The sequence below is a fragment of the Akebia trifoliata genome, chromosome 11, assembly GCF_017979445.1.
Source record: "Akebia trifoliata isolate Shusen 1 chromosome 11, ASM1797944v1, whole genome shotgun sequence".
Classification (NCBI taxonomy): Eukaryota; Viridiplantae; Streptophyta; class Magnoliopsida; order Ranunculales; family Lardizabalaceae; genus Akebia; species Akebia trifoliata.
In genome coordinates, this window is record NC_141385.1 from 34785850 (window position 1) to 34857938 (window position 72089).

The 72089-nt window shown below is 33.9% G+C and overlaps 3 protein-coding genes, 3 long non-coding RNA genes and 1 other non-coding gene across 19 annotated transcripts; 4 read left to right on the forward strand and 3 right to left on the reverse strand.

Annotated features, from left to right (window-relative positions):
* Nucleotides 1–16869: 16869 nt before the first annotated feature.
* On the reverse strand, nt 16870–38447 carry LOC147391369 (uncharacterized). Its single transcript, XM_086417410.1, has 8 exons — nt 38069–38447; nt 33827–33966; nt 33549–33648; nt 33332–33430; nt 25987–26334; nt 25021–25113; nt 24733–24939; nt 16870–17574 (listed from the first exon to the last, which is right to left on the reverse strand). The coding sequence occupies exons 1-8, from the start codon at nt 38384–38386 to the stop codon at nt 17323–17325; spliced, it is 1557 nt and encodes a 518-aa protein (XP_086273536.1). The 5' UTR covers nt 38387–38447; the 3' UTR covers nt 16870–17322.
* A 4414-nt stretch (nt 38448–42861) lies between these two features.
* LOC147391370 (uncharacterized) lies at nt 42862–43993 on the forward strand. The gene is made up of 2 exons (XR_015182498.1): nt 42862–43174; nt 43399–43993. It is a non-coding gene; the product is annotated as an uncharacterized LOC147391370 (long non-coding RNA).
* Nucleotides 43994–47290: 3297 nt separating this feature from the next.
* On the forward strand, nt 47291–48235 carry LOC147391371 (uncharacterized). Its single transcript, XR_015182499.1, has 4 exons — nt 47291–47560; nt 47702–47786; nt 47882–47956; nt 48066–48235. It is a non-coding gene; the product is annotated as an uncharacterized LOC147391371 (long non-coding RNA).
* Nucleotides 48236–48319: 84 nt separating this feature from the next.
* On the forward strand, nt 48320–50913 carry LOC147391372 (lactoylglutathione lyase-like). Of its 5 annotated transcripts, XR_015183199.1 has the most exons (5): nt 48330–48632; nt 48793–48872; nt 49026–49090; nt 49182–49340; nt 50771–50898. XR_015183199.1 is itself a non-coding variant. In XM_086459907.1 (4 exons), the coding sequence occupies exons 2-4, from the start codon at nt 48843–48845 to the stop codon at nt 50852–50854; spliced, it is 273 nt and encodes a 90-aa protein (XP_086316033.1). In that variant the 5' UTR covers nt 48320–48632; nt 48793–48842; the 3' UTR covers nt 50855–50913. The 5 variants fall into 5 exon arrangements, 3 of the variants coding, with proteins under 3 accessions (XP_086316033.1, XP_086316031.1, XP_086316032.1); XM_086459907.1 differs by lacking the exon at nt 49026–49090 and having other exon boundaries at nt 48320–48632; nt 50771–50913; XR_015183198.1 differs by having other exon boundaries at nt 48331–48872.
* Nucleotides 50914–56511: 5598 nt separating this feature from the next.
* LOC147391373 (light-harvesting complex-like protein 3 isotype 1, chloroplastic) lies at nt 56512–60203 on the forward strand. The gene is made up of 3 exons (XM_086459916.1): nt 56512–56989; nt 59523–59660; nt 59758–60203. Exons 1-3 carry the CDS (start codon nt 56599–56601, stop codon nt 60006–60008), a joined length of 780 nt encoding a protein of 259 aa, XP_086316042.1. The 5' UTR covers nt 56512–56598; the 3' UTR covers nt 60009–60203.
* Nucleotides 60204–62286: 2083 nt separating this feature from the next.
* Nucleotides 62287–71140, reverse strand: LOC147391374 (uncharacterized). Of its 9 annotated transcripts, none has more exons than XR_015182753.1 (4): nt 70872–71060; nt 67516–68674; nt 67305–67383; nt 62287–62644 (listed from the first exon to the last, which is right to left on the reverse strand). It is a non-coding gene; the product is annotated as an uncharacterized LOC147391374 (long non-coding RNA). The 9 variants fall into 9 exon arrangements; XR_015182754.1 differs by having other exon boundaries at nt 67497–68674; XR_015182752.1 differs by lacking the exon at nt 62287–62644 and having other exon boundaries at nt 67067–67383; nt 67516–67612; nt 67932–68674; nt 70872–71057.
* LOC147391375 (small nucleolar RNA snoR1) lies at nt 62846–62937 on the reverse strand. The gene has a single exon (XR_015170364.1). It is a non-coding gene; the product is annotated as a small nucleolar RNA snoR1 (small nucleolar RNA).
* Nucleotides 71141–72089: the final 949 nt, after the last annotated feature.

Below are 72089 nucleotides of genomic sequence, written 5' to 3' on the forward strand. Positions count from 1 at the left end.
ACCCGACCCAGATTTCTTAGTATTTGAGATCAACCCACGACTGCTAACCACGTTCCACCCTTCTTCATTGGAGAAAAATCAGGCAAGAGATCAGTACATTTGACCACCAACACCGATTTTCCCTCTTCAATCGACCCAACTTTTGAATTTGAATTCAAAACACCTAATTTTTCGTTATCTTTTTTTCATGTCATCATCTTCTTCCCCAATAATCTCAGCCATGCCTGCGCCTTCTGTCATGCCTACACCTTCTCCTTCAGCCACGCCTTCACTTGCTTTCTCAACCAAACTTTCACCTTGCTTTGGTTTTTCTTCACAACTTTCTCCCCCAAAACACCTTCAGTCTCCCCTATCATCTCAGTTGACTTTACAGCCCATGCCGTATGAATTCTAGTTGGATTAATCTTCTTTTGTTTCAGACATCGATCATGACTGTGAACGAAAGTTGCACAAACCTTGCAAGGTGTAGGCTGCCATTCATAAGTAACTTTTTGATTAAATTTCTCCCCATTCTCCCTTTCTAGAATGATTATCTTCGGGAAAATGCTAGAACCATCAATCTCTACACAGAGATGAGCAAAGCCAAGTCGAAATCTATTAGCAGTTGCCTCATCAGAATGCAAAGGTATTCCAATTCGACTACCTATTTTCCCCAAACATATCGGAGACCAATACTGAATTAGTAACTGAGGAAGTCGAATCCATATAGGAATTGAAAAGCATTTCACGCATACGTTTGACATTCACCGACCATTTTCTCAGAATTAATGGCCTACCTCTAATGCTCCATATTGATGAATTCAGCACCATATTACAGTCCCCAGAATTACTGAACTTAAATAAGAAGAATCCATCTTCCATATATAACACCTCCATGTTGCCCTTAATTTTCCATATCCTTTGAACCGCCAATTTCAATCCTCGGAAATAAGGACGTTTCCCCAAAAGATATCCAACCAAAGAGTTTTCCCATCTTAATCCTTCAGAGGTAATTTCATCCTCTGGAAGTACAACCGTATCCCCCCTGTAAAGATTGAGGAAAAAAAATTAAGGGTCTTATCAATCGATGAATGATTTTTCCCTTTTAAAAGAACTTTCCAAGAACCAGCCGAGAAAGTCGTCATGCTCTCCTGAAAGAAAATCTACACACAGAAAGTATGGAGATTCTTCTACTTCTCCCACAAAGGGAGATGACTGAATCTTCCTAAACCTTTCTTTTGGTAGTTTCTCTCTCTAGAATTGCAGACTTTCTCTCTCTAGAATTGTAGACTTTCTCTCCCTTTCAATGTTGGGATCAAATCAGGTTTTTGATAAACTAAAACTTTTTAGATTTGTTAATCCTCCATAATTGTTTTGTAACCAGTAATTATAGGCATTTTTAACAATGATTATATTTATAATTGATTGAACCAAAATTTTTCTACCTTAACACATTATGATTATTAGAGATTGTATCCTACCTTTTTGTTAATGATAATAGCAAATTATTTTTTTGCTTCAATGAATTTTTGGCATGATAAAGTTGTAACTGCAATCCAAGTCACCATTTGAACGCAGCTTGTGATATATATATATATATTCACATTCGAAGATGTCTTAGCTATGCCGCCCACGTTTTGGACTTGGTGAATATTAGTAAGAGATACCCATGTGTTTTGAAACTAATGACATGCCTACCTTGACCTCATTTTTCCAAATAAGTTAATAAAAAATAAATAAATAAAAAGGACCTAAATGTGTTATTTTTAAACTCTAGTAAAATATCCTTGATTTTTTTTTCTTCACAAAACTCTAGACATTTCTGACAAAGTTAAATTTCATGTGTCAATTTTTGTGGCCCAAAAGTCCTCTTTTATTTTTATTTCCTAAACTTGTCATCTTTCTCTTAAGCTCTATAGTGAACTAAGTTTAATCCAATCGTGTCAATCTTAGGTTCAATACATCGTTTTCTACCTTGTGTTAAGCCATTGTAGAAAATCGTAATTTTTTCTATCCAAAATTCTATCCTTTTATACTTCCACAACAACTTTTTTTTTTTTGTGGTTTAAAGTTTGAAGTAGATACAAGATGAAGGTTACGAAGTATACAATTTTTCCCTAAAGAGGTTAAAGATGAGTAGTTTTGAGAAGAAAAATCAGTGATTTTTTTGTCAGAGATTGAGGACAAGTGCATTTGGGTCTCATTTCTTATCTTACCTTGAGGTTTTGTTTTTGATAAAGATGTAAGTCAAATATTTAAAAACTCCATGAAACAAAGTGGAGAAAGATCATGTGAAAGAGGTTGCAAAATCAAAGGAGAAAGGAGAATAATGAATTCCTCTACTCAAACTAGATTGAAAAATCTAAAAAATTCCTTAAATCCCTTATTCATGGCACTTCTAGAACCTATATATGTCTCAGAAGGAATCGAAGTTCTAGTACTTGTGTAGAAAGATCAAGCTTGTGAAAGTGTTCTCGAATAAAGAAGGTGATAATTTTGGCTCTATTTGTTTTTTTTTTTTTTTTGTATGTGTGTGTGTATGGGGAGGAGTCCAAAATTAACCTTAGTCAAGATTAACCTCAATTCTTAATTCTAATGAGAATGTGAACAGTACCCCAGTTAAGATTTGTGTGGTTCGAGAAACATCTCAAGTTCATGCTAAAAGAATTCTTTGGGATGAGCTAAAGCTCTTTGCTCAATCCAATCCCCAAGATAATCTTTTAGTAGTTGGGGACTTCAATGCAACTTTTCATCTCAACTAAAAGAAAGGAGGAAAGCTCCTGAGAGTTTTTTCCATAGAGGACTTTGGTTGTTTTGTGTCTCATGTGGGACTAATCAATGCAGGATTTATGGGGTCCAAGGTTTACAATGTATAACAATAGACAAGGTTGTAAGAGAATTTAGGATCGTCTAGATAAAGCTTTCTTTTCTACTCATTGATCTGGGTCTCTCCAGCATCCTTCTGCATCTTATCTCCCAAGACTCTCTTTCGGTCATTACCCTCACCACATTCAATTCCATAATCTTTCCTCTGGTGTAAGACAATTTTGTTTCTTGGACCTTTGAGCAGGTAGAGAGAGAGGACTTCTTGAGGGTGGTTGAAAAGGTATGGAGGGAGAGGGTAGATGGTGCTTTCTTATCAAGGTTTCCCCAAAAGCTTAAAAGATTAAAAGAAGCATTGAAGACTTGGAATAGAGAGGTGGTGGGTAACATGCATCAGAGACTTAAAGCAGTTGAAACTAAATTCCAAGAATGTAAGGAGAGCATAGCCAACCAAGGGTGGAACTAGGAAGTTTATCTGGAATGTGAAAAGGCCAATAATAAATATACCACTTTGGCAAGAAGTGAGGAATCTATTTGGATGAAGAAATCTCAAATTACATCGCTTAAGGAGGGAAACATGAACTCCAAATTTTTCCACATGTCTTCTAAAGCTAAGGCTTTTAGGAATTCTATTAAAAGAATTATGTTTGTAGATGGTTCTTTTGTTGATGATCAAGCAGAAATTGGCGCAACTTCAGTTCATGAATTCCGCAATCTTTTATATCTTGTGAACGATCTCCTCAATTTCTCTAAAGCTACCAAAACATCCTTAAGTTTTATAAAGGACTTTCTATTAGCTTATGAGAAATCTTCGGGGAAGAAATTTTATTAGTATGGAAAATAGTCTCTTCTTTGTTGCTAAGCATGTGGATTCAAAACGAATTAATTTAAAAACGGAGACTTTGGGTCAAGGATTCCTTTATTTTCAGGAAGGTTAATGAGGGATATGTGTAGCGAGGTAGTCTCCAAGGTTTCAAAAAAGATGGTGGGGTGGAAATCCAAATTCCTTACAGAAGGACGCCTTACACTTGTCTCCCAAGTGTTGTCCTTAATTCCTATCTATCTTCTCTATTCTTCAACTCCCAAACTCAGTCACTTCAGCCCTCGAGTCCTTTTTTACCAATTTCTTTTGGGGTTCGGAGAATGGAAGAAATAAGCACCACCTTGTCTCTTGGAAAAAACTGTGTAAGCCTGAGGAGGAGGGAAAGTCATTGTTTGAAAACTGTTGAGGATGTTCGTAAGTCCATAACGATTAAACTATGTTAGAGATTGCTGGAAGGTAAAGGTTTATGGGCTGATTTCATCCAAAAATATATATACTCGAAATAAAGATTGGTGGAATGTAACTACAAAATAAGGTGGCTTGAAATTATGGAGAAGCACTAAAAGACTAAGGCATCATACTTTATAGAATTCCAAATTTCTTGTGCATGAAGGTTCAATGATCTATCTCCTAACAAAAATTTGGATATCAAGGTCAAGGAAGTTTGGAGTAATGGGTAGCGAGAAGAGTCTAAAATTTGAAATGATGGTAAATGACATCATCTTTCGGATCTGCCTTGTAGTACTTTGGATAAACTCAATTGGAATGGTAATCCATCTGGATTATTCACTTCAAGAGGGGTTTGGGGTCCATCAGAATTACAAGCTCAAAGGATGATGTTTGGAAAACATTTTGGAAGTTAAAGATCCCAACAAAAATTAGCCTTTTCATCTGGAAAGATTTTCATAAAGCTTATCTGGTGGATTCTTTGAGAAATAAAGTAATGGGGTATTTGTGTGGCTTCTCGATGTGTTTGTTGTGGTAATGAGGAAGAAACGGTGGACCATCTCTTCTTTTCTTGTCTTCTATTACTAAAAGTATAGAATCACTGTTACTTAACACTCAAAATTCCTCTTGTAAACATTATGAAAAAAGGAGTGCTTTCTTGCATGATTCCGTGGTTGATCTTCTGGGAAGTTTGGCTTCAAAGAAGTAAAGCCAATGTTTAGTCTTCTACTCTTTCTTCTCATGTGGTTATTGGGAAGGTGAAGAAATGGAACCATGATTTGAGCTAAGTCTTAGTTCAATTGGATCCGAGACTCATTCCTCCAAGAAATCTGAAACTAGTTCGATGGGAAAAACCATGGACGGGGTAACCAAAATTAAAATAGACAAGGCTTTTAAAAACAACCCAGAAGTAGCAGGAGGAGGTGACATTTTAAGGGATGAGAGAAGCAAAATTCTCCATCCAGGTTATTAGTTATTTGGGACAGCAACAAATAATAAAGCTGAATGTAAGGTGTTAGTGTTAGCCCCGATTCTCACGCGCACGAATAAAACCCTTATTTTCGGAGCTATAGAGATGGTCCATGATTGTCTTCAACACCTCTCTTAAAGTTTAGAGACGTGACTCACTATAGATCTGAGTTGTGGCAACTAACCAAAACGTGAATGAGTGCTTGATGGAAACCTTGATCAAAAATTAGTTATTTAAGATCTGTTTGGTCCCCAAACTCCTCACTCTCTCAATCTCTTTCATTTTACACCATCGATCAAGAGTGAATCATAGTTTGGAAGTGCCAAAATGAGACAAAGACCAGTGGGAAGACGTGCGTGAGACTCAATGGCTGGAGGTATGATTTTTGGGCATTTTCAAATTTTGATTCTCTTATTGGATATTTATTTATGCAATTTTTGATAATCAATTTTTAGATTCAGATTTTCTAGATTTGTTTTACGTTTAGTATCAGAGCCGAATAATTAACCTCTGCCTTGATATCGTTTATGTGTTCGGAGATATGAGATTTTTTGTTTATAGCTGAAATTTTATTTTAAAATTTTTTAGTTTAATGGTTATTAATGTTAGAAATCATTAGGATATTGGATTTCAAAATCTTCTGTATTTTAAACTATATTTATATTTTTAACGTTAAAATGGTGATTTTCGGATTAGTTTTATCTGATGAGTTGCATCAGATCGAAATCAGATTGGTCGAAGGTTGAAGAAGACTAATTTTTATAAAAAAATAAAATAAATTCTAAAAAAAATAAAAAAATTTAGGCATTTATTTAGCAACATGCCTACCTTTTATTTATTTATTTATTTATGCATATGATATTCAGTTTGTTTAATTATATGAAAATTTTAATTATTATTATGCTCACATTTATATCTGCATGAATTAATTATTTTGTTTAAATTAATTATGCAAAATGTTGAATGAGTATATATAGTTTAAAAGCATGTTATTAAGAGATATGCATAATATATAAAAAGTAAATTATGCAATATTTATGCTTAAAATATTATTTTTACATAATATTATGTTTAATTATATAAATTATTAAGTTTTATTATGAGAATAATTAAGTGCATAAGATTAACATAATATACATTTAATTATAGTTAAACTATGCAATATATTCTCATAAAACTTAAATTTTAAACTAAAGAAAATAATGTCTAAGTGGTCCATATAATTTTAGTTAATTAGAGAATAGTCACGACATCTTTAATTAAATAAAACTATAATTAATTAGGATCACATAAAGATTATTTAGACATTAATTGTAATTAATTATATTTAATATAATAAATTTTATCCCACAGAAATTTTTATTATATTTATATAATTAATTAAGATAAAATATCAAATTATTCATAACTTATCTACAGGAATTATGAATTAATAATTTGGTGATTTTATCATAAAGTTTAATCTAAGATATAATATATATCAAATTATAATTATATACCTTTTATAATTATGAATTAAGTAAATAATTTAATAAATTCTATCATAAAAAATAATTGAATCTATTTGAATTAAAAGTTTTGCCCACAGGCATTTTTTTTGTGATTAGATTTAATTTTTAAGCATGATTTACATTGGTAAAACATGAAATTTTATTTAAGTCTCAATTTAATATAAATATGTAATTTTAATTTATGCAATTTCACAAACTGTAAATTTTTCTGATATCTGTGTGATATTTCCGAATTAAATGGTGATAACTATAAAGTATGGAAAAAGAGAATTCTCATTCACTTAGGATGGATGGACATTGATTATGCTATTAAAAAAGACGAACCACCTACAATTTCAAATATCAACTGCTCTATAGCGGACATTACGCTTTATGAAAAATGGGAGTGATCTAATCGCCTCAGCGTAATGTTCACTAAGATAAAAATCTTTACTGGTATTCGTGATTCTGTAGATCAACATAATAATGTCCGGGACTTGCTGAATGTCATTGATGATCAATTCGTCACTTCAGATAAGACACTCGCAAGTACCCTAATCATGAAGTTCTCAATCCTAAGGCTTACTAGTGTCAAAGGTGTGCGCGAGCACATCATGCATGTGAGGGATATTATGGATTAATTAAAGAATCTCAAGGTTGAAATGTCGGTGTCCTTTTTGATGCACTACATTTTGAATACCCTTCTACATCAATACGGGCCCTTCAAAATCTCTTACAACACACATAAAGACAAATGGTCAATTAATGAACTTATAACCATGTGTGTTCAAGAGGAAGGAAGGCTATGGAATTGGATGAGAATGCAATATTGGCTACGGAGGAAAGGGCAAATCTCAGACTAATCAGAAAAAGAAAGGTAAAATACCTTCCCAAGCTAATATCAAGAAAAATTTCAAGTGTTTCTTCTGTAAAAAGATAAGACACGTGAAGAAGGAATGCGTCAAATTTAATAAATGGCTTGAGGACAAATGTAATTCAATTTCATTTATTTGTTATAAATCTAATATGGTTAATATAAATATTAACACATGGTAGATTGATTATAAATCAACAATCCACATTTTGAATTCCTTGCAGGGTTTGCAAACCCTAAGAAAACCAGTGGGAAGTGAGAAAAATATCTTATCCAGAAACAAGATGGACTCACATGTAAAGATTGTAGGGGCATGTTTAATTTTAAGTAGTTATTTTATTTTAAAATTAGAAAGACCTTTTATGTTCCAAATTTTTATAAAAACTTGATTTCAGTTTCAAGACTTGTACATTTTGGATATTTCTTTCACTTTTAAGAAACATCCTTTAGTTCATTTTACAAATCTGATTGTGTTGGGAATTATATTTTGTCTGATGGTCTTTACTACATTAATTTACAAAATAATGCCACTTATAATGCTATGCATGTTAAAACTAGTACTAAAAGATGTGTTATTAATAAGGATTCTCTACATTATGGTACTGGAGATTAAGTCATATCTCTATAGAAAGAATTAAAATATTAGTAAATAATGGGGTATTTAGTACTCTGGATTTTACTGATTTTGAGGCTTGTGTGAACTGCATAAAAGAAAAGTAGACCAACAAGTCAAAGAAAGGTGTTAATAGGAGTTCGGCCATATTAGAAATCATACACACTGATATATGTAGTCCAGACATGGACTCACATTGTCAGAAATACTTCATCTCCTTCATAGATGATTATTCACGATATATTTATCTCTACATGCTTCATTACAAGAACGAAACATTAGATGTCTTTAAAATCTGAAAGGCTGAAGTAGAGAAACAATATGACAAGCAGATCGTGATATCAGATAGAGGTGGAGAATATTATGGTAAATACACAGAGGATGGACAAGCACCTGGGCCATTTACAAAAAAATTTCAAGAGCATGGGATTGTTGCCCAATACACCATGCCTAGTTCACCAAATTAAAATGGTGTAGTAAAAAGAAGAAATCGAACATTAGTGGACATGGTGCGGAGTATGCTAAGCAACTCCAATCTTTCTAATTTCTTATGGGCTGAAGCACTTAAGATGGCAATGTATATATTAAATCGAGTTCCAACCAAGATTGTTCCTAAAACGCTATTTGAATTATGAAAAGATTGGAAATTGAGTTTGAGATATATGCGCATTTGGGGATGCCCGTATGAAGTAAGAATTTATAATCCACAAGAAAAGAAGTTGGACTCAAGGACCATTAGTGGGTATTTCATTAGATATGCTGAAAGGTCTAAAGGTTACAAATTTTTTTGTCCATTTTATAGCATTGGGATTGTGGAATTAAGAAATGCGAAGTTTCTTGAAAATGACTTGATCAATAGGAACGATCAAATCAGGACTATAGGTTCTGAGAATGATCATTCAAAGTCTCAACTTTTCACTTGAGGTGATAGATTGGTTATTGTTCATAGCACCCCTCAAGTACAAACTGGTGTTGAACAACCAATCATTAAAGTTTCACAAGTTGTTGACAACATTTCGATAGATCAGGTTGTTTAAGAGTTGCTTGAGAGTTATGAACAACGAGTTGAACCTCATACTTCAGAAGAAGATGATGGTGCGACATTAAGAAGATCTGCTAGAACTAAGAGGTCAGCAATTCCTAATAATTATGTTGTGTATCTGTAAGAATCTAACTACAATATTGGAGTCGAAAATGATCCTGAGTTTTTTCACAAGTCATGAGTTGCAAAGAATCATAATTATGGTACAATGCCATGGAGGAAGAGATGAATTCTATAAAAAGTAACGGAGTCTGGAATCTTGTTGAGTTGCTTAATAGTGCAAAAGTCATTGGTTGTAGATGGGTTTTTAAAACAAAGAAAGACTCATTAAGCAATATTGAGAGATACAAGGCAAGACTCGTTACTAAGGAATTCACTTAGAAAGAAGGAATTGATTACACGGATTCTCAAAAGAATCCACTTGAACCATTCGATCCCGAGATCACAAGATCTCATCCACTTCAAAGGATTAGAAGAGAATTCGATTCCTCACTTATCTCTTAGCCATCCAAGATGGCTAAACCAATTACCTTATCTCAAATGATCCAGGAAGATCAATGAACTCTAAATGAGTTATTCGCATCCACTACAGCCACTCCCCCTTCATATATTGCCTTGCCAGCAACTAATGTGGCACAATTCAAAATTGGGCAGTCACCATCAATATGCTCCCTATGTTTCATGGGTTCAAGAGTAAACAACCCTATAACCATTTGAACAAATTTATGACCATATGTCAAACCTTTCGAAATGGTCACCTCGTTGATGAAAATGTCAAGTTAAGGTTGTTCCCTTTATCTCTAGAAGATCATGCAACAACGTGGTTCAAATCGATGCCTTCTAACTCAATCACTACTTGGGATGAGTTATCCCATAAATTCATGGCCAAGTTCTTTCCAATGGCAAAAACTTCGGGCCTTCAAGGTCCGTTGGCCAAGTTTATTGGAAAACTAATATTTTTGGGCCCTTTCGAGTGAAGGCACGTTCAAATTGGGGTGTCTACAGTCACGTTGGCTATATTGGGACATGCAAGTATGAAAAATAGTAAACGTGTTTGTGGTGTGTGCAATACAGGGTGGGGTCTGCTCGAGAGCATTTTTTCAAATAAATGGGTTCGTGGGCCATATCAAACCACAAAATATGGATATCCCATAGCATCAATAATTAAGACTAAGGCATGCACATAAAAAATATATATCAATCAAGATCATGGCATGTCAGATAAGCGATTAATCAGTATAGCACAAGGAATAATCAATCAGATCCAATATTGAAATAGGCACAAAAAATTATTTAATTTTTTTTTTGTTTTTTTTTTTTTTTATCTATAGTTCATCAAGGATCACTTTAGGTGATCCAACATAAATCAAGATTCTAACAAATATTGAATTAATGATAGAATGATGGTTGTAGGGATAAGGAACGATAAACCCCCTTTTTTTTAAATTAAAAAAAAAACTATAAACACATCCCAAAAGAAAATCAAAGAGAAAGATCCTAATGTCAAATGAGCTCACTCTCACAAAATAAATCAGGAACATTAACTGTGCTAACACTAGATAAATTTGGATTCTGTGAATTAGGAAAATCAATCCGAACTTACATCGATGATATCTAAGATTCCCAATAACGAAATCGAGTAAATTTGGGTTCTAAATTAATCTACTCGATGGGATCTACATTTTATTAATAGGTGCCCAGACTTAATTCTAACTAGAATATTCTGTAAAAATGTTTTAACTTTGCTGTCACAACCTTCATTCAGCAATAATTCCAGATTTATAGATTAATCCGAACTTGCATCAATGATATCCAAGGCTCCCGATAACGAAATTGAGTGAATTCAGGTTCTAAATTAATCTACTTGATGAGATCTATGTTTTATTAAAGGTGCCCAGACTTAATTCTCACTAGAATATTCTATAAAAACGTTTTAACATTGTTATCCCAACCTTCATTCAGCAATAATTTCAGATTTACAGATTAATTTAAACTTGCATCGATGATATCCAAGGCTCCCGATAATGAAATTGAGTGAATTCAGGTTCTAAATTAATCTACTCGATGAGATCTATATTTTATTAATAGATGCCCAGACTTAATTCTTACTAGAATGTTCTGTAAAAACGTTTTAACATTGCTGTCCCAACCTTCATTCAGCAATAATTCCAAATTTACAGATTAATCCAAACTTACATCGATGATATCCAAGGCCCCCGATAACGAAATTGAGTGAATTCAGGTTTTAAATTAATCTACTCGATGAGATCTACATTTTATTAATAGGTGCCCAAACTTAATTCTCACTAGAATGTTCTGTAAAAATATTTTAACATTGTTGTCCCAAACTTCATTCAACAATAATTCTAGATTTACAGATTGGTATTCTAGGTAAACCTTATGAGATGCTTCGATGCCATTATTGAGATTATTACAATCCAAATTAGAATTCTCAAAATCGCCATTAACGAGAGTCGATAAAGAGAGAGAGAGAGAGAGAAAGAGAAGCGTCTCTCTATGCTGCCCCTTTCAGCACACATATGGATAAAAAGATAGAAAGAGAAAAAAAAATGTTTTCACTATCGGAGCACCATGCTTAAGTGTTGTTTTTTTTTTTAAGAAAAACATTCTTTTCATCCCAACCACCATCATTCCATCATTTTCTTATTAATCTTTGAAATCTTGAATTATTTAGGATCATCACAAGTGACCCGTGATTGGATCATAGAGCAAACAAACAAACTAGAATACTCAAAAATCAAACAAATGATCTACAATCAAGCCAAACTAACTAAACAAATAAATCAAAATAAAATAAAATAAAATTTTGATCGATTTAGCAATGCTCCCATACTTGGGACTTTTCAAGTTTGATCATCAATAATCTCCAATGGAGTGACCATTGAAAGCGCCCTCGATCTGCGGGGTGCGCGGATCCGCTTTTGACTTTAAGGTTTGGGAGTCGCCACTTAGTTATTACGGTCTAGGAATTGAACATTAACTCTAAAAGACAAATAACATTAATCTACGAAAGAAAATACAGGTCCGAAGATCACGTTACAGGGTTGGAAGGTGTTAGGCACCAACCCCGCCTGGCAAATGCCGGTCTCTATTATTTCCCAAGAATACTACATTGCTAAAAAGACCTAAACAATAAAAATAAAAAATAAAAAATATTTACCTTTACGAACGCAACGGTTTTGCTCCCTCAGATCTGACGAAGAGATCCCTTGATTAATATTCCTTGCAATGCTCTGTCACTGGATTCGCTTCAGATCTCCAAGACGAAGTACATCCTTCTTAGATCTGAATTTTTCTGATTTGTTTATGGATTTCTAAGTGTTTTTGAAGGGTTTCTAGGTGTTTTTTGAGCTAAAGTTGGGGTATGGATGTTAGGTAAGGAGTTAGGACTTTAAAATTAGGGTTTTGGGAAGGTTGGGGAGGTTTCTTGACCTACTTTTTCTAAGATTTTCCTTTTGATACGAAAAGAAGTTGTGGAGACCCTTATTTATAAATTTTTTTAAGTGCTTTTTAGATAGAGTTAGTGTTTAATTATAATTCTTTTAGAGAGAGTTAGTGTTTAATTAGAATTATTTTAAATAGAATTAGTGTTTGATTAAAATTATTTTAAATAGTTTTAGAATTTAATTAGAATTCTATTAGATAGTTTTAAAGTTTAATAATTTTAGAGTTTAATTATAATTCTATTGACTTTAATTTTAGGATTTTGACTTAAGTATTACTTGATTGACTTTAATTTTAGGATTTTGACTTAAGTCTTACTTCATTGACTTTAATTTTAATTAGGATTTCACTTTACAATAATTAATGTTTTAATTATTAATTTCAGAATTTTTTAATTATTAAAATTGTAAAATTACCGTTTTACCCTCGGAGAGGACTTTTTGCATTTTAAGTCGTTTTTCAATGTTCCAAGATGTTTTGGAATAGATTTTTCGTAAGGAATTCAATGGGAATATTAGTTTGTGTCATTTATGAAATTTTTTGTGCGAAATGATCGTAAACTTTATGAGGGGTATTTTTATAATTTTGTCAAATTTTGTAAAAATTGGCGAAATGATTTATTTAGTTTCGATTTGTTATTTTATGTGTTTGAAAGGGTTTTCCTAAGCGTAATGTAGGCTATAAGTATGTTTTCAGGTTAGGGGTATTTTGATAATTTGATCATTTTTTAGTGATTTTTATCTTGAAACTTCTTTTTGTCTGCAAGATGATGATTTCTATATTTTTTGGAGTTATATTTACTTAGCGTAATGCGATTTTTATAATTTTGTTTGCTTGAGATACTTCATCCGAATTTCTGAAACATATCTAGTAATAAACAGAGCATTGGAATAACCATCCATTATTGAGAATCGTTGCGATCGGGTCGACGCGTTGATTAATCAGGTAACTGCAAAAATGGGGTGTCTACAACATGCTAATATTGAAAAAATAGCAATTTCTAGTTAAAAGATGAAGTGCTAGGCTTTATTAATGGATTGATTGAAGAAAAAAAAAAAGGATTTTGTTCAGGGTCTTTTATGTGCTTATACAGGAGAAAGGTGAGTAAGGTAGTTTAGGGTGCTTCTATTGTTTGAGATCATAACCCTTTGTGAGTGGGAGGTTGAGAGTACGTGGTTATGTTATGGGGTAATTCTTTGAATAGTAGAAGTGGGTAGTTTAGAGTAGTTAGTTTAAGAGTGGGAAAATGGGTTAATGGATAGTTTTATTTTCTCTTGTATTTAAATTCATTTTGATCTTAATTAAAATATGCAAAGAAAAGATATTTAATCCTTAATTAGATTGGAGATTCACCATCTCGAATTGGTGGTTTAGGAGATCCAATCTCCCTCGAATGAGATCAATCACAATCTTTTTCTTCTTTTTTATTATTTTAGTGATCCGATCTAACAAGGCACATAACAAGATCTTACAAGTTTACCTTCTTTGAACTTCTTTCTGGCTTCAACTACTGGAACTTTGTCAACTGATGTGAAATCGAACTCGAGATGAAGAATGGGAGAAATCAAGATTACGAAAAGAGAAATTGAGATGTAAGACCTTTTAAGATGGGAGATTTAGGTTTAAGAGATAAATCAGAACCGAGATTTAGGTTTTATGATTGAAATAGAGGTTTTGTGAAGATAGGAGAATCGACCTTTAAGGTTTTGCGAGGACGTTGTTTTGAAGATCAAAGATCAGAAACGAGACTTAAGTTTTGTTCCATGGTCATTCTCTAATGCGTGCCTTTGTGCGAATGTGAGCCTCCGTTCTCTAATGTATTATTTAAGGCAAAACTCGGTAGGCATGCGAGTCACAGCTTTTAAAACAATTTTGCATAGAGAAACGACTCAAATCCATTTTCATTTAGAAACAACTTAAATCCGTTTCTAACCCCTCCTTCCTTTTCCACAAATTTCTTTCTTCCAGTGTTTGCAAAATCCAAGTGTGACACTGAGGGAAGACTCACTTTGGAAGGAATGGAAACAAGATTTTTTTCCACTCCAGTTTCTAAAAGTCGTGAGAAACACCTCCAGTACAAGGGTAAATAAGTAGGGAGAAAATGTTTCGCCTTGCCTAAGACCATACTAACTTGAAAAGATCCCGTGGCTTTCCCTGTTAATTACCACAAAAACTTGAAAGAGAAACTCACTCCATTACCCAATTTACCCAGGTCCTATCATAACCAATCTAAGACTGGATAAATCCCATCTAACTTTGTCATAGGCCTTTTTAAGATCAACTAGACAGAAAGATGACTCGAATGTAAGCTCAGGGACCAACAAAATGTTGTCAAAAATATTATGACCTTTAATGAATGTCGATTGTTTCGGACTTATCGCAGATGAAAGACAAAGGATAAAATTTTTGCAATGATCCTTCAAAAGGGCTATGTTTGGTTTGTGGGGTATTGCATGTACCCGAGGATTGAGCTATGCTGCTCTAAGAGGCCAATTGCCTCGCCCCTAGTCAAGACTATGGGTTTGGACACTCCTTCATGAAAAAGTAAAAAAAAAAGGATTTCTAAAAAATTAGAATACGATGGATTTTTTTATAGAAAAATAAAGGATTTCTACAAGATGTTGAAAGCAAGGTTGAAAAGTACATACTGGACATGAGATCAAACAAGTTGAGACATTGGACACGAGATCGAAAAAGTTGAGAATAATTTAGCCTAGAGGTGAAAGGACTTGTGTGGTATTTTTGAAAGAACTTATTGAACACGAGATCAAAAATTAGAAGACAGTGGATTTTTGATAGAAAAATAAAGGATTTCTACAAGATGTTAAAAACATGGTTAAAAAGTACTTAGTGGACACAAGATCAAATAAGTTGAGAATAATTTACCCTAGAGGTGGAAGGACTTGTGTGGTATTTTTGGCATAAAAATCAAGGGTTTATGCTTAGAGGTTTAGGACAAAAGTCAGACTAGACTTATTAAGATTTCAATTCTTAGTAAGGGTGGTTGTGCCCACATGGATTATCACATTGGCATCCCAACGCCACAACCTGCAAGATTTCATGGAAAAACTGATATTCAAAACAAAATAAAAAATTGGTTAAAAAAATATCTTTTAAATCCAAGGCGTTGAAAATGGATGGCTATTGAACTCTTAAAATTTGAAATTAAAATTCAGTGTGAAATTAACTTTAAAAACAAAAATTCAAACTTTATAGAATTTAGTGCTTGTGTTTTTTGTGCGGGGTGATGCTTAGGGAACTTTCCTTACTAAAGAAAGTGTTTTTCTTGAGAATGACACTGGGTCATTGTTGGTTATAGGTCAAGAGAGTATGGGCTTATCCTTCGTTATGAGGTGATTCCAACATTTATTGAGAACAGACTCTCATTGGAATCATGGTGGTCTCTCTCTCTCTCTCACATATAGCTACGGAATATAAATGGGGTTTTATTTTTGAGTTGAATCAAGAGAGACAATCATTTATCCTATATGGATAAGAAGTCTTGGAATGGACTGTTTTTTTTTTTTTTTAAGATGATTACAGTGGTTAGGAAATCAACCTCACAAAAATATCAGTTCATTATGTTATGAAACGTTTAGCCCCATCAAAAGTGATTTACAAGTTTGAAAATCATCATTTTACGGTTGGAAGTTTCTAAATGGATTGATTTCATGTGAAAATGACCATTCTCACAAAATTCAGCCCATTCTTTATCTAACCTATATATAGGACGATGGTTGTTAAAATAAGGTTGTCTCCTAAGCCCAGTCCATATTTTTTTGTCTCCTCCAACATAGACTACACAATCCTAATTATGAACACAACAAAGCCATTCGACCAAGAGATTAGTAACTCCTAGGTAAAGAGAGCCTAACTCACCGAGCACTGTGAAAATGAATCAAGTAGATACTAAAGAAAAGAAACCATTAACAAGCCAACAGGAACGTGAATAGGTTCATGATACTCAGGGGCAGAGCTAGTAAGGAGCTGGTGGGGGCAATTGCCCCCACAGAACTTTGAGACAACCCTATATTCCTCTTGACCGGGCCTTCTCATATACTAATTGAAAATAACCTAAATATCCTTTTCTTCAATTTCTAACTAAGAACCTCTGAATTTCTTCTCCTTAAAATCATTCATCTCCAAGTTCTTCAACTATACAACCAACCACAATTTGCCCCCACTAAAGAAAATTCTGGCCCCTGATGATACTGAAGCAAGTCCACCAGATCTAACAACTATTGAGAAGCATCTGATAGTAAAAAGCACAAACCAATGAACACAACCACCCAATCCATCACTCCAATGTAAAAGTAAAGCTTCAATGAAATCAATCACGAGATAGAGAAAAAAAAATCGAAATCCAATATTAAACATTGTTCAAAACATGATTATTGGTAACTATCATAATAAATTAAACAAAATTCTTATAATCATCGTAATATGTATTGCTCGTGAATGTACTACACTAATTTCTTCATGACTTCGTCACCAAAACAGGTGGCAGAGATTCCTACCAAACCATGAAAGGTACTATTGTTCACTTTCTTCTTTGTAGTAGTGTCGAATGAGAACAAAAAAAATCTGTAAGGGACGAGACCAATAAACCCTCTATACATACCTGGTCTGTTGATTGAACTGATGAAAAATAGGCCAACAGCCATACCCAGCTTTTGGGTTTCGATGAATGGGGCAGAATACTTTATGCTGTAAATAAAATTCTAAATGGATACAAAGGAAAATAAGAAACATCTGAGATCGAGCTGTAATGATAGAATAGAAATCAGACAAGATGCTCAGAGTCCAGGAATGGATTCAAGATTGTACTTCTCAGATGCTGAAGCTTCAGCTTGTAATTCTGGTTTCTTAATTTTGTCGAGATTTTGTAGGCACAAATAGGATGCATTTCGATTGGAGGGTGGAGCAGGATTGCTAATCTTACTTTCAAGGAAGCGGCGAATCAGACCTCTGAGGAATGGGGCCATGGTATCTGGCTCATTTTCCAAATAATACATGATTCCCCCCATACAAAAACAGAATAGAGCCACCTGTGACATTTAAGAAGCCCATATTTTTTAGATGTCTTTAAAGCCTAGAATAAAATCAATCGTTTCTGTTCAATCTGAACAATCAATTATCATATTCGAGAGCAGAATAAGTTGCACATTACACACTCTGAAAGCTCATCATTCAATATTATATCCACTTTATTGACAAAACTGCAAGAATTTCAAATAAACCAAGACAAAATGCAAATATATACCACATGTAAGCACAGGACTAAAACATGTAGCCTGTAAACCACCCTGCCCCTTGTGCAGGTCAAAAGTCATTTTCGTACCTTAATCTATAGATACCTGTATATGATCAAAGTACCAGAATTGCCACACTACAGTACAATATGATAATACAAGTAGGATACCTCAGGTAATCATATCAGATGATTAACATTATAAAAAAGAATATATTAATATGATGTTAGTTTAAATCAATATTCCAACAATACTAATTTTACAAGTGATATAAAAAACAAATATTTTACAGGTAATCATATCAGATGAGTAACATTATAAAAAAAGAATATATTAATATGATGTTGGTTTAAATCAATATTCCAGCAATATTAATTTTACAAGTGATATAAAAAACAATTATTTTACAACACTTGCTGATAATCAAAGGCTTTCCCATTGTGTGTTTACAAAGTTGTCTGTTTGCGAGTGCAACGTTTATGTGAAAGTATCTGTCACGTATTTGTTTGGGCATGGTCACCGAAGGCTGATTACAGCTCCATTTAGAAGAAATATTCAAGTTGAAGGCCCTATACATGCAAGATGAAGGCCAAGAAGAATGCGGATAGAAAGGTGATTGCAGATATGAACCCACTTTTATCTATTATTATTACCTATATAAAAAGAGAATTGTTTGGTATGACTTTTTCACTTCACCATAATGCCCTTATTTTTATATAAATTCCTTTTCAATCCTAAAAGAGACTCAACATCTTTTCATCTCTATAACTTCCCTGTAAATTGTCTTTAGAGCTTCTCTCAAACCCTAATAATTAAAAAACCTATTATCTATTATTTGTAATGGAGAAATCGATCCTTTGTCTTCACAACAGTTCGTCTACATGTAAAACTCCCAAATGCACAATGCTGGTTTCTTTAGGTTTTAGGGCTGAAATCTCTTGGATTCACTACCATAATGTTCAGATCTTGATTCCAGGTAGGATTTTCCTCTTTTACGTTTTTTTTCTTAAATGATTTTGTTGGATTAATTAGGATTTCAAGTTGTTCTGCTTGATTTCTCTCATTTTGTTCTAAATCTAAGAATTTCAATTCTTCCTGATTTTCTTATTTTCCTTCGAATTTTCAGTTCTCATGAGCAATTTCTACTATTTTTCCTTGTAAAATTCTGATTTCCTACTATTTTCCCTTGTTCAACCTTCATCACTTGCAGAAAGTGGTATTTTTTTTTTCTTTATTTTATGCCTTGTTTTTCAGGTAACAATCTTTCTCTCAAGAAAACATATATGGTTCAACAGCTTTTGATCATTGAATGTTAGTGGTAATTTTTATTTTATACCCTGTTTTGCATTTCTTTTGATGCTATCGAATCTTTGCCCTCTTTTGCTCCTTGGTAGCGTTGGTGGAAAGAAGATGAGTTCAATGAAATGGAGGAGAGACTAGGGTGACCTGCTTTGGTCACGCCCTTTCATTCCTCTAAAACCAAATCGAGGGACTTGAAGGTACTCCACTGTTTAATCAACTTCTTCCTTTTCCTTCTTTCTTTCTTTCTTTCTTACGTTTAATGTGTTGTAGTTTGTTTAACCTCTATTAATCTAATTTCCATTTCTTTCTCCATCTACTTCTCTTTTTGTACTTTATGTTTAGTGGTTTGTTTTATATTTTTGCATTTTAAGGGCAATATATGTTTCTTTATTCATAATTTAGTTCCACTTTGATTGATTTAGTTAAATATTAGAACTTCTCGTTTTGTTCGTTTGGTCTTCTAAGTACAAAACCAAGGATGCTATTGAATTATTGATATATTGATAAAAGCGTCTGGGTACTTGGAATTTTGTGTTCCATGCATACTAGGTACTTGAATTCTGTATCTTTAGACATTCTGTTTGATAGTCAATTTACTTCTCATACCATATTAAAATATATTGAAGAATATCTACCATCATATCTTATGGAACCAAAGATTTCATCATCTCTTTTTCATTTTTTTTTTTAGTGTGTGGGTAGGGGCATATCCTTACATACTATGCTGGCCCCCACATCAGGCTTGGGGAAGGCTACTTCTTTGGCTGAACATTGATAAGTTCAATGCAGATTGTTTCCAACATAGTTTTTAACTTATTGGAATTTCAAGTCACTTGATGATTCTGAAAGGAAGGTGCTTAAGAGGAATTCTGCAGCCAAGTCATATCTTACTTGCACAAATCCTCCATTTAGAATACAACTCTAGCTTTCCAATCTCACAAATTTTTTTGGGTCATAAAATAACCATTTATGTTTGGCATTGCTGCTCTTACTCCCAGTTCCTATTTTTTGAGTAACTAACAATAGGAAAGACATTTGTTTATTGCCTAATCACAAAACAGGCCACTGCAGAAACAATTTGATGAGCATAACCATGCTATAAATGAACTAAAAAACACTCATTTTATCTCAGTCAGAATATGGGACAAATCTAACATGATACCTGATATCCAAAATGCCCACATCTTTGGTTTGTTTACACATTTTTTGGCATTGAGGGAGTACCGATAGTGCACAAGAAACTATGTACGGATCAACACATGGTAGTGTTTTTTTCGTATTCCACAGTTCAATTCCAGAAAAGAATATTTTGATAAGAAAAGAATCTTTTAATGAGAAATTTTTATAAGCCTCATCTCTTCCCATGTGGTATTATCTATTGTGGCTGAAAAAATAAGTTTGGTGCATGTCCCAAGATCAAATTTAAACTAAAAGAAAACACTAAGTCAACTCTGAGAATGCCCAAAATCAGTTTGATGAGGTACTCCAGAGTGGTGTGTGGACTAAGCATTGTGAGTTCAAAGCTTATTTATTTGAGCTACCTATAGAATATACTTTCCACTTCCCTGGCTGCACTACTTTATTATGTATACATTAGAGACATAAAAAACTATTAAATAAGACCGAATGGAAAAAAACCTTGCCTTCATGATCAACATACATCAACAATGACTCCATCTAAGGCCATTTCGTGTGAGACCAATTTAGTCTACAAAATGCCATCACACTTTATATCAAGTACTTTATTTTCTCCGAGCCAAGAAACCAATATAAATTGTAGAAAACACAAACCTCAACATAACTTGGATGAAATAACTATGACAAACAACTTAGCAAAACCTCAACATAACTCTATAAAAACCAAACTCGACAACTTATCATTTCTCATACGAGAACTTGATTCATATCTCAAAACATCATATGCCTTAATGTATTTTCTTCTTTGATAATAGAAATAGCGAGCTTACTCAATATCTCAAAGATTCCCTTGGTAGAGTATTGCACTCTCGAATCTTACTTCTCAATTATTTGAACTAACATTTCTTAAATTGGTTTCCTAAGACGATGTTTCAAAGGCTTTAATGCTTGTGCACATGAGCACAACGTAGTAGATGTTGAGGAGACATGTTCTTTGAAGTTTGCAAAGAGAGTGAGGGTAGTATAGTCTAACAAAGAACTCCCATAATATCAATAATTATGGATGTTAGGATTTTTCTTATCAAGCATGTTTCTAATCAAGATTTGAAAAAGCATCGAGAAAAGAGGACCGTTGAGCTTGAACAAGAGATGAGAGATGCTGGAAAAAAAATCAAGAAAGTCAAGAACCAAATATAGGAAGTTGAGTTCCCGTTGTATCAATTTAGAAAGTTTCATATGGTGTGTGTGTGTGTTTCATCTTACATTGTATAAGGGGTTGTTTGTTTTTTGGATAACTTAAATGTACTTTCATTTGGATAATCTCATTACAAATGAATTTTTATCATTGTTAATTGTCATACAAGATATTTAAGTGCTTGGGCGTGTCATCTCTAAACTGAGTGTTGTGGAGCAGACCCTTGTCGAGTTTGATTTTTATTGAGCCTTTTTTTTTTTTTTTTGTTGCTAGGAAAGGGAGATTAAAGATCAATAACTAGTAGGTGGAGAGGGTTCTGAAACATAGTTGTGGTATAAACACTCAGAGCTTAGACCCATAGCGCAGTTGGTTTGACACATTACAAAGAAACTTTGAGATCGTGGGTTCAAGTATGTACAACTTAATTACCTATCAAAAAAAAAAAACATGTAGACAACAAGTCTCAAAGTGACAGAGTAGCTCTGTGCACTCCAAGTGACAGTTATAAGTAGAAATGTAGTGATGGGAAAAATGTGGTTGAGATGTTTGGCAGCAGCTACTTAGGTCCGCTATTCGTCTATGTCTTAGTGAAAGCGTTTGAAGTGGTTCGTAGGTAATGATAGTTCATTGGTATCTAACGTACTAATGTTGAGTAACATTCCAAAATTTGAAAGGTTGGGGCAATAGCAAAACCATTGGAGGATGTTATCGCTGTTGGTATTGGCAACAACTACTTAGGTCCTCTATTCGTATATACTACTCTTCAAACAGGTAAGGTGATTTGTTGCTCTTCCTACTTAATGCGCTATATTTATTGTAATAATATCTGATTTTGCCTCTTCTCACTATTGCTGACAAGTTGTGAGTTGAAATATGGAAATCTTCTAGATCCAGAAGCCATAGCATGTGCAAAAAGGATGCTAACACACATTGTAAGTGAACTCTAAAAATCATTTAGTCAAAGACCGATTGCAAGAATATTCTACTTAGGTGATAATCTTGCTTTAGAACTTGATAGTTTCTATTGGTTACATAATAGATCATTTTTTTATTGTTTGTTTCCTTTCTCTTTCTATATGATCATTCTAGCTTCCTAACATAAGGATAAAATGTTAAAATTTTTGAGTATGTTATCCTTAAAAGCATTTGCACCCCTTACTCAATTTGAGTAAAAATTGAAAAAAAATGAATTCCACTCATTTACGAAACTCATACCAAATCAAAGGATACTCAAACCTTTACCCACATCGAGGTAGACTCAAAAGTCGAACCTTTATTCAAATTTTCCTAGTGTCATATTTTGCTTCCAAGGGTCAATTTTTTGCCTCTATAAAACTCCTCATTTACTCTTTACACACCATTCTTCACACACTTCTCATCTACTCCTTACACACCGATTCTTCATACATTTTACTCTTTCTTTTACTTTCTTTCCAAAATTTTAATTACTTTTTATTTTATGTTTTTTGTAAACTTAAATTCTATCCATTTTAGAGGGAAGGGAAAATTGACGTGGAAAGTAGTTTTGGAGGGAAAGAAGTAGAGGAAGATAGGATGGAGAATCCCTTTTTTTGGGTGAAAAGTTGAAAGGAATATGCTTTTTGGGATTAGATGGGAATTTTTGAAAAATATTTCAGTACAAATCAGAGTGTGTTCCATACCAAATGAAGCTTTTATTCAAATCTGAGGAAAAAATTTAAGACGTGGTTGGAAATGCTCTTAGTCTGTAACTTGTCTTGATTAGTAGAATTTTACTTTTAATATTCTCAAGTGAGTTTGTCATTCCTGTTGGATTAGATTAGCTTAGGCGAATTGTTTTGTACAATTCGCCGAACTTAAGATCAAGGATTTTTTTTTCTCTTAATTGTTTAGTTTTGGTTGTTTTGGCGCAGTTAGGCATGGTAAGTGCACCAGACACTCCAGCAACACTCCTATACCATTACAACACCTATCTTAAAACTCCTCTACCAATCTCACTGGGTAGTGGATCTTGCTGGCCAGTACACCTGGGGTCTCAATAGATCTGGTTGTTTATTCAAACTCAACCATCTAATTGGGTTCAAGAATTGGACTTGGATCTGTTCTTACTAGTAGGGTCTATTACCTATTCGGGTATTTTGTATGAATTGTGCAGGTCATAGTACCCAAATTCAATCGATTTATTGAGGTCCCAAAGACAATCTAAATCAAAATAATATGGGGAATCATACTCAACATCTCATGTTCTGACACAATAGATGTGCACACACACTTTGACCGTATTTATAATAAAAAAAAAATTATATTCTTATATGTATAATCTAACTAACTTATCTTCATGCTATATTGAATTTTTCGGTTCTGTTAGTTGTTGCTGTAGAATGAACATTAGGATTCTCTACAACAAATCAATTTTATTTGTTTAAGCTTTAAAAAATCCCCAAAACACCTTAATTTAAGTACCTTTCATTTTTATTAGGTTTATGTATTCCCTTTTGGCACTTGGGTTGAGATTGAAAAGGATGATCTATCTTCCTTTTTCATTATGCATGCAAATCCCGCAACCTTTGTCTCCAATTATTTTAGCTTTGTTTTGGAATTCTCAAAATCAATAACGATAAGATAAATGAGGAAATGTAGGGAAATACAAATGTTGGTTTATTTACATTGTTTGCTAGAGCAATCAAAGGGTATTTTATCCTGTTCAAGCATGTTCCCACCATTGATGTCATATATACACTGATACAAATAGAATGGGCAGATTAAAATTTACGAAATATACGTAAGTCTTTATTGTTATAATTTGAAAAAGAAATCAACATAGTAATTTATAATTATACATGTGCATTGCAAGTGCACTTTACTGGTAATAACACTTGGCTCTGGACAGTGGAATGGAGGACACCAAATCTTTGGGATAAGGATTCGTTATCCATATTAGAGATGTTAGGAAATGATTAGGAAGCCCACATCCATATCAATGACTCAAATTTTGGAAAACGTGCACTTGCATCCCCACCCCTTGTATCCATGCCCGTTTCTAGGCATCAAAAGTTATACAGGCTCCACAAATACAGCTATATACAATATAACCGGTTAATTTAATCTAAACATTTTGATCACCATGTGCATTGACACTAGAGAAGAAAGAATTCTGCAGATGACTGAAGCTTAAGCTAAGCAGGGAAATTGTTATGGGAGCATACAAAGGTGGAAGACAACTATTTAGCCTATTTTTTGTGCCTAATACATTTCTCGGACACCATGGAGGTCTATAATATTGAAACTTTGTGTTACCAAGTAAATGCAAGGAAGAATTTAGAAAAGATAGTCACAAATACCTCAGCATTCTTGATACATGGGAGTAGATGACGGTTAACTAATATATACCACATCGAATCCACGGCTCGTGGAAGAACATAAAGCGCCAGTTCTCCCCGTCTGGCTTTCTTCTCCAAGAGCACAGAAAGGGCAGAAAGTCCACCAGCAACCCAATACACAAGTTTGTGGTCCTTTACTGCCACCTTTCTGTGCAAACATATGACCCCCTTGCATCACACCCCAAAAAAACATTCTCAGTAATATAAAATCAGGTACAAGAACTTCAAGATGATTAATTAATTAGCTACCTGAAAGATTCCAACAAAAGCGGACAAGAATGCTGTCGAGCAAACAGAACCTTTAACAGCACGCCAACAGGTTCGAACAGGGGATTCCATGAACTAAGAGAGCATCACATTCATAGAGAATTAGTCTAGGCAGCATGTAAGTTTTGTTACCACAAAGGACACACCAAAAATCACATCCACAAATATCCATTTCAGTTTAAACGTCATTAGAAAAGAAGAGAGACAAAACAAAGGTCCAAAACATTTAGGACTATCAGTTACATTTCTGTGGAGTAATACCACAGAACTGGGCACTCCACAGACCTAGGATAAAAATTGGTGTGTCACAATTATAGGACTACGAAAAAAATCCATGATGAAAATGTTAACTGCATCGAAAGGAAATATAATTCCTCAATCAAACAAAAATCAATTACTTCCTAGCAATACTTTGTTGTCAGATGTCTATTATTTCTTATTGGGCTTGCACTTCAAGAGGCAAAACAATATCAAAAGGGACGTTTTTCGAAGAGGAGTGGTGAAAGGAAAAGGTCCCAGGTCAGGCTACCTGACTGGGCCCATGTGGGGGTTCGAAGGCAATGCCCCTGAGGTAAATTTTTTGAGTATATATATTTATGCAATTTCATGGTAGGCTTTTGTTTTTTCTCTGTGAGGTTTCTTGCCGCTGAGAAAGTTGTATAGGTCAGAGAGAGAGTAATTTTTATCATTCATAGTGGATTTTTTCTCCCTCTCCTCCATGGACAGGCAATTTGCCAAACCATGTAAATCTGTGTTCTTTTGTGCATTCGTTTCATCTTTATTTGTTTTCTCTTGTTATGCTTCTGCACAACATACTTGAATGGATACAAGAAAAATATGATATTTGATGTATTCTTGCCCAAGTCTAAAAATGGGCATTAGAAAATAAATAAGAAAAAACTGAACAAGAAAAAACATATACCAAACAATCTGAGAGATGTGGATTACCTTTTGTAGGTGGAGAACAACAAATGGTACAAAAGTCAAAGAAAAGTATAGTGGAAATGTTTTTCTGAAAGTCGCTGATGCTGCATTAGCATTGTGAGCTAAACACGAGTTTGTGTCTGGATGAATTATTGAACAAGGAATTATAGAAGGAAACTCAAGCAACTTCATGGAGCCGGATGCTTTTGTGTTAGATAAGTACGTAGACAAAGCAACACGATCTATGGGGAAACCTCTACAGCTGTCCCTCACAGCCTTGTATATTGGCTGTGCAACTGGCCCAGTCTTCTGAATAAAATCTTCATATGATTTGGGTAAGCTTTCAGGCCGCATTACGAAGGCATACATAACCTGAAAGAAGTTTGAGAATAAATCAAATAATTATTGTATGAATAAGAAAAGTAAACTTTTAAGACAAGGTAATTTAATGGAAACGAGTTTTAACATCAAAGATGTTTATAGAAATTTGAAACAAATTGTGGTTCACTAATATAAGCATTCCAGCTTGTTAAACAAGTAAAAAAAAAAAATTGGATGGGAGATATGTAACAAGGACACAAAACGCGTTCATCGGTCCCAACACAAGTACACGCCTTTGCCTTTGAGAGGGCCGAAATGTGGACACATCCACACCTATGTATTATAATATAAAATTTAAGCTATATTTAACTAAGAAGCTTTTTTAAATAAAAGTTCCAAGGAAAGAAAAATATGAAGAGTAAAAGAACACATTTCCTAAGCCATCTAAATGATAAAACAGAACAGTTGTCACCCTCTGTCTCAATCTTTTTTTTTTTGATAAATTCTGTATCAATCTTTATCCTCCCCACATCCCGAAAAACCATAAAGAGTTTTATAAATAGAAGATTCCATTCATAAAAAAAAAAGGGGGTGCAAAACCAGCTGAGTTAGCCAGTCAAGCGACAATACAGAAACGCTCAAAAGTCACTCTCTCGTAAGAATACAAACCGAATCCCATCTACATATAAAATCTGCAAATCCCACCCCTTAAGTTCATCAAAAAATTTAGACCACAGGAAAATAAGACCCAAAATGGCGCGAGTGAGCTCCGGTGTATCCAATGATTTCTCTTCAAAGATCCTCCCATTCCGCTCCTTCCACCAACCCCAACAAATAGCAACATGGGTAATACCCCACCAACACCCTTTTCATCCCTAAGAAGGAGCTGCCAACTTGCAGACAAGATTCAAAAAGAGCTCATGTTGACACCGATAAGCAAACCGAGACCTCGAATAGAGAAATTTAATCTTGCCATGAATCTCGAGGACAACTGTCAACTTTATTGCCTTTCCTCTTCTCCCCCATTTTCCAAAAATACCCCTCCAACTTTATTGTCTTTCCTTTTTGACCCCCTTTTCCAAGAATACCCCAAAGAAGATGTTCGTGCCCATAGGCACGGGCGGCAAACTCTAGTAACATAATAAAAGTAAAATTCTAATACAAATGCATGGACTACACTAAGTTTCTTTAAGGAGTCATTCATTATAGAAATTTACTAAAATAAAAGGAGACACTACTTAGAGAGTTTACAAGGCAATTTTTTGTTTTTCTTTAGAAGGGAACTTAATGTTGCTATAGAAGGATGGAGTATTTATTTCTATTTTTCTCTTCCTTAGTCCTCTTGAACTGCCAGGTGGTTCTTTTGTACTCTTAACTTCTTCTTTTAATACCATTCTTATACATATTGAAGAAGAAAAAAAGATGATACTCGGATACTAGTATGTTAGGATGATTCTTGAGGTGTGCCAATGTGTTGATGGGTGTCTGACATGAAAAAATTCCATAAACTGACATGTCCTTGTAACATAGGTCTGAAGGTGCAAGTGTGCAACATGGTAAGTTGGTAAGGTCTGTGAGTGGTAATGCCACAAGCCTGAGTTAAATACCCACCATAACCTTTAATACTACCTTTGTCTCGTTAATCCCCAAGAAAGAAGGGGCTGGGGAATTGAAGGACTTTCGATCTATAAGTCTGGTTTGTTCAATGTAAAAAATTCTAGCAAAAGCTCTTGCTTCAAGGTTAAACTTTGTAATTCCAAGTATCATTAGCCAAGAGCAAGGGGCTTTCATTAAAAGGAGACAAATCTTGGATGGAGTCTGATAGCTAACAAATGCCTTCATTCTAGAAGAAAAGATGGGAAGCCAGGTTTAGTTTACAAGATAGACAAAGAAAAGGCCTTTGACCATGTAAATTGGGAGTTCCTTTGGTTTTTGTAGAGGAATATGAGCTTTGGAGATAAATGGATATCCTGGAAAAGCAAATGTAGCTCTTCGACATCTTTCTCCATCCTACTCAACTGCAATCTAGCAAGTTTCATCAAAAGTTCAAGAGAATTAAGGCAGGGCAATCCTCTATCTACCTTTCTTTTCAATATCATGGCCAAAGCTTTGGAAAGGATGATCTCTAGAGCAACTAGAGTGGGTGCGTTGACAAGTTTCGAAACGAGCAAGAGGGATCCATTAGCAATTTGTAGACGACACCTTTCTATTCATCAACGCTACTCATAGCCAGTTCAGCTTCCTAAAAGGCATCTTATTCTATTTTGAGGCTGTCTTTGATCTCCTAATAAATCTTAGGAAAAATAAAATATTAGGCACATTGGAGACGTCCCTAAGTTTGAAGCTTAGGAGGATTTCTTAGGTTGTGATGTTGGTAGTTTCCCAACCAAGGGCGGACCAAGGATTTTATTGAAGATGAAAAATTTTGGGGAGAAATTCATAGATTTTTGGTTGGAAGTTCAAGAAAAGGATATTTAGGTTTTTTCCAATTAGTCTATGAGAGAAGGCCCAATCAAGAGGCAATGTCATCTTCAAAAACTGAAAAGCGGGGGCAAAAATTAGAGGGCTATCTCCGTGATGCAGGACGATGAAGGGAGATAAGAAAATATAATTTGATTTTGGAAAAATAAGGGATTTAGGGAAATCTGATTGGGGATTGGGTTAAGGATTAAGGATTTGGGCGACAATTGCAAAACTCCAATTGAGGGTATTTCGATTAGGGGAGGGTTTAGGTTTTTTGGGTGAATTTGATTTTTGGAATTTGGGCAACTATGACCACAATCTCAATGAAAATGTTAAAGGTTAATGTTTTATTGGGTAATGATTAAGGGTTAAAATAAAATGGGTTTCAAGAATCAAGCATCAAAAATCAAGAAAGGGGTTTCAAAAATCAAGAAAATTAAGAGAAAATAATAAAAAGAAACAAAGAAATATTAGAAAAAAAAAATCGAGGGATGAAACATTGGAATCACACCAAGGGTTTCTTGGAATCATACCAAGAATGGTGGACAACTCACTTTACTCCATTAAAGAAACTCATTCTTTATTTATCAAAATCTTCATTAATCATTAATTAATAAAAATTCTAATACAATCTATATAAAGAAAATAAATTTAAGAGTCCTAATCAAATTAAAACACCAAATAAATAAACCTAATTGTCGTAACTTTCTCTCTCCTAAATTTCAAACCCTAATAAACTAAAATAAATACAAAGCAAAGTTACTAAAATGCCCCTAAATATTATACTAAAACCATGGGCAATTAAAACATCAAAATAAACCCCAAAAAAATATGAAAATAAACCCCTAAAACAGAAATTTAGATAAAAACTAAAATCTAATCTTAAAGATTTGATGTCCCCGACTGGGAAGATTTTGCCACTGGGAAAATAAAATTGTAGTAATTCTCATCATCAGTTGTGTTCAGCATTATTCTCCTCTGATTTGAGAAAACTTGTCCTCAAGTTTTAAAGTGCTTAAGAATGATCATGACAATTTATGGTTCATCCCTTTTGGTGAAAATTCGTCATCGTATCTTGATATAGTGTTGAACCATTAACTTCAAATTACGATCTTCTATGTTGGCAAAGTCTCCATTATACCCGTCTGAGATGATTAGGTCGGTTTGAGATAGTGATGGAACAATTGCATCACGAACAAAAACTGTAGATGTTTCCAAAAGATCTTCCTTAAGCTCTTTTGCCATATTTTCCATTTCATGATCTTGTTCCCACGTTGATTCTAGAGTTATAGGCCCATCATATTCTGAAGTTGATGTTTGATTTGTCTTTTCTTCAATTTGCTCTTGGATTGATGGTACCACAAGAGTTGATTTCCATAGACATACCTTGAGTAGATACTGCCTACCTGAAATAACACGTAAAATATTTCGCTCCGCATCAAATGTAGCTTGTACATGTGAAATCCAATCTCGACCCAACACAATATGACAATCTTTTTTAGGAACCACCTTGCACTCAACACCATGGATAAATTTTTCCTAATAGAACTGAACGACATAACCATAATCACGATAACCACAATAAGTCATATCTTCAACATTTTGCAAAATCTGCTCAGAAAAGCTTGTGGAAATCAAGTTTTCCTCATATTCATCACTGCACAATACCCTGAATGACTTCCCAGAAGGTAAAACAAATCTAGTTTTGACTTCCAATACCATCTCTATCTATTCCAAGTTTAGCTCTAATACCAAATCTGATGCAGGATGATGAAGGCACATAAGAAAATGAAATTTGATTTTGGAGAAATAGGGGATTTAGGAAAATCTGGCTGGGAATTGGGTTAATGATTAAGGAATTGAGTTAACGATTAAGGAATTGAGAGACAATTGCAAAACGTTTTCGGTTGAGAGTATTTGGATTAGGGGAGGGTTTAGGTTATTTGGGCGAATTTGTTTTTTGGATTTTGGGCAAGTATGACCACAATCTCAATGTAAGAAAATGGAATTTGATTTTGACAAGAAAATGGAATTTGATTTTGGATTTTGGTCAAGTATGACCACAATCTCAATGAAAATGTAAAGATTAAGGTTTATTAAGTATAAATTAAGGGTTAAAATAAAATGGGTTTCAAGAATCAAGGATCAAGAATAAAGAATCAAGAAAGGGGTTTCAAGAATCAAGAATCAAGAAAGTTAAGAAAAAATAATAAAAAGAAACAAATAAAGATTAGAAAAAAAAAATGATAGAAAGATAAAACTTGAAATCACACCAAGGGTTTCTTGGAATCACACCAAAAATGGTGAAAAACTCACTTTACTCCATTAAAAAAACTCATTCTTTATTTATCAAAATCTCCATTATTCATTAATTAATAAAAAACCCTAATACAATCTACACAAAGAAAATAAATTTAAGAGTCATAATCAAACTAAAACACCAAACAAATAAACCTAATTTTCGTAACTTCCTCTCTCCTAAATTTCAAACCCTAATAAACTAAAATAAAAGACAAAGTAAAGTTATTAAACTACCCCTAAATATTATACTAAGACCATGGGCCAATAAAACATCAAAATAAAGCCATAAAACAGAAATCTAGATAAAAACTAAAATCTACACTCTACGATTTGATGTCCCCGACTAGGAAGATTTCGCCACTAGGAAAATAAAATTGTCGTAATTCTCATCATCAGTTGCGTTCCGCATTACTCCACCCTTTTTCCCAACCTTATCTAGGTCTTCCTCTTGGAGCTCCTTACAGATCGTCTTGCATTTGGAATCCTATTGTCAAATGGGTGGAAAAAAGGTTAAGTTCGTAGAAAGCCAAATTTCACTCGAAAGGTGAAAATTTGACTTTGATCAATAACACTTTTTTTAGCATTTCAAACCACTTCTTAGCTCTGTTCTCAATCCCGAAAAAAGTCATCTGGAGAAATAGGAAAGGGACTTATGTTGGAATTATAAGGCGGATAATAAGAAATTCCACTTGGCGAATTGAAAGTTAGTGTGTCAGTGAAAGAAAAATGGGGTTTGAGTTAAGGTCAACCACTCAGGCTTTGTTGGAAAAATGGTTGTGGTGCTTTGATTAAGAGAATGAAGGCTTGCGTAGGAAATTCATCAAAGTTAAGTATGTGGAGAGCCCTTCAGGTTGGGAAACTAAGCCAATTAGGTCTTTTACAAGAGCAATGTATGGAAATGGATTTGCAAAGTTACCTCCAACTTTAAGAAGCACATTCGTTTGAAGGTAGGAAGAGGAAATAATATTCATTTTTTGGAGAACCTTTGGCATAGTGATTTCCCTATTGAGGTTATGTTCTCAAGCTTCTACCTGTGGTCTTCTAAGAAAGGGATGCATGTGTCTACCTTTCTGACGCCTAGTGGAGGGGAGATTTCTTGGAATCTTGGATTTAGAAGAAGATTAAACGATTGGGAGATCCCGGAAGCAGCCTCTCTCATAGATCTAATATCCCCGTGTGCTTACTCCTCTAAGAGGAAAGATTAAAAAATTTGGGACAAAAATCGGAATAGTTTCTTTGTCGCTAAGTCTTTCTCTTCAACCTTCTAGAGGAAATACCCAAATCTTCCTTCCCTGCCTATACTATTTGGTCCATAAAATTCCCTTCTAAAGTCTCTTTCTTTCTTTGGGTTGTTGCACTGAATAAACTCCCCACAGTTGATCACCTTAAGTTGAAAGGTATGGTTCCTGTTGATTTTTGCTCAATGTGTAAGTCGAGCAGGGAATCAGTTGATCATCTTTTCCTCAATTGCACTTTGGCTCATTCAGTTTGGTCTCATTTCTTTTCCTTATTTAATTGTGCTTGGTGTCAACCCCTTTTAGTCCTCAATCTCTTACTTTGTTGGAAATCTAATGTTTTTTTCTAGTAGAGAAAGGATTTGGTGGAACCTTACTACCTTTGCCATCTAATGGGGCTTATGGAAAGAAACAGTGTTGCTTTGAAGGAAAGGAAGCTTTCTCTCAGGATCTCATCACAAGCATTCTCGGCTTGCTCTTCTTTTGGGGCAAATAGTTTTTAGAGTTCAAGGGTTTCTTTTTCAAGGACTTTATGTTTGGATGAGACCTCCTTTGTAATGCGAGAGATTAGTTTTTGTGTACTTTTGAAGACTCCTTGTCCTCTTACTAATAAAAGTTATGCTTATAAAAAATAAAAATGCCCGCCTTAACCCACTTGCCTAAAAAAAGGTGCTATTATAAAATGACATTAAGAAATTGCCCTTCCATTTCACAAGGTGCAATAAAACAAGGCAGATCTGAAGAGCATCAGGCACTCAAGTTCCAAGGAAATTTGCACCAAATATTTGTAAGTATGCATGTTCACCATTGTCACTACATGGATGTGTTGGACAGATTTCCATGTCTCTCAAGCCCAATTCCAATTTCTCTCAAGCCCAAGGTGTGATTTGACACATTCTACAACAGCTCTAAACTAACACAATTAATATTATGTAAGGTTTGACTAAACAAAAGAAACTTACAACATCAACTGTCAAGGATATCCACGGGTTAAGATAGATTAAATTTCATTTATGGCCTGATTAATTAATATTCAAGATTCATTTCACCTGAGCACATGCTAAAGAAAACAGTAAAGAATCTCCATGCCTCCAATGGCTTCCCCAAAGGTGAAACTTGTTCTTTGACTTTGCAGAATTGTAAGCGCACTGAATAAACAATGATAACCATTAGAATGGAGAAAAATAAAAGTCCAATCTGTCCAACTTCTGAGTTGCTTAGCATCATAACCAACTGAGAAAAGAAGTGTAAAAGTTCATTTTGTACCTGGGCAAGCCTAGCTAAAAGATACAAAGCAAGGGTGCGCCTCTGGCCAGATTCACCTAATGCTAAAACAGACAATCCCGCAACTGAACCTGCTAAAATTCTGCTCCATCATGTCCTTTAACTATGTCACAAATATGGAAGAGGGACTATCATGCATCAACAGTTATGAAACTATTCTAAAGTATTCTATGTCTTATAAAAAGCCACAAAGAAACAAATGTATGCATTAAAAATTATAGGTAGAACTACACAATAGAGAATAGTGTAAGGGAACTTACGCATTCAACGGTGTCTCTTTCTTTCTAAACTTTCTCAAGAAACATCTAAGGGCATGATAAGATCCGGTGAAACCACCAAAAAGTAGTCCAATGCGACATGCTTCTTCTCTTACTATCAGATCTTTCTCTGACACAAGTTGCTGCAAAAAGAAACAGACATTTGATGCTAAAATGGTTTCTAAGTGCATTACTTTACTAGGTTACAAATTTGACAAAAATAGACTTGCTATGACTAATGGTAACAAACAAGATTCTAGGCAATCAACATAAACATTCAGAAAAAAAATTAATATAGGAACAATACACCATCATTATCATCATCATCCTCAAAACCTTATAAAATATGAGATAGGTTCAATGAATCTTGTTGCTCCACTCAATTTTTTCTAAATCCATGTTATCTATAACCATCCTTCATTGCAAATGACCACACCATCTTAATCAATTTTCCCTTAGATCACCACCTACTAGAGCTACTTCTATGTTTTCCCAAATTCTTTCATTTCTACTTATCAAAACAAAAACAAAAACAAAAAAAGTTTTTCCATTCATCCTCATCTTTTCTTACATTGTTACACCCAATCTATGCACATGTTGCTTCTTGATCGCCCAACATTCAGCTCCATAATGCATAGTTGTCTTATTGTAATCTTATAAAACTTCCCTTCTAGTTTGATTGCGATCTTTTGGTCACATAACACTCCAAAGCATGTATCCACTTCAATATGGATTGGAATAAACAGAAAAGCATGTAACATGGTTTGGACCTTTGAAGAATATGCAAAGTCCATTAGGGGTCTAGGCAAGGGGATTCCATGTTCTCGACATCATTGTGTCGCATGGGACAAGTTATATGGAGTGAGCATGAACATTGCTAAAATGTGTTAAGATACTAGGGATATATGTTTTCCAGTCAAGACACCTGCATTTGTTTGCTTGGTCAACTAGTTACTACAACCAACTTGATGCATCAGCATGCCACCAGACTCCAACTGCAACCGAATAGTGAATAAGATCGAAAAACATGACTATTAATTGGAATGTTAGATATCTTTTCAAACAATATTATATTATTGCTCTGAGGCAATTTCAAGGTTGCATATCAATCTACACGACTAAGTTGTTCGGGGTGGGTATGATTCCATATTTCCGTTCTTTAGCGGCCACACTAGGTTGTAAGTTGGAGATTCTCTCCTCCTCTTGTCTAGGTCTTCTCTTAGGAGTGCCCTATAGTAGAAGAGGTATTTGGGACCAGGTCATCAAAACGGTAAAGAGACGCTTAAGTTCATGGAAAGCAAGATACCTTTCCAAAAGGGGAAAGTTAACCTCATTAAAGAGCATGTTCGTCACTTGCTAGTATCCCAATTTACTACCTTTCTTTTTTTTCCATTCTAAAGGTTGTGGAGGCTATAGTGCCAGACTTTTTTGTGGAACAACAAGGATGGAAATAGGAAGTCTCATTTGGTGAATTGAAAAAGAATTTTCTCCCCTAGGGAAAATGGTAGGTTGGGGATTAGAGGGCTGAAAAGAACAAACAAGGCTATTCTGGGAAAACGATGGTGGCATTTTGGGGAAGAAAGGGGGAGCCAATGGAGAAGAGTAATTAAGGAGAAGTATGGAGATAAAAGATTCAGGTGGGAGAGTGGGGTCTTCTTATGGTTGTAACTTGTGGAGAGGGGTCCTTAAAGTGACAGAGTTGTTTGATAAGGACATTAAGTATAAGGTGGGGAAAGGGGACAAGATGTGGTTTTGGGATAATACTTGATGTGGTAACTAATCTTTATCAACACAATTACCTTTCCTCTATGAATCTTAATTGGAAAAAAAAATGTGTTGTGAAGAATTGTTTGCTTCACAATGGGAGCAACCTCAATTGAAACTTAGGCTTTAGAAGGAACTTCAATGATTTGGATATAAACGAGTTGGCATCTCTTCTAGATATCTTAATGTTTTTTATAAGTATAAATTTATTAAGAGGAGAAAGGATACAAAGAAAGCAAGGGGAAGTCGAGATGACCGGCCACAAAGCAAGCAAGCACTAGTTATTACACATCGAGTCCCATCTAAAAACAAATTCCTCAAAAATACACCTTTAAAATCAAGCCACAACTTGCACCAAAAGAACAAGAGACCTAAAATGTCTAGAATGAGCTCCTTGGAAGGTGTTTCCAAACCTTCGAAGATCCTCTTGTTTCTCTTTATCCATAACCCCAAGTAGTAGCAAAAGAAAAAAGTTTCCAAAGGATTTTCATTCTCCCCACAAACATAGACAAATCCCAACTTTGAAAAAAGGAGAGAATCGAATTAGAGACCACCCAAGAAATCTTGAACAGACCGAAGAAACGGGACCACACAAGAGAGGAGGTTTTACAATGGATTAAAATGTGATCCATTGATTCGCCATTCAAGTTGCAAAGGAAACAGAAATTTGGAATCACAAAACCCTTTCGAATTAAATTGTCAAGAGTGGGTAATTTGCCAAGCACGGCTACGCAAGCAAAGAAGCACACCTTGTAGGGGACCTTCGAGCCCCATATGAGTGTTGTTGGAAAATGATCGAAAGAAATATTTGAGGTGTGTAATCCGGCCGCAAAAGACTTAGCAATGAATATATTACTTCTCGTACGAGTCCACTCCCTTCTGTCGTCATCCATGATTGTCCATGGGGCCTGATCAAAGTGAGTCGTCAAGTCTGCCAAATCCTGTAATTCCCAATCATTCAAGTCTCTTCTGAAACCCAAATCCCACACAAGCTCAAATCCCTTAAGGTTCAAGAAGGCATTGCACGACATTCCTTTTTTGGAGGAAAGCTCATAAAGCCTTGGGATGGAGGAGAATAGAAAGGAGTTGATCAAAAGAAAAGACAAGAGTTTCTCTATGTGGTCTTTCCATCAGGCATTATTACCTCCCTCGGAGTTATTTCTGGAGTCCTCCATTTGGCCTCTCCTTCCTTCTAAGGTGGCGTTTTTCATTTTGTTAGCTTCACTCAAGAGAATTCTAACTTTGGATAATCTCATCAAAAGGGGTTGGTATTTCCCAATTTTTTTGCTTCCTTTGCAAAGGAAGTGGTGACTTAGGGTCTCATTTTAATTCATTTTCTTTTTTCTTCTCACATTTGGGTCCATTTTTTCTCACTCTTTCATATAGAATGGGTTTTCCCAAATTCGGTGTTGTCCCTCTTTCATGGGTGGTTTCTAAATGTATTTGCCAGTAGGAAAAGATATTTATGGGCTATCCTTCTCTTTGCAGCGTGTTGGGAGCTTTGAAAAAAGAGGAACCGGATAGTGCTTCAGGGGGTGAAGAAAAGACTCCTTATGATGTGATTATGGAGATTTTGGACTTGCTCTTTCATTGAAGGAAATTGAACAAAGATTTTCACGGAGTTTTTTTTTCGAAGATTTTGTGCTCAAGTGCGAAGTGTTGTGTAACATTGTAATTTGGATTGGGTGTTGCGCTTTTTTTTTTTTTTTTTTTTTTTGAGAGGGGGGGGGGGGGGGGGGGGCGTTTGCTGTTTGGTCTTTCTCTTTTGCTTTGTAAGGGGGCCATCTCGTGCTCCTGTTTCTTGTCTTTTTAATAAAATTATACTTATCAAAAAGAAAAACTCTTCTCCAATATGATGCCAAGCATTGCCAATGACACATTTTTAATTCAATCCAATTACACATTCTTTATTCATTAATCACTTAAAACACATCTGATGCTGATCTTACTATCATCAAAACACTTTATTAACCGCTAAATCCATTCAAATGCTCCGGTGAAGAAACTACCAAAATCAATTAGATATATCAGAATGCCACCAAAATCAACCAGCCCCTTAGACTCCAACTGATACCAAATAGAGAATAAGATCGAAAAACAAGATTTTTAGATCTTAGTTCAAAAATAAGATATCTATTTAAAGAAAACAAATATAAATCTTCGGAATATGATGCAAAACATAGTCAATTACACATTTTTAATTCAATCCAATTACACATTCTAGATTCATCGATCACTTAAAACACATCTACAATATTTTTCACACCAATAAACGATCGCAAAACTCAATTCCAATAGATCACTTGAATGATTATGCACTTTAATTCAATCAATTACGTTTTTTTAATTCAATCAAATTACACATTCTTGAATCTTGATCCATCAATCACTTAAACACATCTACACTATTTTAACACTAATCAACGATCTGAAATCTCATTTTCTATATATCTCTTAAATGATTTAGAAATAAATCCAAACCTTGAGATCGAGAAGAGAAGAGTAAGACTTTCGCCGAGCGAGCTTGAAAGCCCGAAGAAGGATACCTATGCCGACTCTTACACCATAAGAGAGGAGAAAACTCTGGCAGAGGTTTCCAATGGCGTTAGCTACGCAGGAATCATTTGCGTGCTCGCAAGGCGGCTGGAGCCCAAGAGCGAGCCGTTGCCTCTGTTGCAGCTCCTTGATAGCTTCACGGAGCCGATCCTCAGCCTCTCTGAGTCGACGCTCAGCGGCTCCATCTGACCTATTGTGCGCCGTGAGTGTAGAGGGAGGGGAGGATTTGCAGAGTGGGGACATGATGCTTGCAAGAGACCGAAGGTTTTCCGCATCTGTAGACGAAGAGAAAAAGAGAGAAAAAAAAAATAGAGTAAAAGTGCAGGAATCCACATTTGATGATTAAAATATGATGGTTTATGCTAATGTGCGCCTTACGGGACGTGTACGTTTGTTGAGATTCGTTGAATTAAACGCTTAGGAAAAAAATTTCAAGCGGTCCGTCCGCTTCAAAATTTTGGTAAAATCCTCTTTGAATTACACGTGTGTCATTTCCAAAAAAAATAATGAAAGAGCAATTTAAATAAGACGTGTCGTATTGAAAAGAGGGGGTACCGAAATTTTGAAGCTGTCTAAACGCTTCAAAGTCGGACTCAACGCCCTTCGCCCAACAATCATTACGTCACCTGACACATGGCACAGGTGGTAAGGGCGGAAGTGGATCCTGTGTCACACGTTCTTGTAGCAACCCTGTAGGACAATTTAAACGGTTGGAAGAGCGCTCCATCAGCAATAAAATTAGATCTCACCCCTTAAAATCTGGGGAGTTCCAGTAGCCGGTCATTTTTAAAGGTTTGGATCTCAATAAAAAAATATGTTTTTTTGAATTTTTTTTAAAAAGATCTAAGTCATGGTCATAAGTGACAGAGATGTTAATTTTATTTTTAAATACCTCTCTCCCATCCCTTTGAAAACGTGCTACGGAGGATCTCCCCCGTGGTAAGAGCCTCTCCACTGAAAAAAGAGTCTTGATAACGATACGCGCTATCATTGAATTGGCAAGTGCACAAAATCATAAATTCTTGAGTGTTGAGTTTCTAATTAGAAAGTCTTCACTCCATTAATACTAGACTAATGTCTCATAGACACCGAATCATAGATCTATTTTCTCAAGATACACAATTGAACATCTTTTATTTAGATTTATAGTGTGTATCTCGAGGATATATATCTATGGTTTTGTGTCTATGCGACACCAACCGAGTATTGACCTAGTCAAGACTTTCTAGTTAGAAAATCATTATTTTATATCTTTTTCTTAAGGATACACAATAAAAAGAATCTACGATTCTGTACACTTGTCATGTTTGTCACATACATGTTAGGGCATCGTTTTATCATTAGTCATGAAAAAACACATTTTGCTCACATAGAAGCCAGTTTGGGATGCACATGAAAATCTAGATTGAGCAATCACATGAATCTACGTGTAGCAAGAAATTCCCAATTTACAAAATACTCTTGCTAGATTGGTTGATCATCCCAATTATATGAAATCTCAGATCAATTTTTATTTAAGAAAAAAATATTTCTCTTAAGAGGGACAGGACTGACTCAACAATTACCTAAGACCACTGTAAAGTTTTGAACTAGAATTTTCTTGTAGGGGGAAAACCTAGAGGTGACCGATAAGGTTGAAGAGTTTGAAGTTAAATGATTTTTATGAGAGACTTCAAAAGATTTTTGTTAGAAGTTGAAGAAAATGGCACTTAGTTACACATGGTCGATAAGGTTGAAGAACTTGAAGGTGAGCAGGTTTGATGAGAAAATTCAAAGGTATTTATCGGAGTTTAAAGAGATGGCACTAAGGTCATTTCTCATTAATCTATGAGAGAATACTTAAGTCAAGGGAGCAATGTCATCAGTTAAAAAATATATATGAAAATCGAATTCTCGAGATGGAATCGATTGCCACGTGATACAGAGTCGCCACCATTCATTGAGGTAATTGGGTGTGAATGACCACCCGATTTGATTTTTAAAATGATTTATTTTTTGACAAGTTGACTTGAAAAATAATCTATGAATCAAATATTCGGGATCATGGGTTCAATTGTGACTCAAAGAAGGTGTTAGGCACCCTGACTCACCCGTTAAATGATTACCTACTTAACATCACTCAATTTTTAGACTTCACATTTTTTTATATTTATTAGATTTTGGTATTTGCAACATATTTATAGTGAATCGGGTCAGATTTAAGTGAATCATATGTACTTGATCCACTTGTACTTTGAGGTTTTCTAGCGCATGTTACAACACTACTTTTGATCATTTGGCCATCCGTGATTTAATTGACACTACAACATTTTTGATCTATAGCGACGATTTATAACGGCGGATAGTTTTATCCGCCACTATAGATACATTTTTTGTAGCGGATAATTGTATCTGCCACTATAGGGACAGGCGCATACGCAAAAAATTCACACTAAATAGTTTCATGTTTATTCATGTACATATAGCAGCGGAAAAATATATCCGCCACTAAAAAAATCATTTTTTTTATATAAAATACTCCATTCTCTCTATCAAATTTTTTTTTAATTGCATATAGCAGCGGATTATATTATCCGCAGCTATAGAATACAATTTTTCTATGTATAAAACTCCATTTAGTGTGTTCTCTCTATAATTTTTTTTTAATTGAATATAGCAGCGGATTATATTTGCCGTCACTATAAAGTAAAATTTTGACATAATTTTTTTTAATTGAATATAGCAGCGGATTATATTTTCGCCGCTATAGAGTACAATTTTTCTATATAAAAAATTTGATTTAATGAGTTCTCTCTATAATTTTTTTTTAATTGAATATAGCAGCGGATTATATTTTCCGTCGCTATAAAGTATTATTTTTCTATATATAAAACTCGATTTAGTGAGTTCTCTTCATAAATTTTTTTTTATTGATTATAGCAGCGGATTATATTATCTGCAGTTATAGAATATAATTTTTCTATATATAAAATTCGATTTAGTGAGTTTTCTCTACTTTTTTTTTTTAAATTAAATATAGCAGCAGATTATATTTTTCGTTGCTATAGAGTATAATTTTTCTATATATAAACCTTGATTTAGTGAGTTTTTCTAATTTTTTTAAAAAAATTAAATATAGCAGTGGATTAGATTTTCTACCGTGATAGAGCATAATTTTCAATATAAAAACTTGATTGAGGGAGTTCTCTCTCAAATTTATTTTTAAAATTAAATACAGTAGCGAATTATAATCCGCCGCTACAGGACCGTTCATACGCGCTAATAAAAATTACGCTAAATAATTTCCCGCTCATTATGTACATAGAGCAGCGAAAAACGTATCCGCTACTAAAGAAAATTCAATTTGTTTTTTACATGAAAAACTCAGACGTCTCTCTTCGTCTCTCTGCTCTCTTTCTCTCTCTCTCTCTCTCTCTCTCTCTCATACAGACACTCTGTCCTCTCTGCTCTCTGTTCTCTCTTAGTGAAAAATTCCAAGTTCGATGGCATGGTTTGTGTGTTATAAGCCGTTAAATTTTTGGACGTTCAATTTGATGAGATCAATGCTTCGATCCTATCACAACGCTTCAAAGAAATATGATTCGAAGGTTGATGAAGAGAAGAATTTGCTCTCTCTCTCTCTCTCTCTCTCTCCCTGGTTTTTCTCTTGGAGCTCTTACAAAGGGTATCATCGCCTCCATAGGGTATATTTCTCAATGATTTCAAGTAGAAACCCTTCGATTTCAAGATTTTTGATCAGAAACTCCGCAATTTCTAAGGATATCTTTCTATTGAAGGGATTTCTGCGATTTCTAATGGTATTAAGCTCCTCCATAGAAATAAACCCTAGGGTTTTTCTCCTTTCTCCATCGAATTGCTTATAAAGGTTTGCTTTCTCCCATTTTTAATTTCATATTTGGTGGGTCTTTTTAGTTTTGAAGGAATCTATTATTGGTAATTGGGGATAAAGGTATTTCAAGCAAAATTCTCAATTTTTTTTTTTTGCATGAATCTCTGTTTTTTATTAAAAAATATTAACTTCTTATATAAATTTGTTGCAAAATGCTTCATTTTCAGTAGAAATTCATCTGTTTCTCAATCAATTTTCTTTGTTTTCCAATTTATACAATTAAGTTGAAGAAGTAAGTTTTTTGTCAAAATTGGATTCAACTTTGTAGTTTTATCATTTTATAAGTGGACTGAATCATTGCTCAAGTTTGAAGATTGTTATATTTAAATCTCTAAGAGGTAAATATCAAAATTGAATCTATTCTGGAATTTTATTTAGTCAAATTTGCTATAAAATTTATCAACTAAACTATTTTACAGAGCATGATCTACGCTGCTCAGCTGACATATATTAGTTCTAGGTAATATAGCAATAGAACAATATATTTGATCAGTGAGAACAACATTGTAAAATAGCAAAGAAAAGAGGAAGACATCATAATAACATAACCAAACTCCAATTACCTTATGGTTCATGAGACTAAACTCCAAGTGAGTACTTGGATGGGTTACTTTGCTTTATAAGGACTGTTTTTTATTTTCATATGTGCAATGATGCAAATTCTTGTGTCGGATTCTTATTTTCTGGATTTTTTTTACTTCCATTTCCTTAATATTGAGTTCCATTGCTTCTTTTTGGTGTGTTAGCAAAAAATTTCCATCAATGACCAAGTATTTCCAGTTTTCTTATTACATATTAAAAAAATACAATATGTAATTAAAATCTGCCATGGATAATTCAATTAGCAAGAAAATTAAAGAAGGTATTTTAAAGCTTAATCCCAAGTTGCAAGCTATTCCTAAAGAAATCACCATAGATGAGATTGCTTCTTTGAATGTCACATTTGTTAATGACCCTTTATTGGGTGATTCGTCCATTGGGCTTGAGATTAATGGGTTATTCACACCAACAGATAAAGTTACAATTTCCAACTATTACCACAAGAGCTCCAACTTTCAATATCTTGCAAGTGTCAATCAAAGATGATTCTCATTTCATTAGATGAAGTTGTATTCAACTCCGGGTCTGCCGTATACTTCAATGTAAGTTTTCATATCTATTAGTCTCAGTTTTTTATTTTTATGTTGCTTTGGGTATTTACTTTAGTATTATTTATCAAAAACAGAAAAAGAAGTATTTACTGAATTACAGTTATAGAAAATATTAAGTATGCCTACATCTGTACCTAACAAGTGCTTAATTACTTATTGAGTGTTGAACTAAGAATGGATTTTTTCTTCCTTATGATTTCTTTATATGCTCTTAGTGTGGAAGTTGACTCCTCCCTTGGAAATTCAGATGGCCTCAAAAAAATAGCCTCTCGAAAATGGTATGTAGCTCTTTCATTCTCTTTAGCTACTTAGTCAGAAGTTTGGCACATTGAACATTCAAGTGAGGATGATAAAGGTCATTTTGAGAAGTAACTTGGGTTGCTTTCTCAGAACACCTTGGTCATCCTATTGGAACTTGGGATTCCTGTACTAGATTATTGGATTATGGTAAAAAATGGTTTTTAATTTATTTTTAAAATATCCTATCGTTGAAGAATGAAACTAATGAGAACTGCCTTCTCAAGCTACTTTATTTACTGTCTTATGTAATGAATTTTGGTTTCAGTGGCAAACTGTATAGAAAAACTTTAAAGAGATTTCTCATGGGATTCTACAAGTACTAAATTGTTGATTAGAACTTAATCATTTTGAGAATTTTGGTTCATGAGATGTTCCATTATTAGTCATAATGGCCATAATCAGAAACCCATAAGCAACCCATATCAGAAAAGAAAAAAAAAATTGCAAGTATTGCAAGATGATGTAGTGTTCATAATGGTCACAATCAGAAACCCACAAGCAACCCATATATATATATATATATATATAGACTTTTATTTACAAAATCTGCCTCAAGGTGCATGAAAAAATTGCATCTATTACTATTTATAGAGGCTATTCTAGCATGGAGTCTGAACAGACTTGATAGGAGAAATGATTTTCATGTAACAAACTTGTGGGCATACCATTTGCAAAAGGATTCTGACCTTACTAAGGGTACTTGGGCTCAATATGGTATGTGACAGCAGTATAACAAAAGTTGTATGTAGATTAATATTCTACTGAAGAATTTTCAAGGATGAGAACTTTGAAAATTTTATATCTAAGGAGACATGACAATATGCTTTAATTATTATGCTTGAAGTGTTCCACAAAAACAGTGAACTTGATTTAGTTGTACATATTTTTTAAAAAAATATTTAGGCTACCTGTTACTATTTATCAAAATATTCTACCGCAAACTTGCATTTTATGCTGTCTATGAAGCACAAGGACTAGCCCTAGCAGTGCACAATTTGGGTATGATATGAGCAGACATTCAATGATTCATACATTTTTCTGAAATAGTTTGCATTTGTATAGAAAAGAGTCATTTGCCATTGGAAATTATTACATATACAACTTCTAGAAGCTCATTGCATTACAAAAGGGATACTAGATTATGTTGGTTCTGTATATATTTTGAGATGTAAATACTATCTATCTTTGTTGTTTTGGATGTCTATAAGTTTGGTTGAAATATTGCAATGCAAGGTGGTGGGTTCTAGTCATGGTTTGTGATATTGATATTGACATGAAGTGTCAGACACATGGGCAGCCACAAAACAGATAAGCCACTTATGAACAAATGGGGAGATGAACTCGTGTTATTGATAGTGCCTATGATGATGATATATTTTTCAAACTGTCAACAGAGACCCTATTTTGACTATGAAATTTGTTTAAATGTTGTTTTCAAACTGTCAACAGAGACCCTATTTTGACTATGAACTCGTGTTATGGCTTTGATGATGATGAGTAAACTAATTCATTTGATGACTAATAATCTCTCTCTGATAAATGGTAACTTTACATGTCATCTAAGAATTATTAGCACTCATAATTTTATTTTTTTGTATAACCTACATATATTTGTGCGGTGTAAGAGAAAATGGGATTGAGTTGGGTGTGTTTATTTTTTATTGGGTCCATTTGTTCTATAGTAAAGATCGCTTAGGTGGGTCCATGGGTCCCATTAAATTTGGACTATTCGATCTTACCAAGCATCATACCTTGCGACTCATGGATAAATATTCTCATAAATACACACTTCTGTAAGTAGAATGTATATAGTGTTGATCATAGGCATGTGCACACAAAATTTTCACTCTATGTCATGTTTTGTAATGGATCTAATATTTATAATGGTTTATTGATCTTTGTAGATCCTTGTTTGGTTAAAAATAATTGAACTGAATTTGGTATTTTGATTTGTAGAATCCTTGTAAAGGTCACCTTGGTTAATCTAACAGACTGATTGAAAATTGCAATAGCAAAGATCAATGAAGGAGAGACTATCTATCCACCTTACGCCTTGAAAACTTTCTGGGATTTCTCTGCTTTCCAAAATCCAAGTAAGGGTGCTGAAGGATCATGGTAGCCAGCTTGGTAGGTCCTTGACATTTTCAATTCCTAGATATAAGTAGTAAATGTGAAAGAATTATGTACTTGAAACTTATGCGGCGTCTCGATGTCTTCTTGATGTTGAGGTTTTATAAGTAGTAAATGGGCAAATGAAGTTGCTGTGGGCATGTAATGGCATAATTTTTAGGTTCAAATTTGTATGAGCATGTGGCTACTTGTTCTAACTCTTAATTTCTTATTTTTGTTTTGTGGAATGAGCGTGAGACATTGAAGGCCGAGAAAGAAGCGGAAGATCATATCAGGCAGTTCACTCACAATGAAGCTGGACAAGATGTTGTCTGTAAGTAGTTCATGTTTCTACTTATTTTGTATCATATTTTTTTTCTATGAACATTTCAATATCTTGGATTTGAGAAGTAAGGGTGGAGATGTGCACGGTTTAACCAAAAAAAACTATGCTTATGACGGTTGTTAACAAGTACATTGATAAAGGTGTGGCAGAGCTTGTATCTAGAGTGCTGTTCATTGACGAGGTGCCTTTTCCTTTCAAATCTCTTGTATGTCCTATATGGGTTAGGTTAGCCTGTATATTATTTTCCGATTTATGCAACCTTACTTTGCAGTTTCACATGTTGGATATGGAATGTTTTTCCTACTTGAATTGTGCTTTATAGAGAGCACTTTCTCCTATTGTAGTTTTTGCTACAAATAAAGGATTATGTAATGCCTTACATGTTGATTGAGAACTTATTGACTTCTTCGATAGTTGTTATATGTTCTTATAGGGCTAAAGTTCAAACATTGGTGCATACTTATGGGGATTCAAGTATGATAGAGCCCTATTCTGTTATTCATGCCCCATCCATGAAAGTGTTGTCTGGAAATAAAAGGAAGATGATCATTTTACTTTCGGTTCCAACTGTTAAGTTTAATTTCATCATTTTCCAAGTAAGCCCAATGATCTTATGTTTTATTGATGTAACTGTATGGTATTTAATTGATTTTTAGATCCCCATCTTTAATCTAACCTAAATAAACACTATTATCTTGTGCAGGTGTTTTCACATTTGCACAACCTTGACCTTCAATATCATCTAAGGTACTTTCTAATGACCATCTTCAACTAACAATGAATCTGTTCATCAATTGACTTTCACCACCCATTCACCACACTCACATAGAAATGTAGGTTCAAATTTGTATGAGCATGTGGCTACTTATTCTAACTCTTAATTTCTTATTTTGGTTTTGGCAATTTGCTGAACCCCGTAAATCTGTATTCTTGTATGATTGTTTCATCTTTATTTTATTTTTTTATTTTTAGGACTTAATTCAGATGAGAGACCCTAGATCATGTGTCTCTTCTATTATCAATAACAAAATGGTTAATATTGGGCAAACTTTTATCTGTGTGAATTATTGTTGAACATCTGACAAAACACAAGATATGGCTCTATGTGTGATGAATGTGGCAGGTTAAGGGCAGATAGGTATTGGTTTGAATCAAAGGGTTGTGATGGTTGAAGTGGATTTTAGCTTCTAAATCTGGATGGAAGGAAGGTTTTGATAGAATGAGATTCTAAAGTCACATAACCTTTTACCTATTATAAACTAGCAAAAATAATACTTAATTTCCTCCTTGAAATATCACTCTAATTCTATGGTGACTAATTCTATTGAACTTGAATCCATATGAGAGTCTCTCATGTTAACTTCTTGCCAATTTATCTGCATAGGGATTTGGGGATTCACTCTATCCTATGTTAACTTTCACTCTTTCATTTTGGACATGATATTTATTGTTGAATGGCTAAAGATAATGATTTTATGTGAATCTTTAAACCAACTTTCTACTGACCAAGGTTCTACATGTAGGTTCTTCCGCGGATGCTTCCAAACTATCACCATCATGTACGTACATATGAGAAATTGAGAATACACTCATAACTAATTTTATGAAAGCAACATTCTCAGGTCCATTTATCCCTGTTTTTTTTACTTGTGTCCTTACTCAACTCGAATAATATTACTTGTTATTGGTTTCATTTATAATATTTGTTCAACTCAAATGAACTCTCAATTCTATTCCTTTCTGATTTTTTTTTATTTGCATAGAATGACATTGCTCTTAGGCCCCGCAAGCTATGGGAAGACCACCTTGCTCTTGGCTTTGGCCAGAATGCTTGATTTGAATCTTAAAGTACATTAAATTTAAATTTTTTTTTTTAATTTCATTACTTACTTTGTTCATCTTGTTTGATCCTAGTCAAAAACTAAAATGGGTTCCTTTTGAAGTATAAGGTTTCAGGGTAAGTAACTTACGATGGTTGTGGAATGGACAAGTTTATCTCATAGAGAACATCTGCATATGTAAGTCCATATGACGTGCAAACTATACTGCTATGTTAATCTTACTACCACTTTATTCCTCTTTGCTGGTTTTTGCAACTAATTTGTATGTATTTGTGGTTCACAACAGGAGATTGAGAACGAGAAACTAAAGCTAGAACATGTTCAAATAATGGAGGAGAACAGTGGATTGCGTGTGGACCGGGTCTGTATAATTTGAATTAGTCATCCTTATAAATTCTTTTATTTGAGGAGCTTATTACACAAGATTATTTATTTTCCATGTTTAACTAAGGATGGATTTGTATGAAATTGACTTGAAAGTTGGTGATTTGTTGTTAGGGGTGGTGGGTGTGGAGTCATCACATCATGGATCTAAATGGGATCATGTTAGATTTGTATAATTATTTGATTTTACCTTCTAAAAATAGATAATTTACCACAGGTGGTTCCAAAAATAGTTAGATTTATGAAAGTTGAAGACGAGGGGCATTTGGGTCTTTTCATTTTGTTAGTTGGTGGTTCCAAAAATTGTCAGCTATTTTTACACTTTAATCTACAATATTGAGATCCTCTACTTGAGCCTTCCAGTAAATTATATGCCAAAATTTAATTTTTCAGTATTGGGAGAGTAGAGTTTTCATTTTATGTTATTCCAAAGCTTGGAAGCCTGAATATTGCTGGTGGCACAACTAAGGTACGTCACTATCTGTTATGTTTATTTTCTTTTTCGGAGGTGAAAATTTGTAGGTACGTTATATTATCTTTTATTTTTCGGAGGTGAAAATTTGGAGCTCCATTGGCATCATTCCAAATTAACCAAGTGAAACTTGTTCGCATGTTGGGTAATGTTCAAGCAATTTTCCTTGTTGGTTGGCGACTTTGCAAGCTTTATGAGTCGGGAAAGATGACAATTGGTCATGCTAGTCTGGGAAAGGTAACAAGGTTGCATCAAATACATACTTTTGAAAGTAATATTGATTCCAGTATCAAGTAATAACATATATCTTAATGTCTAGGCCTGAATAATGTTTATCTATCTTGTTAAAATATGGTTTTTGATGTGCTCACTTTTTGTGGTGATTCACAGATTATGGAGTGGATAGCTATGACATCGGAATAGGCTTCAGACATTTTGAAATTGCTACTCAAGATGTGTGTTTTGTTATATAATTTTAGTTTTAGAAACATGATTATGATTGTGTATTGTAGAACTTAAGGACTCTTTAACTTCATGGTTCTGCAGGTCTATAAAATGGTTGAAGACATTCGGGCTAAGGGGGAAATAGCACTCGTGAACCTGGTTACTCAAGAACTGGGAGGAAAGATAACCCGACAACCAGGGTCAATCCCTGGAAGTAACACCAAGATCACCTCTTTCCTTGATCAAGATGGCTGGAAAACGGTAAATTTCTGAACGTTGTTAATGTCTTACAGTCATACTCCATATTGTACTTGGTTATAATTTAGGTCAAGTTGATTTCTTTCGTCCTGATTACACTTTGTGCTGCATAGGTTCTGGAGTGTATTGACAAGCTTTCCCAGGCTGGGATTGTACGTTCTACAAATAGAATTCTTGAATACACAACCTCAAAGTTGTTTTGCAATGTGGGTTTGAACATTAATTCAATGTTTCCTGATATAAATATTTATAGAAATTATATTAAGCAAGGTATATAAAGTTTCCTACTATTAGGATCACCTATCTTCCAAGTTTTATGGTGTAGGGAGGATTTCAAGAATACTCTTAGCAAAAGTTTTAAAAATTGGTTGGAGAGCCATTTTCACTCAAAAACGTCCTAGAACATGTGACACCACTTCAAGTCCATTGAAATCTTCAATTTTGGTCCATCAAGATAGAATTTTTAGTCCATACTTTACCCAAAAAAAATTAAGTTGAGGGTTTCTTTCTAAACCTTGGGTAGTTTAGAGGTTTCTCTCAAAAACCTTGACAAATTTCTTGGTTTTCTTTTTAAAACCTTATCCTTCTTCCTTTCTCATCTATTTCTTATTTTCTTTTTTGATAATCATTTATTAGCTATCATTTGGTAACAAAGTAATCTCATCTTTATTGCTCTCATTTCTGTCCACCATGAAGCTGATATAAAGGGGTCTATTTGGGCTAGAGTCTGAACCATGAGGATTTGAGGATTTGTTCATTTGAATGTGTGTGAGATCAAGTTAGCAAGGCACTCAATTTGAGAATTTATAACAGCTCAGAGGAGAAAGAAACCATTTAAAGGATTGGGATTAGAACACATGAATTATCCTTGCCCTGTTGTTCCAGCTGTACTCACAAGCTCTATCCTCAGGACTACTCATTTCCAAGTAATAAATTTTTTGATCTGTTAGACACTACGTCACATTGGAGTATTAGCGACTGTGTATTTGCGCTACAAATGACAGTTAAATGTCGTTGTTAATGGCAACAGTTCTTGACAGTCGTTAAACCGTCGTTATTAGCTTAAGCAGGGGTGCTGCATTTTGTGTTAGAGTTGGCTTGAATTGGCTCGGTTGTTAAACTAAGATAGATTAAACCCTGCTTTTAGACCATATATGTTGCTAACCAAATAGATACCAAGTGTCATATTATGTGATTTTATTTCTAGAAACTGAGCCTCATTATATAAAAGTTCTCCATGGAAAATGTTATGTTCTAAGATATTTCTAAGCTTTCATCCATGCCAAAGTTGAGGATATTTTCTAAATTAAGCCAACTGTGTTCTGGGTTCTATGCATTTAGAAAGTTCCCACTTTGTGGCTTGTAACTTTTATTTGCATAATGACATAAATGTGATTGTTGCCAATTTAGTGTGTATTGTCACTCATTTACAGATGTGGACCATGCATGACAGGGATCTTTCTTATAACAATCTTTGCGGTTCCATTCCGAAAATATCTACAAGAACTTTCAAGTAAGACACGCTCTCTTAATCTTGTAGCATGTTCCAAATTTCCCAGTTTAAAAGTAGGAATTTGCTTGAATAATTTTTTTTTTTTAAAAGCGTATAGCAGCATATTTTAATATCCGTCGCTATATGTGTTATATTTTTTTAAAAAATAAAAATTGACCTATTGCAGCGGATCTTAATATTCGCCGCTATATGTGTTATATATTTTTTTTAAAAAAATTAACCTATTGCAACAGATCTTAATATCCGCCGCTATATGTATTATATTCTATTTGTTAAAAATTCGACCTATTGCAGTAGATATTAATAGCCGCCGCTAAAGGTACTACCTGCAACAGCGGAATACATTATCCGCTGTTATAGTTAGCGACGGAGGAAACAACGACGGATCTTTGGTTCCGCTGCTCACCGCCGCAATAGCTTTTATCAGCGGAAAAATTACCTTGTAGCGGCGGAAAAATCCGCCGCTATAGATAAAAAATGTTGAGTGTGAACTGGACTTGATCAAATGTGTGTGCACATGTCGTTCTTAAAACTTATTGGAATGTAATTTTTTCCACAAATATATTGCGCATGTGCACCAAATAATATTTGATCAAAGATTGCACTTTGTTATCTTAGATTGTTCAAATCTGCATAAATCAGTTCCAAATTGACTTTTTGGATGTCTATTAATATATCATGGAAAACAGTCATCAAAATAATTTGATTTTAAAATCAATAAGTGCAAGATCTAAACTTTTGCAAATTCATGTCATCAACGATTCAGAAATTTTTGTGAAATCATGTCTATTAATTGCCTCATTATTTAAGTGTTGGCTCACTCAAATTTTGAGACATTTATGTTATTGAGTTTGACTAGTCTAACTAAATTAGCAGCCCTTCCCAAAGACTTGCATGAGGTGTCCACGCTAGCAATCCAACGTCACAACTATCATTCTAGGAAAGAAAAAAAAAGCTTCTTCTTCATTCTCTAGCATCATCAGATGATGTTTAAAAACAAAACTTTTCTTGTTACGTCGGTAAGATCTTTTAATTTTGGGAAGGGTAGTTGAGCTCAAATGGATTAGTACATTGTCTATCTAATGCTATAGCCTTCTAGATTTTATGAAAAACCCATATATATATATATATAAAATCTATTTTGAACCTCTCTCTCTCGTTTTTTTGTTTTTTGTTTTTTAACTTTTTGAATACTTTTAAAGTTTTTATGTCGTATTTGGATTGGGAGAAATGGATAGAAGAAAAAATAAATGAGTTTCTTTCCATTTCTCTTGTTTGGATTTTTAAGTGGGGAAATAAAGTAAAAGAATTAGAAAGGAGATGAGAGAAAAACATGTGAGTTTCCTTTCTCTCCAAAAATGGAGAGAAGAGGAGAAAAACCATTTTAAAATATTTTATAGTTCTAACTCTTCCCTTAGAGTTCTTTTAAAATATTTTAAAATTTCAAAGTTGTCCCAAGTTCTCTCTTGTCTATCCAAACATGGTGGGGAGTGTTAGGAATTTAGGAAGCGTACATGTTGAATATAACAGAGATCCAAACCTAGAATCATGTCGCGTTGGGTTGATTCATCGGAGATCAAAAAGTCCAAACACGCGTTGCGTCGATTCTACTAGAGTAATCATGATTATTTTCACGCCTTAAACCTTAGAGTCGTCGATAGAAAATCAGAAATTTATCAAACTTAGAGAGGAGAGGGAGTTGAGAGTTTCTAGCATTTTGTGATTGTTTTTAGTATATCTTTCACGTACCTAATTTTATTCTTATTTATAAAGATAATGAGATTGTAGTCTCCTAATCAAATAGAAACTCAATCTTACTAGGACTCTAACTCCTAGAAGAGTCCTAATGTCCGTGGATGTGAGATGGTCTCACATGGACGCCCAATAACCAACATCTCTCACTCGTTCATAGTGAAACTCAACAATCATCTCTTCATCTCAAGTTATACAAGTATTCTCTTCATATAAGATAATAAAGTGTACGACCAATGGGAATTTGTCTTCCAGAGAGAGCATTATGCCAAGTTTCTATCTAACTAACAAAACACATCTTATTTCTTATAACTCACATATGCCCTAGACTTATTTGGCCACATCGGATTGAGCATTTTCTAAACCCTCATAAGCTTAAGCTCAGAACAATATTCAACCCTATATACAATGCACAGGCTTTCTTTTCATAAACCAAAATAATTTGTAAATCTATACTTGCAGTTGAATATACGATAGTATAAAAAAAACTTTTAAAAATAGAAATATCAGTACCGACACAAGCTCTAATCATTGTATACAATTTATCATCAAAATGTAATGTCAAATAATCTTCCTTAAACCCTCATTATGATTAATTTTGGTTAAGTTACTTTCCTAGTCATGTTCCATTAAACCTTATCAATCCTAGTCATAAGTAACATACTAGAGTCAGTAAACATTGACCTTTACTTTACAACATAGTCATTAGTCATTAAGGGTACAATAATCACCTAATTATTCAATATAGTCACACAGTAAGGAAACATGGAATCATTTACTTACTCATATAGGTAAAAACAGGTAAAAATAAATAGTACATGTAGTATGACTTACATGCTATGATGGAGCTCTTTAAGAATTCATCAACCTCAACACCATATGGATTTGAGTCTAGTCGCACTATGATGGAGCTCTTTAAGAATTCATCAACCTCAATTGTTCTTTTTCATTTTTTGCTTAAGTCAATCTCATTTATGTGCTAGAACCCTTTCTCAAGTTTCTATATTTTTTGACAAATAAGTTTATAGTATTTACATTCTTTTTTCAACGCATATTCTTCTTTGCTTTTCATCCAAAGGGTCGTGGTAACTCATAAGATCCATGACTGAATGGTGAATCAACATTGTCAAGACTAACTAATCCTACAGCCAAGCCTAATGTTGTTGCCAAAGTAGAAAGATTAAATGAATCTCCAATTTCATCAACATCCACATTGATACTATCTTTCTTCTTTTGTGCAATCTTTTATTTTTTATTTATGTTATTTGGTTTAGGTAACCATTTGGGGTTGCCTTTGAATAATAGACAACAACCATCCCACTTAAAATGACGTCCTATTTTTCATAGTACAATTGTTTATAGCCCATATTTATAGATAACAAATAAAAATTGAAATTAATCATATTTAAAATACAATCATATGAGAAAAAATATGTCAACTAATTAACTTATCGAATCTTCAACATTGTAGTCACTTGACAGATATCTATCTACCGTGAGAACTATTTAGAATATTTGTTGAGGTAAGATTGAATGATTAACTAACATTTCATCAAATCCGAACTAATTTTATTTGGCATAACTCAAAATATTGCTATAGTCTTTACGAATTTGATCTCATAATTTTCTTCTCGATTGATCCGTACCCGTGAATGCATCTTTCGAGACACACAACCAGGCTTTATATAATGCTTTGTCTTTTTTTCTTGCTCAAATTATGATTTATTTTCTTTTGTTGCGTTTGACTTTTTTTCTTCTTTTGATTGTGAGAGATTGTACATTATTAGTTTGAGAATGTTGATGAGATGAGAATTGTTATTGATAAGAAAAAATTAAGGTGGATTGAACATATACTGAGAATCAAACTATAAGAGTGGTTGAGAGTGATTATATTGATTAAAATTAAGGTTGAATAATGGAGGTAGATGATTCATAGTGGGAGAATGGGAATGAAGAAATTGAAGAATAACGAAATTTGGTGAAAATTTGATAGTGTATATCAAATTTTAAAATATAGGAAATTTGGAGGAATTTAGAGTACATAGTATAGGAAAGTACAACAGCCAAATTTTCAGTCGTTAATGTTTTATTTAAAATTTAAATTATTAAAATAATCAAAATACTTGTTGCATTCAAAAGTTACACTTTAGCAAGCAAATGTGGCTAGCCAAACGGCAAGTCACAGCTAACATACAAGTTAATGTCTAACAGTCTTAACACATGCGATAGTGTTTGTTAGAGTAAATGAGTTGACTAAAAGTTAGTGGTCTAACATAACACACATGTTAATGTATCTATTGTGGATGCTCTTAGGCCACATGCTAACAAAACCCTTTTTCTTTTACCATGATCTTTTACTTCCCAAAAAATCTTATTTTGCTGATTTTGTTTTTACTAGTATAAATTTTTTAGTGTTGTCACTGGATATGCGAATGTTGTCTTGCTCACAGTCCAACAACCATTTGATATGTGGCGCAAATGACATTAGTAATAAGAGGGGAAATTTCTCACCTACGCAACGGGGAAACAAAAAATTTCTAATCGGATCACCTTACGACATTCAAAAACATGATCCGATGCTATGGGGTTTTAGAGGATTAAATTCTACAAACTTCAAAAAACATTTTTTTCACCATTGAATTTTAATTTCAAGTACTCGGTAGCCGTTTATTTTAAATTCCATGGATCAAGCTCGAAATATATATATATATATATATATATATATGGGTCCCGTTCAGCAACAAACATTTTGGCAAAACATTGTTCAAAACATGGGTTAGAGGTTTTGGAATGGGCTGATTTTTAGTGAGGATGATCTCTACGGTGAGGAAATCATCCTCACCAAAAATCAGCCCATTCCAAACTTCTAGCCCCAGTTTACAAGTTGAAAAATCGTGGACCGTCCATTTTTTGTAAACCATTTTTGATGGGGTTAGAAGTTTTGGAATGGGCTGATTTTTGGTGATGATGATCTCCTCACCGTAGAGACCATCTTCACCAAAAATCAGCCCATTCCAAAACCTCTAACTCATGTTTTGAAAAATGTTTTGCCAAAATGTTTGTCAAAATGTTTGTTGTTGAATGGGCTGATTTTTGGTGAGGATGATCTCTACGGTGAGGAGATCATCATCACCAAAAATCAGCCCATTCCAAAACTTCTAACCCCATCAAAAATGGTTTACAAAAAATTGACGGTTCACGATTTTTCAACTTGTAAACTGGGGCTAGAAGTTTTGGAATGAGCTGATTTTTGGTGAGGATGATCTCCTCACCGTAGAGATCATCCTCACCAAAAATCAGCCCATTCCAAGACCTCTAACCCATGTTTTGAAAAAGTGTTTGCCAAAATGTTGACCAAATAACGGGACCTATATATATATATATATATATATATATATTTTCGAATATGAGTTTTTCATAAAATCTAGAAGGCTATGGTTTTTAAATTGACAATGTGATAATCCATGCAGTCTCAATGACCCATTTTAAGATTTTAAATCATAAAATTGAAATTTGTGGGTAGAGGACTTTCGGGCTAAAGAGAAATTTTCTCTCTATTATCGATTTCATTTGCAGCACATGTCAAACGGTTGTTGGGTTGTGCGCAACAAAAATCACTCCCAGATATGCCTACTTTTAATGAAATCAACAAGTTGATAAAGGCCGTAATTTAACACAAGCCTATAGAATTATCACCGATAGATTTTAGAACTAAACTAACTGGTAAAAAATATAAAAATAAATTGACAGAACGGTCAATGGCTTTTAGTTAGAAGATGAAGATGCAGGTATTTACGTCAATTTTATCAGTCTTCAATAATAAACCAAGGTCAAGGGGCAAGTCATTAGTTTTAAGACACAGGAGAGTGTATCTCAAATTTTTACCTAACATGAAAGTTCATGTTTATAATCTATATCACCCCTTTCAATTTCTGAGGTTCAGAATTGCTCAATCAGGAAAAGCAAAGCTATGCTGTGATTTTCACACATCAATCAATGTCCATGGCCTTGTTTTCTCCTCTTCTTTCTCCTTCTCATCTTCCAATCCTCTCCAAAACCCTTTCAAGCAAAACCCATTGCACTAAAATCCCACATTTCACTCTCCTCTCTAAGAGAAATCTCTTTCTTTTATCCACAAAAGCAACTGATGATGAAGCAGGAAAGGTGGGCTCTGCTGTTACTGTAGAAGAGGAAAAGAAACTAGAGAAGAAGGAAGAAGCTTCTTCTAGTAATTATGAGAAGAGGGTGGAGAAATTGGAGTCTTCTCTTGGGTCAAATGGGGCAGTAGTTCCTAAATTCAAAGACCCAAGATGGGTTGATGGGACTTGGGATTTGAAGCAGTTTGAGAAAGATGGGAAGACCAATTGGGATGCTGTTATTGATGCAGGTGAGATTTCAGTGTGGGTTATTCTTCTTGATTGTTTTTTGTTTTTAATCTTTATATGGGTTTCTTTTGTTTTAATTTCGTAACTAATTTTTCTCTAGTTTTTTGCATTTTTTTTTACTTGTGCTCTTGTTATTTCATTTATTTGCATTTTCTTTATTTATATATGGATGTATTGTTGGTGATTCATAGTTCAGAATTAATGGATGCTGATGGTAAAAGCAGATATAAACTCACTCTCAATGACATAAGACTTGGCTTTTAACAGACTGGAATGAACAGAATTCGTTTAAACCGAACCCAAATCTTTGGGATAAGGCTTTGTTATCTGTGGATGTAATTGTGCCAAAATGCGTCGCTGTTGATTCCGAGTTCAAATTAAAACTGTTTTATATTGTGTGAAAAAAATGAGAATATTAACTCCATATTAGATTCGACATCGTAGTTAGTTTCTTTTATTGCATTATGATTTTATATCAAATATGAGAATTCTGATCTGAATAATGTATACCCATATGAACATCATCATCAGTGCCATCTAACTACTACTTTAAGTCGATAGCACAAAACACTCCCAAATATGTATGCCACATGAACAAATGATCCAAATTAAGTTTGATAATATTTGGTTTTTATATAAAAGTATGAATGAAAGAAAAAATTGTCCACTTGTTGAAGCGTTTCCATGTTTGGAGTTAGTAATTGTTATTGGAATGGAATTGATTGTTTAACTTGTTTATCATAACTTTTTGGATAAACGAAAAGAGAATGGGATAGGTGACTCAGTTACAAGGCTTTTATTGCCATCTATGTGTTGAAATATCATCATTCTTTACCATCCAAGCCTTGTCCCAAAAATTTGTATCGGCTGAAATGAACTAAACATTTTACGGTTGTTTACGTAGTTGTTTTAGAACTCAATGTTGAAAATTTTGCTATTTGGTATTTGATTGGAGTGCGTTCTCGAGAGACTAGTGGAGTGTTTTTGTATTCACATTTGCCGACTGTTTGAAGTAGTCACCTATATGCTTATCAGGAAAAAGAAAGATGGAAGCATATCTTTTCTAAATATAATATGAAAGTTGAAATCGTTGATTAGGTATACTGATTTGTGCCACTGCTTTCATTTTGGAACTCTTATGCTTATCTCATCTTGGTTAACTCTTGATTCTGTGGATTACAACCTCACCACATTTTTTCAACATGTAAATATCAGAAAACACATATGTTGCCTTTGTCTACTTGTCAAACCAGTACTATAAAAACATGTGGATTCCACTTATCATCGTGTTGTTTATATTACACGTGTATAAACAATTAAATGTTTGTACACACCTATTTAGCAGGGACACTCCATTTTCCAACAATTTTCAATGTTGGACACCTTGCCATATCCATGTGTTGGAGTGATGTTGACACTTTTCCTGCAAATCTGTCATTTATTCTAATATTTTGTGTTACTATATTATAATGTATTTTGTGTATGTTACTGCTAATGTAATGTTGGTAAATGGCACTAAAGGAGTAAATTCAAAACTAAAACTATTGAGGGATACATTAGAAATTGGGGCTTTTAACATAAGTAGGACTAATGCATAATATATGCAGTAAGACATGTTTAGAGGATAATGCGCTAGTTAAGATTGATGCACAAGTAATGCCCCCAAAGAGGCCAGTTCTATTACTTTAGTTATGTCTAAAGATGGAGCCCTCAGAATTAATGTTGGGTGGATTATGCGGAAGATCACTTCTTGGTTGTTATGTGATTGAAGTGTATCAATCAAACTAAAATTAAATTTTTTACAAGACAATGGTTAGACCAGCCATGCTTTATTGAGCTGAATGTTGGGTTGTCAAGAAACATGTTCATAGAATGAGTGTAGCAAAGATAGGGATATTGAGATGTTTGACTGGTAAGGCTAGGAAAGACAAAATGAAATTGAATAAGTTCAGGACAATTTAAGAATAATTGGAACATACGATAAAAGAGAGAATCATTTGAGGTGGTCTGGGCTTGTGCAAAAGAGACCAACGACACCATCTGTGAGGAATGCTTTTGTCCATGTTGAAGGCTCTAAAAAGTTCAAGAAGAAGACCGAAATTATATGGATGGAGGTAGTAATAAATTATAGGAAGGAATATGCTTGACTCAAGATATACTTCATCATCATCTGATTGAGGCCATATCCAACAAATATGGGGTTGGCTGAAATGGTTCATGATAAAGTTAAAGGGAAAAGTTGGATTGATGTTCCCAACCCAGTAATTGGCTTAAGTTGTAGAAAATGATGATGATGGTTATATGATTTTAATTTGTCAGTTTTTTTAAATACATTCTTTCCATGCTATATGCTTAATATGAACTAATACGTATAGAATAAACTCTAAGGATATGTCAGAGTGCTGGGTTTGTGAGCATCTCAGACACTGGCACACTTGTCCCACGTTATGGTTAATATATATTTACATATTCTCTTGTCATCGTCCTTTACTTTCTATTTTCCCCCCTTTATTGTTAACATTTCTTTTACTTTAGAGGTCAGGAGGAGAAAGTGGCTTGAAGCTAACCCGGAATCATCCAATAATGACGAGCCAGTAGTCTTTGACACCTCCATCATACCCTGGTGGTCATGGGTCAAGAGATTCCATCTTCCAGAAGCTGAATTACTTAATGGTTGGTTCTATTCCCTCTTTGTATATAATGCTTGGATCAAATGGCTTCTATTTTCAATTAATGCTAAACCAACCCATGTCAATTGTGTTTTGCAAAGGCCGTGCTGCAATGATAGGATTCTTCATGGCTTATTTGGTGGATAGCTTGACTGGGGTTGGTCTTGTTGACCAGATGGGGAACTTCTTCTGCAAAACTCTCTTATTTGTAGCTGTAGTTGGAGTACTTTTTATCCGAAAGAATGAAGATGTAGAAAATCTAAAGAAGCTTTTGGAAGAAACAACCTTCTATGACAAGCAGTGGCAAGCGACCTGGAAGGACGAGACTCCTAATGATTCCAAGAAAGACTAATGGATTTATAGTCTGTGTTTTCGTCCATCTCTCAATCTGTCATGGTTATTCTCTTTTAGGCTGTTGTCTTACTGTAGTTTCTCGTAACTTTTCATATAGAGGAGAGAATGTCATTCGTTCTGAGATCAATATTTTCTTTTTCTCCATTGTATTTATGATATTTCTTGAAAATTATTATTTATCTTTTCCTGAGAATTTAAAGTAGTCACCAGTGTTACCTTGGCACTTCTACTTTGAGGATTTTTGTTGTGGGACACTTGGGAACTCCTCCTCAACATGGCACAACACTTACAGACATTTACGAAAAAGTATCTTATGATGTCATTAAAGTACGTCATGCTTCAATGCAACAAAATGAAGCGTCCTTTTAACTTCTCATCTTTTTGTCAAGTTGGTTTTTCAATAAGCTCTGTAGGATTTCCCTGTAGTTTTGTTTCATTTATACATGTTTTAGATCTTTCATACAAAACAATTTGCATATCTTATTGTTTTTATCTTTGTTTCATTATGCTATCTCTATTTTAAGGAAGTAATATGTACTCAACTACTCATGTAAGCATATCCTCTCAAACAATTTTGGATTGTATCCATCCAAGTGTCTTTTTAATATATATATATATATATATATATATATATATTTACTTTTTTCTGGCCATGCAGCCATTTCTATTGTTCAGAAATTGGCATGACAAATACATGTCTGCTCCTTGACACTTGACATTCTGTGCCACATGTCTAGGTAATACTAGTGGTCCCTAGTTCCTTTGTGAATTTGCAACTAGTGGTGAGGCTGCTATTATGTACACAAAGATTCAGACAACTGAAGCTTTCAATGGCAGTCAAATAAAACATTTCCTTTGGTTTTAGCCACTCACACTGTTGTATCCCGTATTCTTCTAATAGTGTAAAGTACTCGTGGCAAACATGTATTAGTTTTTCTGACACTTCACAGACTCTAGAGCAATACTTGCAAAAAAAAAATTCTCGCAAGATATTAATTAGCACTTATCTAAGATTATGATTTCTACCTTTTCCGATAAAAATGTTTGTAACCAATATAATGGATATGAATCAGAATTTGCAGAAAACAAAAAACATTTTATTTAAGGATAATGCTGAAGTAACATTGGATATGAATCAGATTGAAGTAACAACTGAAGTAACAGTTTTACAAATCCATGGATCTGTGGATGTTATTTTCTGTGGTACACACACATATTATCAATGCAATACAGGCAGGCAGGAAATACTGTTCCATCCATGGGAAAGTTTATTGAGTTGGTTTTCTGATGTGCAATGAAGGTAAATGAGTTATAAGTAGAAGGTTATAAAAGATGGAGAAAGACAAAAAAGAAAGAGATGTAATCTTGGACAAAAATCAAATGGAGGATCAAGATTTGTTTAGTTGATCCCTAACTATTTGGATGAAAGCTTTGATGATGTTGTACCCGACCCCATATCATGGATCTGGTTGAAAACTTAAACTACTGCATAACACCTTCATGGATGGATCACTTTCTTTTTTTTAATTCCTACAAGTTGCATCTCTCTCTCTCTCTTTCTCTCTTACATTCTTGTTTTTTTGTTGAATAATGGGAATCAGTGGGAAATGCAATTTGAAGACTAGCATATTTTTTCATAAGAACATAATTTAACTCTGAATGATTTTCTCCTCGTTAACAGGAAATTTGTTTCCACCCAACCGTTCAAAAAATTGATTGTCATATTGTCCACTTACTCTCACGATTACCACCACCTCCAAAAGGATAGTGTCGAAGGCACCCAATTATTACCCAGGGCACCCCACACCATAGCCAAATTTTATCTTAAATGGATTCGAAGTTTTGGTATGAGTTGATTTTTCATGATGATGATCTCCTCACCATAGAGATTATTATCCCCACCAAAAACCAATTCATTCTGAAACTACTAATTCCTACAAGTCAAAAAAATTGGCTACGGTAAGAGGTGCCCTTAACACTACCCTTGCAAAATTTGAAAAACCGAACTCTCTTTTTTGACATTTTCTAGATGCAACAAATGTTATAATTTATTTTCTAGTGATTATTTTCTAGTTGATGAAATCATTTTTTCCAGAAAACATTTTCTATAATTATGCATACCCTAATTAGTTCCCTTTTCTTCCTCCTTTATTTTTTTAAAGAAAGAGAAGAAGGGGGGGGGGGGGGGTTGATAAAATGGGGGAAGCACAAAGCATAAGTACGGAATTAAAGAAACTTAAGATATTTTTTAGTGATGTAAACTCAAGCAGTTAATAAAAAAATAAAAAAAAAACTTATTGTTGCATCTCTTTGATTTATCAAAGTGAAATATTTCGAATGCACTAGTTACAAAAACAAAATGATCTCTAGACTGATCAAAAGATCCTTTTCTACTAAAATTTATTACTTCAACGAAAACAAATCTTGTGAAATCGTATTGCATATTGGACGATACATTCTAAATGTGTTATAACCGTAATCCAATAAAGCCCTCTTTAAGACATGTGCTCATGTCCTCTACAGCAAGTTATCAACATCACAGGCATGATTAGCATAAAAGATTCCCAAGCTGTCTGCAAATTAGTGGCCAAACGACCATACCCTCGGTAATCCTCTGTACAAACCCAGCAGCACCTACACAAAACAAATCAAAGGATACACGATCTTTTCTACCAACACACAACTCATAACATAGGGGACTAACGATAATAGGGCAAAAAGTAGCTCAACACGACTCCTACATTGTGACAATGCATGCAAATCATCAGCAAAACCAACAGCACCAGAACGTAAAAGAAAATGTAGTAAAAGAGAATGCCCAAAAACAAAAAAAGGGGCTCAGATATTTGCTGAATCTGCTCAAAGAACAAGCTCAAGAAGTTGTTCTCATACAAGAGGTGTCAGAAGAAGCATTCATCATCCTTGCCCTAGCACCACCCTTGATTGGCCCATTCAAGGTTATGTTAGCCATCCAAAAGTCTGAGAAAACAAGCTACTACAATTTTATCTGTGGTTTTGTAACACGTTTGAATCTTGCCATAATAAATGTAAATCCAATCAAAAACGAAAAAAAAAAAAAAACCATTAGAGAATTAGTGAGTCATAAGGTCTAGCACATAAGATGTAGGCATGTAAAATAAATTTTGTTTCACATTATAAATCAACCAAACATCTAAAGTTTCAGTCGATTAAATTAATATGGAATTTACTTATACAGAGAATAACCATGAAGATTAACTCCTAGAAAACTACCATGGTTTAGTGAAATTGTGCTCATTGTTTTTTCTTTTGTGTGTGTGAACAAAGGATGAAGAAAAATTCACGACATTGATAAGCTTTAATACCTAATCAAGAGACATATGTTCTCCAGTGAACAAATTCTATCATGAGATATTAACCAAAAACTCATTAGAAACAAATAAAATTTATTCTTTCGAACCACAAAAGTTGCATTCACCTTTGACATACAGAATTCTCCAAACAATAAGCAGCACTAAAAGTTAAAAAAAAAAAAAAAAACCAAAAACAAAAACAAACAGAACTCAATTTCTAAGATGTATTGTATTCACAAGGTAGCCCCTAAAATGTTATTTTCCAGTATATTAGTTATATGTGATTACTAGTAAAACCTAAATAGTAATTAGGTCGAGGTGGCACATATTACGTTGCCATAACATGAACAATATCACAAGTTGGCAACAAACAACATTTAGTAATGCCGTCAAAAAAAAACAGTTAGTAATTAACTCGTGTTGGTGTATATAGGATGTAGTTGTAACTTGACTGGTATCCTAAGAAAAGTTATTCTCACCCTTTAAACCTAAGACCATGTATCATAGCTTGGTGACATTTGTTGTCGATGATGTATGTTAGCTTTTCAATAGATAGATGGTATTGGCAGTAACCAGCATTTTCAGAATTTCAATTTTTTCCAGGCATTTGTAGTAATTTTCACATAATACTTAAATGTTTAGATCTGGGCATCTGATATTATAGATCAAATCGAATGATCCAATTTCAATGTAATTTTTATGGGGCATTTATACTAATTTTCACAAAAGGCTTATAACTTTACATTCAAACATCTGATATAAGCAAAGGAAAAAAAAATCATTTGCTGCTTCTAACTACCATGTGTTTCAAACATAAATGATTTAAGTCAAATCAAATGGCCCAATTTTATTTTATTTTATCAAAGTGTTTTTTTTCAAAATATACTACAAAAACCGGCTATGGAGACAAATGATAAACCATTGAACCAGACTAGAAAACCTCACTATTGCATCAAGAAACTCAGCAAAGTCCATCAATTTCCACGTTTGGAATAGTTAACGAAATTTACAAAAATTAGCACCATCTTTCTCCATATATCTCAAAGTTTCAAATCACAAAATGTTGTGAAAAGTATACCTCAACAGCTTCCAAATGAATAATCTCACTCTACTTTTTTCTGGATGACGGCGGTTCTCGTCCCATAGGCCCGACTAGCAGTGGTGACTTGTGAGGCAACTGGCCTCTTAGAGAACCATATCTCGCCCAAATCCCCTGGGCACATGCAATAGCCCACCAACCACACATACCAAGTAAGTAGGGATAAATCCCTGTGGGTGGCCAATGAGGGGGCTTGAACCATCTCACACTCTACTTTGATTTTGGAAGATCAACCAATTATAACTATAAGTAGCAAGCTTCCGTTGTCAATCAACATCTTCTCACTTCAATTCATAACTATGTTCAAAATATAACCCAACCATTGGACGAACTTTGTAGCTATCTCAAGATTGTGAAAACTAGACACAGAAGTTATGGGAAGTCATAATGTCCAAACTATCTATATTTACTCATGTTAACTACCCACATAGAGATCGTATGGGATGATCAAATGTCAATACAAATTGTCCTTACCACAATAATAATCATCACCAAAAATCAGTCCATTCCGACATTACTAACCTTATGAAAAATTGACTTAAAGTATATGTTTAATTAAACAGCTTATGTTTTTAAATCAACTTTTCATGAGGTTAGGAATGTTAGAATGAACTGATTTTTGGTGATGATTGTCTGCAAGATAAGAACAATTCACCATACAATTTGATCATCTAACACAATCTCCGTATGGATCCTATCAACTGAAATAAAAAAAATATCTAATTACTAAACCAAAGTCAATGAACAATGTTGTTTAGGCAAAGTAGACAAGAAAATTGGTACATTTACTAGAACATGACAATGCAAGGCTTAAAAATCCACTTTTTCATGTGGAAAACTCAAGTCAATTCACATAAAAGGCAGAGAAACTAAATCAAGCCTCCTTTAAGTTGTAAAAGTCTAATTTCATCTCAAATTCAAGGGGGTTTTTTCCCCTAGAATATGCAATTAAAACTCAAAACCTAAACAAAAAAACCATGCTTCTACTCATCCACAACCATCAAAGCACTAAACTAATCATACACGTAATCATCCAAAATTCCAAAACTGTGTAAGATTTAGAAAATGCCTTAAAAATCATATAACTAATACACCTCAATCCTCAAGAAAATCTACAAATGTCCCTCCTACAACCACTTTAGAGTACTTTTTCTCTTTGACCTAAGAGGGAAACACAACTATAGAATATTCCATGCCGTACCACGGCCATAAGAGTCCAATAAGAAAACAAAGGCAACATGGTTATTCTTGTAACCAACCTTTGTTTGCTTTAAATGTTTTCCTTCTTCTTCCTTTAATCTGTTCCAACTCATTTGCCCTCTACCTATTTTCATTATAATTACTTTAAATTACAATCCTACTTTGCTACTAAAGTAACTTGACTGTTAAATGCCTCCACTTTTCAAAACCTTGGTAATGCTACACACAAAGCTCACTGCTTCAATCAAAAATAAGCTAAAACAATTAAAAATAGGATTAATTCAGGATCTTGATGGCTGGACTAAAGTAGAAGCTTGGTTCTAAGCATGGTATCTAAGTTATCTGATTGCATAATTTAGAAACTTATGAATCAAGATGAAGAATAGAATTTTAAGCTTAAGAGTAGTCTTGGGATTAATTCTCCATCTTTTTGGGAGCAAGTGAATGTTATTCTGTCACTTAAACGACAGATTTTAGCCTTGGATTTAAGTTTTGCATATGCTAAATAAACCAACATCACTCACTTTGCAAAACAAAGTCGTATGAGATGGAGCCCATACTCCAAGTTGGACCTTTAAGAGACATACTTTTATCATCATCACCAACGCAATCTCTATCAACATTATCACTATTAACACCACGAACAACAAGAACAGCAGAACATCATCATCACTACTCATTGAAAGATGCACCTCTCATGCTTCATCAATTATACATTGAAGTAGAATGTGATAAGGCAATAAAAATGTGGACAAATATCGTCCTTAAAATATTTCAGTACCACATCAAGAAAAAATCCTAATGCAAAGAAAATTATAAAAAAAAAGTTTTCACAAAATACATTAGATCACATTCAAAAATTAGAAAAGAGACCTACTGTTGTAGAAATAATTTGTACGGAAGGTAGATTTCCAAAGAAAAATGTGTCATCAATGATTTTTCATGAGTTGTAGTTCATAAGTATATGCTTCAAAGTTACTAATAAAAAAATATAGCATCTGTTTTCAAAGTATCCAAAAAAACCTAGATTCAATTTCACTTTAAAAATGTGGTATAAAACTTAATTTTAGAATTTACATTAGAAAGGCAACAAATTAAATGAAAAACAAAGCATGAATACAACTACTAAGACTCAAGAATCACAAAGCAAAACCCATTTAAACGAGAACTGGCTCTGTAAAACCCTATGCAAAAACAATTTCGATTGATCTGCACTCTAAACCATGCAAACATGCTAAAAAACCCAACCAACACATCTGTGAAGCATGTAAAATAGTTTTCACACTCCGATTGAGGATCCAATAAAAACCATCCAAAAGTAGTTCAGATCATCCAGCCCAGGTCAACATTGGATGTTGCAAATAGACGTAAACTTGTACCACATAAAAGGAAACAGAGGAGTTATATGTAGTAACATAAAAAAAATGAGAGTGAAAACTGCAGTTCACATAAGAAGAAAGTGACAAAACTATGTCATACAAATTCCTCCTCAACTATTGGATCAAATTTGATAAACTAATTTACTGCTCTTTATTGTGTAAAGCAAGTACTTTGCCTTTCATTATTCAACCAGTAAAGAAAAAGAGATCCGAGAGAATGAAGGTTAGTGAAAATCAACTTCAAGGCAGTCTCAATCAGGGGATAAGTCTGGTAACAGTGTCACCTTGCTGCCTGAATGTGCCATTGCCTTGCGGAATTTTGAATTTTGGAGAAGTTCGAGAAAGAACAAGCAAAGTGGATACCTGAAAATAGGCAGCAAAATGTGTTATAGAAAAATCAGACTAAATGGATAATATAAATAGAGGCATAGGCACAGAAAAATAATAACACAATAAATTTCACAGTAAGACCATGCCTCTTCAAAATTAGCTCACATTATGAAGTTCGTGTACTGGGGTTGTTGCCAATATTAAAGGTATTCCAAGTAGCTAATGAAAGTTCCATCCTCAAAATAACGGTTCTGAGCTAAATCTAAATAATTAAAATAAATAAATAAATAAAAACATCAAGGAGATCAGTAAGGTATTAATACCTTGTAAAAAAAATGTGCGTGTGTGTGAGAGAGTGAGAGAGTGAGAGAGTGAGAGAGAGAGAGAGAGAGAGAGACATTGGTGAAGAAAATAAATCATTTACAAAGTGTATTGGTAAAGGGCACATCATAACCTTGCAACAAATATGTGATCAATATGCCATATCTTAAGGCATTCTCATTTCATAGATGTATTCCAAAATCTACTCAATATATGAGTGCTACAACTAAATTAAAGTTTCGTTATTTTAAACAACTCACAGTAGATGTAAGTCAGATTAGCTAGGCATTGAACAAATTCCAATTCAAACAAAAAACGTTGGTTTCCACCATCAAGATCCTTGTTTAAGTTTGGTGGCCTGAACAAGATGGGCAAAATGAGAAGCATGAATTAATCAGAAACCCATTACTGGAACAGCTCTCAACTTGTGGACTGTGAAACCTATCAGCTTAGAGATACCATAATAATTAGGGAAATTAGTTGGAGTACCAGGATTTAAGAGATCAACATCATGGAGATGATGAATCCACTAAAAGATTGACATGGCTGGGAATCAATAATCTATCTTCCTTAGTAAGTAAAAAAAAATTATGATAAAAGATAAAATGATCATCAATCAGGTGATTAAAATATCTGAAAATACTAATTAATTGCCTAGGAAATCTCTTAGGTGTGGGGTTCCCAGCCCACCATATTTTAGAAATATGTTGACGGACATATTGAGTCTAAACATTTGGACTCAAGATGCTCACAATAAACAATAGATACATATATTTTTAAAAAATCAGCTGACACAAAGTGAATCAAAGGACAGAGACCAGAGATACTTCCTTTAGTGGTGTTAAAACTGCATCCTCACTTTCTTTACCAGAAGCCATTGCCAACACACTCCAAAACATGAGATGAAGCACATATGCTTTTTTTATGGCTAAGTTGGACTTGAACCCACGACCTCAAAGTTGCCTTTTTTAGTGGTTATAATCCTCTTTTGTTGCTAATCAACCTTCAAAGCACATGCAACAAGATTAAATCATACTTAGATAAATCAACAACAACACAATTGCAATATGAAAAGATGCAAGTGTAAGAACTCATGTGAAAAAATTCAGCACAAGATTTACAATGCATGTACATCAATCATTCACATCAATCATTCATGCTTTATGGAGTTAAATGTTCAATGACCAGGAAAGACATGTTCATAAAATATGTAGCATAAAGATGAAAATGACAAGATAGATGAATGAAATGCCAAAAAAGGAAAATTTAGAGATGACAAATTGGAGTGATTTAAAAAAAGACCCAATATGTGATTAAAAAAAAAGTTGAATGAGATGGTTTGGGTGTGTACAACGAAGACGGGTGATAGTATTAGTAAGGAGATGTGCTACAATTCAAGGGTTGCAGCAAGAGCGAAAGGAAAGCAAAAGTAAAAAGTGCTTGCTACCATCACACCAGGGCTTTTCAGCCTCCGCTTGTTGGGATCACAATTTGTTACTACATTTGTTGGGTTAGATCTATGACAAGCTTGAGCAAAAGTAAAGGGGAAGTAAATAAGAAAAAATTGATCTAGACGACATCCCCAAAGGATGGGCTTGCATATTGGTAGTCTTGTGTTTGCACAAGTAAAAGATAAAGTAGATTGAGATGGTAAGAGATGATGTGAAGACAAGTGCTTTCACAGAAAGCATAGAGCCCTACATAGAGTTAGAATGGCAATATTGATCTAGATTTCCATTCCCAAATGCCAAAGTAGTTGGGATAAAGCATAGATAATGTTCATAGTCACGGTCACGGTCATGGTCATGATCATGGGTCATGATGAGGAGGACATCAGAGATCATGGACCGTTATTTAGTAGCTAGGTTGGAAGGATTTTAGAGATATAATAGATCTTATTTTATGTTATTTTAGGAATTTGATTTGAGTTTGGATACTATTCAAGTCATTTTTCTTTAGGCATTATTTTGCAGGGTCAAAACTTGTTATATTAGGTTATTTTGTGTCATTTGAAAGGAAATTCAATTACTTATCCAACGAGCTTAAGATTTCGTGATTCCAAAAAGTTTTGAGAAAGTTATGGTCAAAATGCCGATGAGGTAGCAATTTTACTCAAGATTGGTTTCTCAATGTCAAAAGTGTTAATGTTTACTTCTATGTTAAGATTAAGGTTTAGAGTCTAAAACATTTGAGTTTATATATATACTATTCCAATTGATTTTTAACAATCTATGGAATATAAATTAGCCTCTTTCAATGAATCTTTTGTGTGAATACTCTCCAAAGGAGTTTATTCGTATGAGTTCTCCATTTTTCTTGGTGTGATTCCAAGGTTCAATCCTTTATTTTTCTTTTCTAATCTTATTTTCCTCTTTTTTTATTTGTTCTTTTATTTTTCTAGTTCTTTATTTTATTGAATTTAAGAACTCTTGAATTCTTGATTCTTGAATTATTGAAACCTCAAACCTATTTATTTTGTTTTCTTTATCCTAAACCCTTACAATATAAACCTAAACCCCTAACCCTAATTGCAATACATCTTAATTTAATCCCGCAACATTGAGAGAAATGGGGAGAAAAGAAAATAAAAAGTGAGTTTTTCCCCATTTCTCTTGTTTGGATAGTTAAGAGAGGAGAGAAAAGAAAAATAATTGAGAGAAAAATGGGCCAGTTTTTCTTCTCATTTTTTCTCTCCAAATCCGAGAGAAATGGAAAGAAAATAAATGATCATCACTAGTACGAGCACTAAAAATTACAACTCTACCCTTTTTTTCTCTCCAAACTTAAGTTTTTCTATTGTTAAACAAAACAAGAAGGAAAGAAACTGGATTTCTTCTCTCTTTCTTTTTCTTTACTTTTAATGAGTTTCTTTTCTCTTCATTTCTTTACGGATTACTTTTACGTTAACCCTATAATAGCCCAAATCCTAAACCCAATCCCAAATCACATGGTCATGGATCACGCATACTTGCTAATGGAAGCACGATTGTTTGTTTGTGTATGTGTGTTTGGATCCATGCATACATCCCTTATTTCTTATAGATCTATTTGTTTTTTTTTTCATAAAATCGTACATACATGAGTACATTACCTAAATGTTCATATCAAGATCTACTTATAGAAATGTTAAAAAAGAGAACTTAAATCTAGAAATTTCAACAGAGGCAAAGATCGAGATTGAAATGCAGAACTTATTTTACCTTAAAAAAGAACATTAAGTAGCTGTCGAAGAGTTCTCGACCTCTATAGTTGGGGAAGACAGATGGAAACCCTAGCGTCAGATTTGCTCCAAGGAGCCTTATCAAAAAGTCTCGAGTGTAGAGTGTAGAGTGCAGAGTGCTTTTAGATTTTGCAGACATAGATGGAAAGAGGTACCTTAGAATGACGACAATGCCCGTGAGACAGTCGTACTGTAAAGTAAAGGGATCTTAGAAACACCCCCGGTAAAATTGATGATATTAGATTTACCCCCTTGCAAAATACAAGACTTGATTTACCTTTACACCGTCAATCAACAAGAATATGCAGCATTGACTTACGGTTAAGGAGGTAAAACTAGTGGTGCAATTTGGTCCAGTTCAAATCCAGAATCAAATCAAACTGATAGTTTTTGGTGGTTTGGTTTGGTTTGGAATAAGTTATAGTCCGATTTCGAATTATGAAAATGGTGAATCGATCAATTTGATTCAGTTCTCGGATCAAACTTGTATAGAACCAAATCAAATTGAGAACCTAATCCTATGCAATAAATAAATAAATAAATATATATATATATATATATATATATATTATGAATTATTTTAGGAGTTAGGACATAGATTAGTGAACTTTTATGAATAAACTAAGGGAAAATTATGAAAAAAAATCCACAAAAAAAAATTATTTATAAAAAACAATCTAATTTTTGAAAAATTAGAAAAAAAAAATATACAAATCCGGTCATTCAAAGACCGGTTTCTTCTCTCTCTTCACTTCTCTCTCCTCTACATTTAAAAAATAAAAAATCAATTTTTTTTTAAAATACCGGTCATTGAAACATCGGTTTGTCTCTCTCTTTCCTTCTCTCTCCTCTACATTTTAAAAAAAATCGATTTTTTTTAAATACTGGTCATTGAAAGACCAGTTTCTTATCTCTTTTCACTTCTCTCTTCCTCCTCGATTTCAACAACAAAATTTACTCGATTCAACAACACAACTTTATTCTCTCATCTAATTTTTACTCAATTTCAACAACTCAATTTAATCCTTCATCCACATTTTACCCTTCATTTTTCTCTCTTCTCTTCTCTTCTCTCCAAAAGAATAATTTTTTTTTTTACTTCTTCATCTTCTTCTTCAACTTCTTCACTCACTAAGTTAAATCAAATTTTTTTATTATTATTTTACATCTCAAGATCTTAATCTCAAGATAAGATGAT

Bases quoted from the DNA above. Each gene is read 5' to 3' on its own strand.
- LOC147391369 (XM_086417410.1), bottom strand. From the start codon at position 38,386: ATGTCCCCACTCTGCAAATCCTCCCCTCCCTCTACACTCACGGCGCAC. The intron at 33,431-33,548 runs GTACAAAATGAA...TTGTTTATTCAG, and splicing joins TTTTAGCTAGGCTTGCCCAG to TGCGCTTACAATTCTGCAAA. The intron at 25,114-25,986 runs GTAATCCACATC...ATGCTCTCTTAG, and splicing joins TTGTTCTCCACCTACAAAAG to TTCATGGAATCCCCTGTTCG.
- LOC147391372 (XM_086459905.1), top strand. From the start codon at position 48,774: ATGTTGGGTAATGTTCAAGCAATTTTCCTTGTTGGTTGGCGACTTTGC. The intron at 48,873-49,181 runs GTAACAAGGTTG...ATGGTTCTGCAG, and splicing joins GTCATGCTAGTCTGGGAAAG to GTCTATAAAATGGTTGAAGA. The intron at 49,341-50,770 runs GTAAATTTCTGA...ACTCATTTACAG, and splicing joins ATCAAGATGGCTGGAAAACG to ATGTGGACCATGCATGACAG.
- LOC147391373 (XM_086459916.1), top strand. From the start codon at position 56,599: ATGTCCATGGCCTTGTTTTCTCCTCTTCTTTCTCCTTCTCATCTTCCA. The intron at 56,990-59,522 runs GTGAGATTTCAG...CTTTTACTTTAG, and splicing joins GGATGCTGTTATTGATGCAG to AGGTCAGGAGGAGAAAGTGG. The intron at 59,661-59,757 runs GTTGGTTCTATT...TGTTTTGCAAAG, and splicing joins AGAAGCTGAATTACTTAATG to GCCGTGCTGCAATGATAGGA.